This window comes from Actinia tenebrosa, unplaced genomic scaffold (assembly GCF_029948245.1).
Source record: "Actinia tenebrosa isolate PJP-AT-01 unplaced genomic scaffold, QUT_ActTen_1.0 PGA_scaffold2__45_contigs__length_23673736, whole genome shotgun sequence".
NCBI lineage: Eukaryota > Metazoa > Cnidaria > Anthozoa > Actiniaria > Actiniidae > Actinia > Actinia tenebrosa.
In genome coordinates, this window is record NW_028292579.1 from 15,091,583 (window position 1) to 15,151,582 (window position 60,000).

General features: G+C 38.8%; 5 protein-coding genes and 1 pseudogene across 5 annotated transcripts; 3 read left to right on the forward strand and 3 right to left on the reverse strand.

The window, feature by feature from the left end:
• Window positions 1-5,485: 5,485 nt before the first annotated feature.
• On the forward strand, window positions 5,486-6,795 carry LOC116288668 (uncharacterized). Its single transcript, XM_089034666.1, has one exon. It carries the CDS (start codon window positions 5,578-5,580, stop codon window positions 6,793-6,795), a length of 1,218 nt encoding a protein of 405 aa, XP_088890792.1. The 5' UTR covers window positions 5,486-5,577.
• A 701-nt stretch (window positions 6,796-7,496) lies between these two features.
• LOC148909368 (uncharacterized) lies at window positions 7,497-11,474 on the forward strand (annotated as a pseudogene).
• Window positions 11,475-11,998: 524 nt separating this feature from the next.
• LOC148909369 (uncharacterized) lies at window positions 11,999-13,769 on the forward strand. The gene is made up of 2 exons (XM_089034673.1): window positions 11,999-12,543; window positions 13,228-13,769. The coding sequence occupies exons 1-2, from the start codon at window positions 12,180-12,182 to the stop codon at window positions 13,392-13,394; spliced, it is 531 nt and encodes a 176-aa protein (XP_088890799.1). The 5' UTR covers window positions 11,999-12,179; the 3' UTR covers window positions 13,395-13,769.
• Window positions 13,770-31,734: 17,965 nt separating this feature from the next.
• On the reverse strand, window positions 31,735-41,674 carry LOC116289192 (uncharacterized). Its single transcript, XM_089034107.1, has 5 exons — window positions 41,382-41,674; window positions 41,012-41,211; window positions 39,427-40,816; window positions 39,104-39,129; window positions 31,735-32,601 (listed from the first exon to the last, which is right to left on the reverse strand). Exons 2-5 carry the CDS (start codon window positions 41,180-41,182, stop codon window positions 31,789-31,791), a joined length of 2,400 nt encoding a protein of 799 aa, XP_088890233.1. The 5' UTR covers window positions 41,183-41,211; window positions 41,382-41,674; the 3' UTR covers window positions 31,735-31,788.
• On the reverse strand, window positions 33,189-34,198 carry LOC148909370 (uncharacterized). The gene is made up of 3 exons (XM_089034672.1): window positions 34,123-34,198; window positions 33,915-34,024; window positions 33,189-33,605 (listed from the first exon to the last, which is right to left on the reverse strand). The coding sequence occupies exons 1-3, from the start codon at window positions 34,172-34,174 to the stop codon at window positions 33,225-33,227; spliced, it is 543 nt and encodes a 180-aa protein (XP_088890798.1). The 5' UTR covers window positions 34,175-34,198; the 3' UTR covers window positions 33,189-33,224.
• A 7,107-nt stretch (window positions 41,675-48,781) lies between the features above and the next one.
• Window positions 48,782-58,503, reverse strand: LOC116308958 (uncharacterized). Its single transcript, XM_089034108.1, has 6 exons — window positions 58,483-58,503; window positions 57,928-58,049; window positions 56,932-57,407; window positions 56,591-56,761; window positions 55,588-55,644; window positions 48,782-51,382 (listed from the first exon to the last, which is right to left on the reverse strand). Exons 1-6 carry the CDS (start codon window positions 58,501-58,503, stop codon window positions 51,144-51,146), a joined length of 1,086 nt encoding a protein of 361 aa, XP_088890234.1. The 3' UTR covers window positions 48,782-51,143.
• Between the last annotated feature and the right edge of the window lie 1,497 nt (window positions 58,504-60,000).

Here is a 60,000-nt window from a genome sequence, read left to right on the forward strand (position 1 = left end):
TCGGACTGAGTCTTTATATATTGCGACTATTTATTAATAATTATTTCTTGATTTTCAATACTTGGTTAGTATCATTTTTCCTTTTTCTCCTTACTTTTTTCCCTTTTGGTTTTTTTATTTTAAGTAAACTGTTAGTTTTTCATTTATTTATCGTCATATTTTATTTGTAAATCTTCTAATATTTATTTAATGTAATATATCGCCTCCCGCCTAGATTAGCTTTATGCTATTTGCGGGAGGGTGATAAATTGTGTACATATAGTCATTATTTTGTAAAAAATAAACTTGAAACTTGAAACTTAATTACATTCAATCAAAACAACGGTTCTATGATGATCCATCCAATTTCAAGGAGGGACCAGATGAATTCATCACAAACGAAGGAAGAGGGAAGATAAGAGACCTTGGGGGTTGGGTTGTCAGTGAGGAAGCAAAAGCATGTTTGTCGTACATTAATGCAAACAAAGGCTCAAAAAATAAGAATGTTACCAAAAAAGTAATGGAGAAGAGAGAAATGAAAAAGATACTAGATGGAATTAAAAGGAGACAAGAAGAAACAATCAGCAATACTGATTATCCAGAAACGCTAGAACACATTTTGAAGTATAACAGGGGTGCAAAAACTCACATCACTGATGCAGCATTTGAGTTTTTCCTTGCACTTGCATCTACATCTATTTAATGTTGCATACCTGAAGGTAAAAGGAAACACTGAATTGCAAGAAAAGTTCCAGCAACTGTGCAGTGCGGCTCTACGCGCTTTAGCTTTTAGCATGGCGGAACGCGACGAGTTCACGGACGAGCGTGACGATTTGCGTGACGGTTGGGACGCGTTGTCTTCGTTAATCATCGACAACCGGCGTTTCGCTGCCTCTTGTGCTGTTTTAAGTGAAGTTGCGACGTTATCCATGCGTTCCCTAAGTTGTTCTACTTTATGTGTAACATGTGCAGCCTATCTAAAAAGTATTCGAGAGAACGAATCTGAAGTTGTTGAAACTGTGCTGAGTATTGTTGAAGTAAGTAATGTTGTATATGATATACATAATTATAGTTCACCTGAGAGCTATCCAAGGCGCGAAAGCTTATGAGCAGTATTTTATAAGTCAATGTTGATGTTTTTTCATTTAGGGAAGTAAACCTATGCATGACGAAGAAAGCGATATCGACTCATTCGATGAAGTCATTCAAACTTTCAACCAATTAAAGATTCAGGAAGAAAATTCGCCTACTCCGGAGACTACGAGCGACGCATCTAGCGATGAAGCTTCTCCATCCGCTAAAATTTCTGGTGACACATTCATTAGCCCTGACACCGCAAGTACTGGATCTACGACCAGTAGTGAACAAGTGATACGATGTCATCACAATAATCCACTTGAAAAGTTGAACGACTTTTTCGTTGTTTCAAATATTCCACCTATTCAAAGGAGATGGATAGACTGGGATGAAATAAGTGAGAAAACGAGGCAGCGATATACAAAGAGGGGCGCTGAAATCGTAGCCGCTGTTGTCCAAACCATCTCTCCTGAAAATGCTGGACCGATTTGGAAGGCTGTATCGTCATCTTCCATAATCAGTAGACTTCTTGGTGTAAATGAAGTTACAATGGCTGACCAACGTTATTTAGATGCTTTAGCTGAATCGTACAAGGATGAGTCGAGCTGGGATACCCGAAAACAAGTCCTGTCTATATAATGACTGATTTAGCAAGCTATGCTGTGATATCATCCCTTATTCCTGGTCTTACCAAGTACAGGTACACTGCAGCAAATTTACATCGTTTACAGTTTGGTCGTGGTGTGCCAGTTCTTGTTCAAACGTCCGCTCGTATAAGAATAGATTCAAAACAACTCGATCACTTTTTATCATTTATAACTAGCCCACATTTGGTTCAAGATCTTCCTTTTGGCCAAAAGCACCTCACGCTTTCATCTGGCAAAGTCTTGGAAGTACCGAGCGTGATACGTACAATGATACCACGACGGATTGTACAGCAGTATAGTAGATACTGTGAAGAAACAAATTTCCATCCATTGAGCGAGAGTACGATGTTTCGCATACTGTCAGAGTGCAGTGCTTCAGTCAGAAAATCTCTTCAAGGCCTCGATTACTTCGCTGCGGATGGATCGCGAGCGTTTGATGAGCTATTATCGCTAGTTCCCAAGCTTGTTGAATATGGTGCTACTGACAGAGAATGGGAAGTGAAAACAACAGAGAATCTAAAGACATCAAGACTTTACTTGAAAGGAGATTATAAGGTAAACAAACATTATTATTTACAATCTTAACAGGATTCATCATAATTTGTTAATTCATTTTTTTCCACAGGCTCATCTTGACAATGCTGATAAAGTAGCAGATCACTGTTTAGTCTTTTCCCTTAGTGACAGTAGCGATGCTGACTTCAAGAAGGAATGTAATCACAAACATGATGCTGTCTGCGAGCAGTGCTTAGCTCTTGAAGAAACTTTAAAAGACATCGAAGGATGCTTCAAAGATTTTGAGTTTCCCTCTGTTGATGAGCGAGATGAAGTACACTACACTGTACGATCAGCCATACTAGCCATTCAGTCATGGAAATGCCACATTCTCAGGTCTTCAAGGCAGGATCAAGCACGACGCGATATTCTTGAGCTTCTTGATGACAAGACGGTATTAATTGTAAGTGATTGGGCCATGAAGTTTTTGCCCCAGAAGTATAGAGAATCCCAGCAAGACTGGTTTGGCAAACGTGGTATTTCCTGGCACATATCTGTTGTGTACAGACGTCAAAGTGGAAAACTACAGTGGCAGGGTTTCGTGCACATCATTCAATCATGTAGCCAAGACAGCCCAGCAGTGGTGACCATAATGGGGGATGTACTTCGAGCCCTGAAGCGGGAACATCCCGAAATCACAACAGCCCACTTTTGACAAGACAACGCAGGTTGTTATCACTCCGCGACAACAATCCTGTCCTGCCACACTATAGCGAAATCATCTGGAGTAAAAATAGCCCGCCTTGATTTTAGTGATCCCCAAGGTGGCAAGGGAGCGGCAGATCGCCTAGCAGCAACGTGCAAAAGCCACATCCGTGCTTACATAAACGAAGGCAACGATGTACTTACTGCGAAACAACTCGAAAAAGCCCTTCTCTCACATGGAGGTATAAATGGCGTGCGCGTAGTTTCAATGGAATCCATTGGAAACACAGATGAGTGTACCGAGAAAAAACCAGGCATCAGTAAGATGAACAACTTTGAATTCATGCCCGCAGGTAAAAATAAAGTCTGGCGTGCCTATGGAGTGGGCGAAGGGAAAGTTATCAAAACTGTCAAACCATCAGCAGGTATATCATGTAATAAATATATTCCTTCCTTCCTTGATTGATTGATTGATTGATTGATTGATTGATTGATTGATTGATTGATTCATGGATTCATCCATTCTTTCATTAATCCATGTGCACGCCGGGTCATCTGGCTCGGATTTCCGGACATATACTTGAAGCAAAATATGATATCTTGACCGGGATAATTTTTCTAGAGACTGGGTACTACTTATTTTGATATAAAAACGGGTCGCTGAGCTTCTTGGGATAGCTTTGACAAAGCAAAGAGCGGGAAATTTACAAAGAACGCGAACTAAGCTTCATTTTGATACCAAACTTGAGCTGTAAAACTTAAGAATCGACGAATTGCAGATGGCAGACTTCGAGTCAAAATGGCTTCTTAAAGACAAGTTGTGAAATTGGCAGACTTCTCTTCCAAAAAACTTTTTTGCTTCCAATCCAAAAATCTTACAGAGGTAAATAATGGATTCCATGTTTATCAAGTAAGAATCGTATGTTTTTTATTTTTCATACAAACCTAATCAGGGCGAGAAATAATTATATATCTGGACCACCTTTATAGCATAGTCACAACAGTTTGTACTCTTTCACAGCTGACTGTGGCACAATGCCTTACAAGAGAAATAATCGCTTCGATGTGGGCAGCTTTGTAAGGAGAAAGCGCGAAGTTCTTCAGGAATTGACGGAAGAAAAAGTGAATTCCTTGTCTTCTATTAAAACCTTACAGCAGCAGGTCAGGAGATTGAAAAATAAGGTAAGGTTTTTAAACATTTTTGAATTTAAGTTAAGCTTAAATCTGAATTGAAAGTTAAGAACAGCAGTGTCGGACTTGAAAAACATTAACTTAATAAATGTAAGAAATTAAACTTATAAGCTTATTGGCCGATAAGTTTCTGAATTATTAAGAAAGGCTAGGAACAAGACTATCTTGAATAAAATGCTATAAGGAATAGAAAAAATATATTACACGAGTTGTGATCTACATTCAAATTCTCCTTACCTTTTTGATATAATTACTGTTAAAAGTTAATAAGAATTTGTCTTTTGATAAACTATCGAATTTCTGTCTTATTTATATTTTACTTTGCAGTTTTTATTAATCTTATTTTGTTTTTTTGTTGTTTTTTTAAATTTTTCTTACTCTTATTAAAATTTTACATTTTCTTCATCTTGCAAATGCAGGAAAACCAACTAAGAGAATCAACTAAGAAAGCATCTGCATGTACAACACCACCTCCTCTTAAGGTATTTTTTATTCAGATAATTTGCTTTGGTGCATTCTACCTTTATTTAATGAAAATATATATAATACATAGTTTCTGATATTTTAGGTTCCAAAAAGAGTCAGGTCTCCTACATTGCTAAACAGTCCTGCTTGTAACCAGAAAACTCTCCAAAGAAGGAATGAAGAAACATTCAACTTGGCCCAAAAAATATACGGAGCTACAAACAGCAACAAAAGGCCAGCACTAGATGGACTCTTTGACACCTTGCAAAAGAAGTGTAAGATTAATGAGCTAGGGGATTATGTATTGACTAACCAGAAAGTCACAGAATATGTAATAAACAAAGTCCAAAAAAAGGAAATAGATAATTTTACTAAATCACACCAAAATGTATTGAGAAGTATAGCAGCATACTATTCTGCTGGTGTTATGGGTAAAAGAAAGTACCAGGCAGTGCGTCTTGCTACCTCTATGACATCCAGTAAACGCTAAAGGGGTGGTCGAACTGGTCTGAAATTTTTGGGGAATTGTACAATTCCTAAATTACTTACTTATAATCAGTTGATAAAGGAAATCAATGCTATAGATATTGGCAATGTATTTCCAGTTGAAGAGCTGTTATCAGGTGATGATGAAATTAGCATAAATGGTAGTTTTCGTGACCTGAGAGAATTTCTCCCAAGACTTGCTAACTTCTATTTAAGCAACTCAAAGAAAGATAGTCTTAGATGGTTTGGTGAAACTGAAGGTAACTTCAAGGTTGCTTTTGGGGGGGATGGTTGCCCTTTTGGAAAGCATGAAACAGCTTGCTCATTTCTAATTAGTTTCCTCAATACAGGAAAAAAGGTTGCATCTAGTAATGATAATTTTTTAGTCTTTGGTGCAAACTGTGAGGAAACCTCTTTGACAGTTACAAAATATGTTCAAGCTGTTTATAAACGGATTGTGGATATAGAAAGCAAAGTTTTTCAAGTACAGGGTTTACATGTGACATTCAAATTTTCTGAGCTCCCCAATGACATGAAAATGCTAGCCATGCTTGGAGGAGAATTGTCCAATTCTGCTAGATTTTTTTCTTCATTTGGAAATGTTACTTTTTCAGATAGTGGTGACCTACATGGGACTTTTGGCCAGGGTCAAAATCACATGCGGAAGCCATGGAGTTATAAACACAGGGTTGAAGTAGTCAAGCTTGTGGAAAATTTCAAGAAAAAGTTAGAAACTAAACAGGTTACAAAGCAAACTAAAAGAACTAGTATCACAGAATTTATTGCTAACCAGAAGAGCCGCCAGGAACATCTTCCTCTTATAGGGAGACTAATTGATAGAGCTCATGTTGAACCATTGCATCTGAAAAACAATGCATGGCAGTATTTTTTTAGAGCTTTATTTAAGGAAGCATTAGGAAAGTCCAAGCTCAAACCTTCACACAAACTTTTTTCTGATATCCCTCAAGACATCTGTGTAGCTAGAGTTGTAACTGCTTTGCAGTTTGAAGTGAAGGCAACCCGACTGGCAAAGAAAGTTAGGATGTGGTATAATGAAACACAAGGGAAAAAGGGGGACATGCAATACAGGTTTACTGGGAAGGAGTCAAGGATGTTTTGCCATAATTTCATGAGACTTATAAGGCACCTGAGTCATGAGGATGATAGTAAGAAGCAAAGGCAAACAGTCCTGGCTTTAGTTTATATAGGCATCAGGTTGAGAGACTGCTGCTCAATCTTCAACAGATTTGAAGTCAAAGATGCTGATTTATGTAATCTTGAAACTAAAGCCAGAGAGTACTGTCATGCCAACAAGCTGTTTCTTCCTTACCCCATCAATCCAACCATCTGGACTATTGGCCATGTTTTACCCGTGCATGCAAAGCATGTGTATGATATCTACAAGCAAGGGCTCCTTACAGTCACAATGGAGGGTAGAGAAGCTAAACATGTTGCTTTGCACAGGCTGAGCCAAAATTCCACATATCAGACAAGATGGAAAGACATATTTAGACATGAGTTTATCATGGCAATATGGTTGCCCGAGCACAACCATGTACCATGCCTATACTCACAAAGCAAAGAAGTTTACATACCTTCGAGAGTTTTTGAAGATGATAGTTTCTGCTATTGTGGCCTAGAAAAGGCAGATCCTAGTGATAAAGAATGTTCTTTCTGTGGTGACAAGCTCATGGCTCTTATACATGACAGTGTCAAGGCCAAAAGCTATAAACCTGGCCTGGCCCTTTGAGTTGTTTAACCATGTGCATTCCTGAGATTGCTAGATTTGCATACAATGTTATGAAAAATGTGTTTCTTATCTAGTTTATTATTATTAACATTTCATTGGTATGAGATTATAATATATATCTTAGATTGATAGATTTTTATATATAATATTATAAAAATGTGTTTTATTATCTAAGGTTTTGATATCAAAATATTCATATCACGCTGGGAAAAATGAGAGCCAAATCCGGCCATTGTGCGCCCGTTCAATTTTCAGTCAGCGGTATTATCTGTCCTATACAACACAAAACAAAACGGCGGATGGAAAAGACAAGTTTGTTTATACGATTTTTGGCGCTTTAATTGTTGCTAAATCTGAACTTTTATCTGTAAATTCAGATAAAGATAACGTGAGAAAGGCATTGGCAGAGCTCAAACCCCTGATAGAGTCAGTCGCGACGGTCCATTTCGGCGATTCTCGGTCTCGCCACAAGCATAGTATTGGTAATTATTTTCCAATGCTACAACGTATGGCTTATCAATGGTACAAGCAATTCATGCGTCGCATGTCTAAGCGATTAAGTGTAAAAAAATCCATGGAAGGTCTTGCTGGAAGTTAATTTGCCAAGGGAGCTATTTGAAATTGTTAGGGAGATTGTTTCAAGAACAAATTTTGGACTGTTTACCGGAGAGACTAAATCAAAAGAGTCTTTAAAATATGTGATGGCTTTCATATCTCTAGCTCGAGTGAGGTCCTTGTTTTCAAAGTTAATGGACTCTGATATACCCAGTGAAAGTTTTCTTCGAAAGGTAACCCAGGATAAGAAGCGGATCGAGGCAATTATAGATGAAGATAAGCAGTTTGGTATGTTATATGATGATAAAAAAGAAGTGCTGAGCTTTGATTTCTTCTATGGAGTTTGGAATAGTCATGGATTTCCCCTGCACATAACATCAAATAATGTATAGTCTTGTAAAATTTCAAAACGTTTTTTAATTGATTTTAATAGACACTAGCTCTTTTGACTATTTTACACTTGTGGATAACTAAAGTACAACCTTATTATATTCTAGTTCATGACATTTTTATTGCTTGACTGTTGATAATTATGTAGCCCCCCCTCCCCCTAACATTTTTGACATGCATTTGTAGTAGTGGATCACCACCTATGTACTTATTATTATAGTATAAATTGCCAAATAAAATATTTTGTTTTGTTTTGTAGTAATATTGAACCACCTTCTGCACATGTGCGTTGGTCTTAAATGATTAGTGAAAAACTTTCAGTATGCACAAACCTCTTGCGCTGCAAATTCCCTTTGTGCTTTATTTCAAAAAGAAAAAAGAAAGAAATGTACCCTAACCCAGCTAACGTTACAACCCGAAAATTTGTAAATGAGGAAACGCCTCATCAAAACATACTACATTGATGCTAAAAGGTATTTGATAATATCAACTAACATTTATCCTCAGCTATTTGTACGACATGTCGCAAGAAACACAATGAACGAATATCTGCTCATAAAGATTGGCTTCATGCTAGGGAAAAGGGAGGAGCTCAATTTAAGTCAGGTCAAAAACCCTCAAATGAAAGGTTTGTTTTTTATCTACGTAACATATATTCCACGGTTTTGATCTGATCAGCAAACACATTTGAAACACGTGTACTTTTTTGTTTTGTTTTTTGTTTAGTTTTGTTTTGTTTTATTTATTTATTATTATTTTCTTGTTTTTGTTTTGCAGGACTGCCAAACATGAAGCTGTGGCAGCTATTAGCCAAGTATTGTCCTCTACTCCATTCAGAGAGTCACTAACTCCCCAGATCAAATCTCCCGAACCATGCTGGACTCCAGGCTTAGAAGGTGTAACTTCCGACTCTATAAGGTTTAATGCGAGAACTGACGCATTGACCGTTTATAACTCAGCTATGAAAGATATTGCTTTTCAGGTACATGGAGAAACGCGTAAACCACTAGACTCGCAGTTGAATATTCCATGGGAAAAGGCAACAAAAGCTGAACAGATGCAGTTCATAGAGAAAGCTAGGGAAGACTGCTTGTTAGTTTGTAAATCAATTGCTCCTAAGAATGGTGAAGAACTTTTTAGATCACTAGCACTTGAGCGTCAACCCTCCGAAGAACTCAAATTACTCATGACAGCGTACAAAAATGCAAAATCGAAGACCTTAAAGACACAAATCCTTAGCCTTTATGCTTGTAGATACTCAGCAGGTACCCTTAAGGAAATCCATCTTCCCTACGGTAAGTTGTCAGGATGGCAGATAAAACAAGCACGATTGCATGCTCGAATAAATGGTCCTGGTACAGAGCAAGTAAAAGAGAAAAAACACCGCACACGGCTTGATATGACGAAGGTAGATCATTTCATAGAATTTGTTAATCGCCCTTACTTTTACCAAGATGTCGCGTATGGAAGCAAAGTCCTTAAACTTGACAGCGGTGAGAAGATTGAAATGCCAAACGTAGTTCGGACTGTGACACGGTCTACAATGATAACCCAATATTTAGAATTCTATAGAGAAGAGCAGTGTGAACCACTAAGTCGTTCGACACTTTTCAAGATCTTGGAAGTCAGAGAGGCCTCACAGCGAAAGTCACTTCAAGGACTGGACAACACAGCTGCCGATGGTGCTTCAGGCTTCCAGACAATAGAAGGAATTGTCGACGTCCTCGAAAAAGGAGGAAAAGATAAACTCTGGTGTGGTGCTGTTAAAAGAAAGCTAAGAGATGCAAAACGATACTTGAAGACCGATTATCGTGTGAATTGCCAGCCAGATGATTCTATTTGCGCCGACCACTGCAGGAGGTTTGGCCTCGGCGACGAAAAAAACTTGGAATTTCAGAAGAGCTGTTCTCACCAACACACTGAACGTTGCGATGAATGCGAGGCACTGAAGAATGTTTTACAAGAAATTGAAAGAGAACTTCAAGGAAAGTCCTGGACGCCGTACAGCCAAGATCAACGAGATGACCTTCTGTTTGATTTTTACAAAGCCAAATCAGATATTTCTCTATGGAAGGCCCATATTCTGCGTTCCATTCACCAAGATAAAGCTAAACAAGATGTTCTGAAGAACATTAGATCCGACTCGGCAATGATGGTTATGGACTGGGCCATGAAGTTCTTGCCGCTGAAGTACAGAGAAAAGCAGTCGGATTGGTACGGGAAGCGGGGTTTGAGTTGGCACATCTCTACGATTATATCAATAAAAGCCAGTTCTGAAACTCTCGAGCTCAAGTCCTACGCCCATATTTTGGACTCGTGTAAACAAGACTGGTTTGCTGTGTGTTCTATCACTGAAAATATGCTCAAAGTGGTAAAGGCTGAGAACCCACAAATAAAGTCAGTCTTTCTTCGTTCAGATGAGGCAGGATGCTATCAGAACAACTCCCTCATTGCTGCTTTAAGAGATATTGGTCAGAGAGTTGGTGTCAGTGTCTTGCGATTTGACCATTCGGAGCCACAGTACGGTAAGGACATTTGCGACAGAATTCTCTGCCCGATGAAATCCTCTATCAGAAGGTACTGCAATGAAGGGCATGATATAGTCTCGGCAGATGATATGCGAACAGCCCTCTTTGAAAGGCCTGTTAAAGGTACATCTGCATCCGTATGTTCTATTGATGAAGGTAAAGACACACTAGAAGTAATCAAGATAGACGGATTTAGCATGTTCCACAATTTTGAATACGAAGAGAACGGCGTGCGTGTTTGGAAGGCTTATGGAATAGGTCCAGGAAAACTGATTCCCTACAAAAGCCTGTTTGTGAAGCACCAAGGCTCTACCGATATCATGGTATGTAAGGAATTTTTTCCGTTCCGAGACACACGTTTATATAAAGAAGCTACTAAGAAAGACGCAAAAGAAGATGCTAATGGCATCTTTCCCTGCTCCGAGCCCGGTTGCCAAAAGATTTTCAATACATTTTCTGACCTTGAAGCCCACTTGGATGTTGGAAATCACTGCAGCAAGAAACAGGTGACAGTGTATGATAAACTGAGAAGAGACTGGGCTATGAAATTCTCTACTGTTGACAAAGTTGAGGGGCAAAAACTGGCAAGTATCGAAACATCAGTGTCCGCCAAACGCGGTAAGTCGAAACAAGAAGAATGCCTAAATGAAGATGGGATGGGCTCTGCACAATCCCCGAGGTGGAGCAACTAGATTTTCTGACAACGTCAAGAAGTACTTGACAGCAAAATTTGATATTGGAGAGAGAATGAGAAATAAAGCCGATGCAGCACAAGTAGCAACTGATATGCGAAAAGCAAGAGATGAGAATAATGTCCGTTTGTTTGGTAGAGAAGAGTGGTTAACCAAAAGTCAAGTTCGTGGATTTTTTTCACGACTCGCTGCAGCTCGAAGGAAGCTTGGTAATGAGAACATTGACCTCAAGGATGCGTATGCGGAAGATCTGGAAGTGGAGAGACATAATCTGCTTAAGGATGTTGAAAACGAACTAGGCCTACAGCATCCCATCTGCTATGATTCATACAGCGTATGTGACTATGCGAGAGAACGAAAACTAAACAAGTTCAGTGTTGACATGTTGAAAGCAATTTTGAGCAATTTTGAAGTTTCATTTAGTAACAAGGACAGAAAGAAAGATTTGATGCAGAGATTGTCTTCGTTTGTTGAGGAATGCACATGCTTCTCGGGAAGCCAGAACACTGACTGAACGCGTCTCTTCAGTGAGCTATAAAATAACTTGTTTCAAATCAATACCGAAAATGATATAGTTTACTTCTTGAGCACAGAATATATATTATTGTTAAAATTGATAAAAATTGAAAATAGGGATTTTTCAGATTTTCACCGAGAAAAAGATTCGGCGTTTAATATGTGATAGTTGCGTGACACTGGTATCATCGTTCTATTAATACCTTTCACGTAACTCGATGTTACAGGAATGAATTGGCTTTTTTTTCATGGTTTATAATGCCTTAACCTTATTAAGGTTACTATTATCGAAATAGATAGATAAAATATATTTTATAATGTTACCAAAGTATAAATAATAATTAATATAGTTTGCTTCGCCAACTAATTTGCATATTTAAAAAACAACCAGAACGTAGTCTACCATAAAAGTTTTCCCCAAAGAATATCCGCAAATTTAAGATCTTTAAAACAATTAAAGTGTATATCAGGTCTAGAATTTTTTTACGGTTTTGTCATCTCTAGATGATATAGATAAATATTCCAAAAAAAAATTTTCGATTTCGAATTTTTTTCACCTCGAAATCAGCCTTCAAAGTTAGATTTCTGGCGACGCCCAGTCGTGTTGGCCGTGTTTTGGGAGACGCTAATGGACTGGCACTAGTTTTTCTGTGACGTAAATTCGGTGACACAGTTTAGATCGGCCTTTCGAAGTATTGTAAATATGCCTAGTAGGTGCGTGGTTGGAGGGTGTTCAAATATAACGAAGAAAGGCATAAAACTTCATACGATCCCTTATTTTAATGATGACCGACCAATAGCAAAGGCTAGAAGGAAAAGATGGGTCGATTTTGTGTTGAAAAGACGAGCAAAATGGACACCTACGGCGACTTCGGCAATATGCTCGGAGCACTTTTCTCCAGAGGACTACAGTCAGCGTTACTCTTTCGGAGAAGACGACAGAAAGCTGGCACACTTAGTAAGGGATGAGACCAGACCAGATGGATCAGACCAAGTGAGATTTATTTATCCGAAGTTTAAAAATGGGGAGGCTACTGTAAGAGATGTGAGAATAAAACCAGATTATGGTAAGAATTGCTATTTCGGCACATCTGATTTAACAAAAAGTCAAAAAATACTTGTATACATGTTATTGTTTATCTTTTATCAATAGGGTATGTAGAAGAGATATACATCACTTTTCTCGAAGCATTGCAGAAAGAAGACATGTTAAGAGAGGCACAGAAAGAATTAAAAGAAATGACCCCACCATCAATGAACACGATGCTGGTAAAAGAAAGTAAAACTGTGGCTTTGGAAAAAAAGGAAAAAAGAAAGAGTATGGTTGTAGACAATGTACCACCCACAACACCATGTGAGTAGGATGTTATTTCCCATTGATGTTTCTAAGTTTGAAGAGTGCCATCATCATACCTGTGAAATTTGCTTAGCTGAATAGCACTGAATAGTGCTAACCAAACAAAAGAAAACAAATGAATTTGTGCTAATTATTACTACTATTTAGATTTTGTACTATTTCACTGGTTATACTGACTGCACTCTGTTTCAGTGTTCAAATATCACCAAGTCCTTATTCAGTGCTTTCACTATAGATCTTTCTTCATAATTAGACTGTTGTGTCTAAGTCATGAAGGTTTATTTCTAATATGTTGAATAATCTAACAGTCATAACATAATAGAAGTATAATATAAACTAACAATTTTGTCATCAACTATTCACTTCATGCTAATTTGTGCATTACTTTTATCAGTATCACAGGTACTTGAACAAGAAGCCAAAGCTGCCGAAATGAAGAAAACAAAGAAGATTGGAGAAGGCAGGATAGAGAAATCAATCCCTCATTGCACTCATTGCAAGAATCCCATGAAAGGACACAAGAATGTGAAAGACTGCCCTAAAAACCAGAAAAGCAGTTAATACTCTCTTGCTTTTAGAGTGAAGTTACTAAACCCGTGAAATAGAAATTACTTGTTAAGGTGTAATAGTCAAATAGACACAAAAGAAAACAATGGCATTAGAGTCTCAGTGCTAAGGTGTATTAGTCTACTATCCATTTCACTGGTTTAGTGACTTCACTCTTATATTAATATGTAGAAATGTATCATTTTGTAATACTTTTTACAATTAATTATTTTATAATTTTTTATTATAGTTGTAAGTGCAATACAAAGTGACAAATACAAAACAACCCTCATAAAGGCAATTTGAGTCATTTCTATTAGACCCATGATACAAAGTTGTATAATTAGTGAGGAGAGTCGAAGTAAAATAAAAGAAAACAGTGAATATCTACTACTATGTAGTGCAATTTTTTTCATGCTTCAAGTAAAATCACTCTAATGCAATGTTCTGTTTATAATATAATATGTATCACTCGTTATCTTCGTATCCACAAAAATCGGTGCTAGGAAACTGTTTTCTTATTGAGTGGTATGCACAAGCAGGCAGTGGGATTCTCTTGGATCCTCCTCCTTGATAACCATGAACCAATTGGGTGAATTCCCTGTAAGTTGTTGCACGGAGAAGCCTAAAATATGAAATGATAATTTGTTAGTATATAAACTTATCAAACAAACAAGAATATATTCTTGAAATAAACAACTGTCAGTTACAATTGCTATTTACATCATTATCATGGAAATAAGTAATACTTTAAAACGGCATGGTATGACTTGTAAAGCACGTGAACAGTAAAAGATATAAGAAAATAAGGAAGAAAACATTAGTCATAGTTATCTTACTTGTTCTGGGCCCATGTAATTAAAACTAAGCTTAGAAGAAAAAAAAGGATTTACTCACTCTTCTTCACTGCCAGTTTGTCTATACTTATATCCGTCGATAGTGCGGTACTTGGCACATGATGAACGTAGGGACCAGCGATTTAAACAAACAGGCTCAAACCCTGGATGTAAGGTCACACAAATGGGAGGTACTTCCAATTCTTCGAGCACTTCGGAAGACTTCAGTGACTCGAGACAACCCTCTATTTCGTGACAGCAATTACACTCTTGAGGTTTTTGAAGTAAGTCTTTCTTGCAATGACCGCATCTACACCTAAAAGAGGAAACGTTTAGATTTGCGAGTTAGTAAAAAAATCAAAACGAAACTAAATATTTTGCAAAAAGAGTGAGCTTGTAGCTAGATCTTGATAGTTACGTACCAAGCGCTATTCGGCGTGACGCCATCAAATCTTTCTTGAAGCTTTTCATTTCTCTTCTCGATCTTTGAAATTTCTTCGTTATATTCACTGAGCCAGTCCGCATCAGCAAGTGGTTCTGAAGAATATGGTCCTACCAATTCGTGAGATTCAGACCTGGGGTAGCTATCATCTGACTCGTGTGTTTCAGCATGTTGATGGCATTCGTCCTCTATTTCTCCATCCTCTTCCTCTGAATATATACTTGAAATCTCGCTTTCAGAGCTGCAATCACTCCCGTAATAGTTCGTAGCCGTCTTGTGAAATTATATATTGAAATTTATGTTTTTTGAAGGAATGAAAGTCACTAACGGGTCAATGTTTACAATACTTTGTCTACTCGTATCCTTGACAATCGCTTTTCTCGGTTCTCGAATTTACGTCACTAGTTACCAGTCTCCTAAAACACGGCCAACACGACTGGGCGTCGCCAGAAATCTAACTTTGAAGGCTGATTTCGAGGTGAAAAAAATTCGAAATCGAAAATTTTTTTTTGGAATATTTATTTATATCATCTAGAGATGCCAAAACCGTAAAAAAATTCTAGACCTGATATACACTTTAAACTATAAATTGGACTTATTTATGCCTATATTAAGAGGTTTATGTTGTATTTTTGTACAAGAAGCGGCTAAGCAGAAAGACGTTGCGTGACAGTGTCGTAAGCGACACGGCGATTTTTTCTAAACGTTTACCGTGTCACTGAAACTCAAAAACACGAGTGCCCACAAATTTTATTTCTGATTTTAGTAGTCCAGTCCTAGTACTAATAATGTGCATAGGGGTGGACTCCGGGTCAGGCCCCACTTCCGAGAAAATAATTTTTGAATCAAGGTACCATATCCAAATTACTTTGAAAGCTCTATAGTGGGGTTCGAATAAATATTATTATCGTTGCTTACTTTTAATAAAGTCAAACAATTCTCACATGAAACCAAACCACAAACATGTATCTACCTTTAAATGAAGTATGAATTTGCTTGAATGAATGTGCGATTTTTGAGCGACCTTGGCGTAACCCATAAATTTGGGGTTTCCAAAGTCCGATCCGGAAGGATTTCGATGCCAATGAAAATCGTCGCCAAAAAAATCGAAAGAATGGGTTTCTGTTCAAAAGAACATGATTTTAGTTCATCACATATGATCATAGTCTCATGCACAAAAAATCAAGGAAATCCATTTTTTATCGAAATTTCAGTGGTCGGTTCTTACGCGGACAGCCTCTTAAATTTGCTTTGTTGAGCCTAAAGTTTTCCGCGTTTAATTCGTTAGGTTCCTTAGGAAGTTCAGGATAAAGTGGAGGTGCTGATGGTATAACATCCATTATATATACTAATGTACGACGCTTTTGGGAATGATATTGAGGAGCAGCCACATACGACTACCGGGATTACTGGAATTGGAGAGCATTTAGGAAGATGTTTCCGCATGCAGACCCTAGAAAGTTCGAAAGAAGGCCCGACGGTATTTATTACCAAGGCTCCAGAATGTACAGCAATGCGGACTTGGAGCCGCGTGAGAAGAGGAAAGAGGCACAGCATTTGTCAATAACGAAGGAGGCACCCGTGCATAAAGAAAGGCTACCTAATTTCCCGGAGAATTTATTGATAACCAAGGAAGATTACCCATTTTACGACGCCCAAGGTGGTATAAACGACTTCGATAAATTGGTAACGCATTTGAAGATTCCAGTGGGTCAGCAATCATTTGACGTAGTAGTAAGGGATATCTTTAAAGAGACGATGTTGAAGCATACGTCGGGTAAAGAGGCCAGGGAATGGTTAGCAGGACCCAACATGCGGCATTGGCCGCAGCAGTTAAACTTTGCTATTGGGACTGCCACTAAAGGTTGTGGTGTTGCCGCGGACATGTTTCATATTTCATTTATGCGGTTTCACGTCGCCTTTACGGTGAGGAGGTTGTTGAAGGAGCTTAACGTACCCCTACCAGGAGATGAGGTGTTTAATTCGATGAATAACCGCTACGACTCCGCTGCCCTAGAAAGGTTAATTAACGAGTTTAAGCCACAGCAAAGAGACTTTCGTTATAAGGAGGGTAAGACGCATGGGTTGGGCATTGTTTACGTTTGGGGTATTAATGCTGCGCGTCCGGCAGACATGGATCACCAAGAATACCCCGGGAAGGAATTAGAGTTTTGCGATATGGGCGGTCGCAAGGATAATAACACGCTAATTGATAGGATTCAAATGATTTTTCCTAGCACTTGGGATCCGTTTGTGTTAATGAAAGGAAAAGGTTTAAGGAATTTCGCTAGGATTAACCGCAGCATAGAGGCATTCGTGTACTGCATCCTGGGAGCGCAGGTAAATACCCGCAGCCCCATTGTTGGATCCCAAGGCGCTTCACAGGAAACGCAACAGGAATTCCTAACCCTGTTTGAGTCCGCAATAATAGAAAATGATCTAAATCGGTGCAGAGATATCAATTAGCGGTGCAGCAATCCAAAGTGCGGCTGGATTACGCTTTGTCGCCTGGTTGTTGGTTAATGCCAATTAATTTGGTCATCAACACTAATTCCGTTGTGGGTTATAACAACAAACTGCAACGAGCTACTAAGGATATGAAGTTTGGGGTGAATGACGTGAACTCTGACACTACCAAGGGCATTCATCACTTCGTAGAGAAACCAAAAAAGGAACACGCAGAAAAACCCGAACCAAAGAAGAAGCCTCAAAAGAAGGTTGTGCCACCTGAGGAATATGACCATAACCTGCTAAAAGCCGGTCTAGCAGTCGCGGGTGTTGGTCTGAGCTATTATATATGGCGATGAACAACCCCTACGTAGCTGGAGTAGATTGTGTCTATACGACTTACACAGGCGAGAAAAAATACACCCAGAGCTCTTGGGTTGATGTCACGGGCATGTCCGTGGACTTGAATTACTCAGGAAAGAAGTTAATCCTTTGTAGTATTTGCATGGGCGCGAGTAGTCACGCCAACGTGGGCTTTAGGTTTCTAGATGAAAACGGTATACTGCAGCCTATGCGCGCGAAGACGAACAACAGGGAGCCTGTACATTTCTCCGTAGAGCCCAACCCCAACAGCGATGAAAACTTATCGGTTTGGACTTTCCACATGGCTGCTGATTGCCATGGGAAGGTAAAGCTGCAGATAAGAGTAGACGACACCGGGAGCGTTTGCGTAAATAGCATAGAGGACCAAAGGGATACTATCTATAACCACGCAACCATCAGCACTCTTACAGTGATTAGTCTTTAAATATATGAATCCACACTTAAAAGAAACACATCATACTTGCTTTTTAGATGAAAAGGAGTATAAAGAAGGGAACGAGTGGCTCGATATCGGAATGTGGGTTGAAGTTGGGGGCTTAGGATTAATAATATGTACTATTAGCATTAACACGGAATTGGGTGCAAACGTGGCGTTTAGGTTCGTCGACGAGAATAACCATCCATTGCTGCCTTACAGAAAAAAAGATAATAGTAGGGTTCCAGCTCATTTCTCGTCGGAGCCCTCTGCAACGAGTGGAGAAGACTTGACGCCGGTTACTTTTCATATGATAGTCAATTGCCAATATGTCAAGCTGCAAATTCTCCCCCACGATGGTAATGTAAGTATAAATCATGTCGGCGAAGCTAACAAGCCCAACAGTATCTGGAATCATAAGCCCATTAGCACCATGAGTGTGCTGCCGTTGGTTCCAAATTACCAGGGCGGTGCGAATACTATCTTTACTTATCCCCAGTCAAGGACGCCTCGGACACCCGACGACGATAAGCCACCAGTAACATACGAGGATAAGATTAACCCTTCATCTTCTTCAAAAGGACCACGCCGATAGCGACGACCAAGATCCAGACGTTATTCCCCACGAACTTCAACAGTTCTCCGCCGGCCCTAAGTGCCAAGGAAACAACCGAACCCAGCAGCCCAGGCAAGCCGGCTGCCATCTTTTTTCCCAAGTCCGCCAGTCCATTGCCTAATTTCTTTACGCCCGCGCCCGTAGCCTTAAGCGCGGACAAGATTACCCCTACTACGCTTGAAATAGCGATCGCAAATGCCAGTGGAACGCCATACTTCAAAAGGGCTCTTTTTATCTTTTCCTTGGTGGTAAGTCCCAGTTCCTTTTCCTTACCTTCTATTTGCGTTTGTAATTCCGCAACTCTTTCCTCGAGTCTTTCCACCTCCTTTTGGGCTGCCTCCCTTTCTTCTTCAGGGCGAGTTTGATCTTCGATTATTACTCGCTGTCGATCTATTTCGTACTCCAAGTCTTCGACGGCCTGTTGAAGTTGCCGTATTTGTTCCTCCACCACTGCCTTGTCCACCATTAATTGCCTTTCTCTGTCAACAGACTCCATTAATTCTTGTCCTAAGCGCTGTAGTTCCGTGTCTTTTCCCGCCGCTTCATTCAAAGCAGCCCTTAGCTGATTCCTAGCGTCGCTTTTTTCGTCCAACGCCTTAGAAAGTCTATTCCTAAAGTCTACGATTTCGTCGGCATGGCTTTTAGAAGTTAGTTTATTTTGTTTAATGAATTCGTCTTCCAATTCTCCTATGCGCTCCTACAATGCTTGGTTTTCCTCTTGGACGGCTTCGAAGCGACTGACGATACCGCCTTCTTCCTTGGTTACGTCATCAAGTTGTCGCGTAAGGTCATCGATGGTTATGTTATTTTCCTGTATTTCCTTCTTAAGTGCTTCCTTTTCAGCCTCGCTGCCTTTTCCCCCTAATTGGCTAAGTTTTTCCTGACACTCCTCTTGCAGTCTGATTGCGGATCTGAGGGCATCTTCGCTGCCAGGCAGTGAAATGCCTTTAACGAAGGCCTCCTTAGCAACTTTCGTATCCTCTTTAGCTAAAGTGCTTAAAGTTGACAACCTGGGCGTTCCCAGCGCCCTTGTGACTCCTTTTGGAAGCTGGTTGTTAAGCAGCCTGGCATTCCTCCTTTGATACAGGTTGTGCCATTTTCCCCTACCCGATCTCTAACTTGAACCTGCCCTTTGTCTCCTATTTGGAAGTCCAAAGGAGCCAGGTCTAGGCTTTGGTATCGCTCTCTTAGGTCCTTGATGCTGTCCGCTATTAAGTCCGACCGCACGCCAAGGGATTCCATTTGTAAGTATTCTGGAATGGGCGTGTGGGGGTTCTTAGACCTAAATTTATCTCTTAAGGAACGCATAGCATCGCGGGCCCTGCTGCCATATTTGCGTCTTAGCTTATCGAAGAGACCTCGGGAGTCTACGTTGTCATCAGGAAGCAGGGTTTCGTATTCTTCGTCATTAATATCAACTTGGCCTTCTTCGGTAAGGGGATCAAAATCCGTTCCTTCTACTTCCATTATATATGATAAGCTCAAAGTTAAACCCCAACGTATTACCTAAGCAGGTTGGCGGACTGAAAGCAGAACGCACCTTTCACCGGGTTACATTCACACCTTCTAGCGCAAAGCCAGGAGAAACCTTGTACGTAGGCGTGCCCCGCCTAACGGATAACCTAGTATTGGTACCCGGCACCTTGGCGTTAAGGTTTGACCTAGCGGTGCAACCAAGTACCGCAGACACGCGTTATGTCGTTAATAATGCAGGCAGGAACCTTGTTTCCAAAATACGCGTGAAGTTCGCCGGGGAATCCCTTTTAGACTTAAATAGGTACGATCTGTACACCACGTACAAAGACTTATGGTTGACGGCCTTCGACCGCACGCAAAGGATAGAACAAGGAATCGCCAGTGATGCCATACGTAAGGTAAGAAGCGCAACCTCTAGCGCATCAGGAGAAGACGAAATAAAGGCGGCCTACGGTACTAAATATGTTATCCCGTTGGACTTCGAAGTTATCACGAACCATGGCGCGTATTACCCAAGGCAGCTAAGTGAACTGCAGTTCGAAGTAACCCTAGCAGATACTACGAACATCCTGCAGGGAAAGGACGTAAGTTCCTCAGCCATCCACCCATACTCCGTTACTAACTTGGAGCTGCAGTACGAAACGGTATATAGCGAAGAGCTGGCCCGTAGCGCCGGCATGGAATATAGTGCAGGGAAGGCATTCCTTTACGACCACGTGGTGATGTACAAAACGTTCAGCTTCACGAACAACGTCGAAGAGGTTATCAACCAAAGCATTAACCTTCCCAGGCGCAGCCTAACGGGGTTAATGCTGCTGTTCGCGAAGACATACACCGCAGGATTGCGTGACTCTGAGGCATTCTTTAATCCTAACATTACCAACGTAGGTGTTAGCATTAACGGAGTACCTAACAAGGTTTACTCACAAGGGATAAAGCCCGAGGATATGTACCGGGAAGTCGCGCGCAAGTTTGGCGACCAAATTGCCCCAAAGGAGTTCTTTAAGGATAAGTACGCGCTGTGGATTGACATGCGCACCATTAACGACGAAGACCTACATGGGCAGGGCCTACGTTTAGTAAATACGCAGGATGGAATAACCTTGGAAATCAAACGCACCAAAGATGCCAGCGACACTACTAAGATAAACGCGTACATCTTTGTCGTTTCAGACGCGCAGTTAAGCGTGGAAATGAATCAGCTAAAGAGCGTTGCCTATTGATGGCCATAAAAAATATGCTATATATACAATGCTTCGCGTATTTGAAAACAACGAAACCAAACTGCAATGCATAGTGCAAGGCGAAACTTTGTACTTTAAAGCAAAGGAAGTGGCGCTAGCGCTGGGTTACGAGCGTCCAAAGGATGCTATTAAGGCGCATGTTCGCGATAAATACGAGGTAAAGCTTAGCGAACTTAAGGTAGAGGTGAATCGCCTCCCCCTTAATTCACAGCCTAATTCCCTGTACGTAACTGAATCCGGGTTGTATCAATTGATATTCAGCTCTAAGTTACCAGCAGCTGAAGCATTTCAAGATTGGGTGCTTGAAGAGGTTTTACCAGCACTAAGGAAGACAGGTAAGTACGAAATAGAACGGCGGTTTGACGGTCCAAACAAGTTGGTATTTAAAATAGAAAATGAGTTTGACCTGCATAAGAAAGTGGTGGACTACATTCGCAGATTCTACCCCCAAATGCTCGTGGCCCCTGGTCTAGGTGAACTACAGGATTCGGATGGTAAGCGTATAAAATGCTGGCAGAAAGGTTACCAGAGAGGTCAGCCAGATCTGATGATTTTAAACGCGCATACACAGCACCGTGGATTCTGCGTAGAGCTGAAGACCCCTAAAGGCAATGGGGTACTTTCTGAGGATCAACGTCGCCTGTTGCACGAATACGAAAGAAATGGTTATAAAGTAATGATCAGTAACGACTACGACGACATCTGCAGAGCCATCACGGAGTATGCACAAGGAATGCGTTTACCATGTAGGTGGTGCTGTAAGCGCTTTAAGAACGCGCAGACTCTGGGAACGCATTTAAAGATATTCCATAGGATATATGGTGAGGCAAATACATTGGCGAGATCTAATAGAAGGTATTGCGTATGAAATAAAAAATTATGTCGTCTTTGAGGATATCAACCGTTTGCGGCTGGTCCTCAAGCACGACGACGTAGAGTATTCCCTGTGGGCGCCTGATAGGGTCAGGTACGTCATACAGGGCGAGGAATTCACCCATTTGCGCTCGCATGGTAAGCAGAACGGGCGGTGGGAGTTTGACATTGAAAGGAGGGTTGCCCCGTCTCCTCTTTGTGGTTAGACGCGTCTAAAGTAGGTGTAGTCATGCCTTCGCTCTTTGGCGGCGAGGATGGCTCCCTTTTTTTAACGATGCAGTCGGCAGGGGGTTCGCACGTAATACAGTCCAAATATTGAAAGGGCGATTAGAAATCCTCCTAAGAAGGCGGATCATATACTGCAAGGCCCTTTAAAAGGGGTCCTTATTTTTATTGTTGATTTGTTGAGGTATTGTTGATCCCTAACAAACAACAAGAAAAATAAAGTCGTATTTTGAGACTCTTTGCGCAAGTCGTACTTTGCTACGACACAAAAAAGGTAGTGACGATACGCTCTTCTTTTAGAATGGGTTCCTATTCATTATCCTGCAACCTCCTTTAAAAGGGGTCTCTATTATTCTTGTTGATTTGTTGAGGTATTGTTGATCCCTAACAAACAACAAGAAAAATAAGATCAGGATTTGAGACTCTTTGCACAAACCCTACTTTACTATTTAAAGGCTCCCTTACTACTTTCGCCTCTAAAGCGTCGACAACGATACAGTCCATATATTGAAAGGGCGATTAGGAATCCTCCAAGAAATGCGGCTATCATATACTGCAAGACCCTTTAAAAGGGGTCTCTATTATTCTTGTTGATTGTTAACAAACAACATAAAAAATAAGATCAGGATTTGAGACTCTTTGCGCAAACCAAGACCTTCGTTATTTCTTTTTTTATCCCTTACGGGCTTTCTTGGCCGCCTCATTACTGGCATGCCAAGCATCAAATCGATCTAAGTACTCTTTAAAACCGCCTTGACCCTCATACAAACACTGCCAAATATGTTGGTCACTTCTTTGACAGCCGCAGCGATCGCAGTTGGCCTCCCAATATTCCCTGTTCTCCCACCTTACACCTTCGACGCGGTCAAACTCCGCAAAGCGCTCATCAATTTCCTTCTTGCGGCGCGTTAACTCCTTTGTGGTGTCTACCGGACAACATCGGGCGGCAACGTCACCGTGTTTGAGGCATGCTACGCCGATCAAGTCGTAATTGCCGAGGCATCTGTGTCGGTGCCATGCGTCGGTAACGTTCTCGTCGCAGCGCACGCATACATTCTTTAAACAAACCCTTTTATTACGATGGTACCCCAAAGCCTGCGCACTGCTGAACTGCTTATTACAGTCTTCGCAAACAGTGACGTTTACTTCCTTACTGCATACCCGTCTTTCGACGTGATATTGCAATCTTTGCTTGCTGCTAAAACCCCTTTTACATTGCTCGCACTTCATTATATCCATATGTTATCTAAGCCTTATAAGGGATACCGCATGAAGTCCTGCACGCTTTCTTTTGCCCAGCCCGCCATAGTTATCAGCGCACCAAACCTTTCCGCGCGCTTCAAACCACACATTTCATCGTACAATTCCTGCACGCGCTCTTTTAACCGGTCTATCTCCTCCCTTTGCATTTCGACCGTCCTCTCCAGGTCTGACCTCTCTTTGACGACGTTAACCATCGCTTTGACTGCTTCCACGGGCTCCATTATATATAAATGGGGTTCATTAGATATAAATGAACCCAGATCACATGCCTTGTAACGCTCTGATAGTAGGACCCACCGGCTGCGGAAAGACCCAATTCATCGTGGAGCAGCTATTAGGACCCTTTAGATACCGCTTCGACTATATCGTGCTATTATGCCCCACCTACGTGAATAACCGCACCGGGGAAGGCATAGGAGTGAAAGATGACGACTTCTTCGTAGATATCTTAGATCCTAATGAGTTATCCAGCCATCTTAAGTTTCCTCATATTGGATGACATCGCCTGCGGGGACGACGTAAAAAGACGCACTTCCGAATTAGTGAAGCTCGCTTTCAGCGGTAGACATGACAATATTAGCGTTTGGTTGCTTTCCCAGCAGCTTACCAGCGTCTCTAAGCCCTTCAGGGAAAACATAGGTTCACTTGTCGTATTTTATACTCCGAGTCGGAGTGACCTGGAAACCATCTTAAGCGACTACGGCGGTGAGATAAGCAAGGAACAGTTGCATGAATACATGCGGCATCTAAAGACGCACCAACATTCCAAGATGATCTTCTCTTTGAGGTTTCCGTATTCCATAAAGATCTCCGATCTTTAACTCCTAATGTATATGGATATTGAGCAGCTCTTAGATGAAGTCCCCACACAGTTAGATGAAAGTAACCTCAAGGAACAACTTAACATCCTTGTGTCTTCTGGGAAGTGCAAAGAAATGATAGGCAAGGAACTTACCCAGGAGCAGGTTAATAAGTTGTCAGAAGAGGAAGTCAAAAAGTTCCATAAGAGGTACGAGGCCGCCCTTGCAAGACCACGGACGCCGTAGCAGACTCCGCTATCCGACTTGCGACTAAATTGCTTGGACTTGCACTGCCCATAGACGACGTGGAGCAACTGCGGAAGGACATAAGCGAGGACTATGTCATCGCCCAAGAACTTAAGATAACCTGTGGGTGGTTGTCTTTGAAGTGCGGTAAGTTAATGGCAGTCGCCTCTGCGGCACTTCACGTAGCTCAGCACGTCGACTTGAAAGAACTTGCGGGCACCTTTGGTGCCTCTTGGAAGGACTTCAAGAAGGACAGAGAAGTCGAAAAGGTCTTCCAGGCGGCACTTGCTGATGATCAAGTCGCCTCAAGTACTTAATCAAGTCGTCCCTAAGTACTTAGTCAAGTCGTCCTTAAGTACTTAGTCAGGTCGCGCCCAGGTTATTTCCAAGTCGTCCTTAAGTCATTCTCAAGTACTTATCAAGTCCTTCAAGTCCTTAGATATAAATGAGTGAACCAGAGTCGAAGGTAGAGCAACCCGAGCAAAAGATTACCAAGGCTAAATCTCCAGGCAGAGTTGCCGCGGGGAAGAAGCTCGCAGAGATGAACAGGAAGAACAAAGCCAAAAAAGAAGAAAAGGTAGAAGAGAAAGAAGAGGAATCCTTTATTAATCCTGGGTACGTCATCGGCGCGTTGGGAGTTGCTATAGCAGCAGGCAGCCTCTACTTACAATGGCGGGCTACGAAGCCAAAAGTAGAACCCGTGCATGTGCCACCAACATATCACGCACCCGTGCACGCACCTGTGGAACCGGCTGTTAGAAAAAGCAAAATCCCTGAAATGGAGTGATAACCTTCTCGCTTTGTAATATAATGTCAACCGCGTTGTTGAAAACTGTTGAAGAAGCGGCTATTGTTACTTCCATCGTTGCGGGTATTGGTTGGGTAGGTAAGAAAGTGCTCAAAGAAGACTTTACTGAAGACCCAAGCAAGAGCTTCGCTAACTTTGCTAAGATGACCGCTGCCATGGCCGGGGCTATCGCGTTAAAGGATTACCTGAGGAAGGAAAAGTACCTGCCCAATATATAAATGGCTAGCGTGGTCGTAGGTGGAGTTATTGCAGCTTTAGCATTCACTGGAGCTAATTATGGTGGTCAGTATTTGGATAGATTAGTCAGAGGCGACAAAAGCGGAGATTTGGCCGCTGAGAGGAAGAGACACGACTTAGCGCTGGAGAAATATCAGCGAGACGTGGCAGCTTGGAATGAAAAAAGACAAGCTTACAGGGATTGGTTGGACAAGAACTACCAAGACAAAATGCAGGCAGACAAGAACTTCGAAAATACAGACTACGCCTTTAAGCTCTATGCGCAAGCACACCCCGACTTTAGGTTAAGAAAGCCTCAGTTTAAGAATTACTACCAGCCTTCTAAGAAACAAAAAAACAATGAGTTGGTCTTCGTAGGAGTCGCAGGGCTGGCGGGAGGCGTGGCTTTGGCGTATCTAATATAATCGTCTTTTTGGAAAGCGACAAGAATGACTTTACCACTTATCTGAATCCTCCCATCAAAGCCCATAAGGTTCGGTTGGTTAGTTGCTCTTTGTACAATTCTTGGTATAATTTGATTGGCGGCTTTGTCGTCGTGACTTCCACCAAACCAAAAATACCAGATTCCCATTACACCCCCATAACACTGGCTAAGGAGCTAGCAAAGCATGGATATACTCTTACCACAAGATTACCCCATGAAATGAAATTCAAGAAAAATAATGGGAGCGCCAATCTAAAGGACAGTTCATTGGTAGAACTCCTGGGTCTTACTAGTACCACGATAAATAGCGGCAGTACATATGATGTGAAATGGAAAGTCGCATCCTCTTATGAAGTCTATTGCGACTTGGTTCATAGTTACAGCAATGGAGAAAAGTCTTCTCTTATGTCCAAGTTTCTACCCAAAGGTAATCCATTTGACCCAGTAGAATACACCCCCATTTCTTTGAGCTATGATTTGTCTAATTTGGTAGAAAGCATAAACATCACCATTAAGGTGGACGGAAAGACGGTGGATTTCAACGGGCGAAAGATCAATCTCGTCCTGGAATTCATATAATGGGTCGAACAGAGGACAAACTCAAAAGGATTTACTATGGACCTGAAGGCTATTGGAGAGGAGCGTCGGCCATCAAGAAACTCGCGACCGCGGCCAGGGTATCAGAAGAAACGGCTAAGAACTGGCTAAGAAAACAAACCATCTGGCAGGTTTATCTTCCCGTGCCCAAGTACATTCCCAGGCCCAGCTTCACCGTAAATACCCCCAACGAAGTTCATCAGGCGGATTTGCTTTTCTTACCGCACGACAAGGTGAGAAGAAAGACCTATAGGTACGCTTTGACCGTAGTCGATATCGCAAGCAGATACAAGGACGCCGAACCCATAACCAGCAAGGATTCTGGAGAAGTCGCAGAAGCCCTAGGTAGGATTTATAAGCGCGTCTTGAAATGGCCCAAGCTGCTGCAAGTGGATGCGGGGACAGAGTTCATGGGCGTGGTTACTAAGACCCTGAAAGACCACGACACTAAGATTAGGAGAGCCGAAGCTGAGTACCACAGGGGTCAGAGCATTGTCGAAAGATTTAATAAGACCCTGGCCGAGCGTCTCTTTGGGTACCAGTATTGGAAAGAGCAGGAAGATCCCTCCAAACGCAACAGGGAATGGACTCAGAGGCTCCCCCAGGTCGTCGCGGCTTTGAACAACGAGGCGGCCAGGGCTACGGGAGTGAAACCCAGGGATGCCATAAAAAAGAAACACGTGGAACACAAGTCCTACGTCAGAAGTTCGAGGGCGGTCGGACTGAAGGAAAAAAAGCTCCCCCGCAACATAGTGGTCAGATACCTCTATCAGCCGGGGGAACTCGAAGGTGGCAGTAAGAGAGCCACGGATCCTAACTGGTCCCTGGAAACGTATGAGATTTCGAAGTCCGTCACCAAGGAAGGGCAACCTGGATGGCCCAAGTCGCGGATTCGTCAAGGAAGAGTTGCTCATAGTCCCCAAAGACTCAGAGTAGTGCTAGCTGCCCTTCAAAGTAGCACAGCACCGCGCGCCCGATTACACTCTAGGCATGTCAACCTTACGTTGCCTCTGCAATGCCCGCGTTTGTTGTTGATACGATCCACGGAGAACTGCTGATCGTCATTTGGGTCAAACCTCCGTAGTAGAGGTATGTTACATTTGGCACACCTTGCCCCTTTCTCATAGACGTCGTCCACGCATAGGTCGAACGTCATATCTTTTTCTTCGTCGTGCCGCTTGTAGCGAAGGAGTTTCTTGGCAATGTTCTCCTTTGCTACGTCTTCTGGGGTGCGGTCGTAACGCAGTTGCGGCCCCCAGGCTCTTTTTAACTGTTTGGCATACTCCACACGGCTTACGGCGGTGTAGATAAGGTTGCTCCAACACAGCCGCTGGTCTATGATCCACAGCGTTTCTTTTATGGTAAGCCCCTGCGCGCTGTGGACTGTCATGCAATAACCAAGCCTCCAATCCGGGTGGCTGGTTATTTTTTCGACCTTTTCTAAAGACACCCACGCTTTATCGTGGGTTACAGCGTTCTTTATTACCTTCTTTGTGCCTGGTATGGTAACGTCCTTCTTTTGCGCCCGGGTATCTCGCGGCCGGTAACAAACGGGCACTAACTCTTTAGGGAATTTGTGGCGATGTATTTGCAGCAGGTCCTTTTCTATCCTGGCTTGACTGGCGCGGCGGCTGGAAAGAACAACGTCGGTAGGACACCAAGCGGCTAAGAACTCTTCGTAAGAATGCGCTTTGACTCTTTTACGTAGTACTTTGCTTTGCTTCTCGTCGTTAAGGCCGCGAAGTTCTTTCTTAAAGTGACGTATATGATCTTTGCTACGATAGTCTTCGTTGGCTTCGTCTACGTAGTTTACCGTTTCCATGAGCCATTTATGCGGCATTTGGCCGCCTATAGGAGGCGGTTGGCAAGGATCGCCTGCGAATATTACCTGACACTTGCCTTTCAAGAATGCTACGAACTCTTTAAGCAAATGCAGCGGCACCGTACAAACTTCGTCCCAAAGAATTATGGGAGGAACTTCGACCGCCTCAGGAACCCACTTTTGACCGTTCCATCGGAAAAAGCTATGATACGTTTGTGCATTCGGGAGCTCGCGTTCCAGGCGGTGCGTTGGTGTGAGCACCTTGATGCCCGGGAAAAGGCTAAGAACTCTGGTGGTTTTACCACTTCCTCCCGCGCCGTAAATGTAAGACATGGCGTTGTAAGATAATGGATCCTTAACCGTTGGGTAAATCTCTTCAGTTGGTTCTGTCCTTCCATGCGCGTGGTTTTGGTCATAAGTCACTCTTCGCCGCCATGATCTTATCTCTTCATCTTTTATGCGCCACTGCCCACTTTCTGCTATCTCGTCATCGGTGTAATATTCCCTTACCTTTTCCAACACTTCCGGTTTGACGTACAAAGAATCAGTGGCAACACGTGGAATATCTTCTTTGTCGAAGCGGAGAAGCATTGTTAACAAATTAATGTGCGCGTAAGCTAACATGCTAGCACGTAGGTGGTAATATTGCGGCCTGTAATCCTGGTAATAGCATAAAGCATTCCAATCGTAAGTTTTGTCGCCTAAAAGGTACTGCCAGTTCTCCACGCTTACCATAGTTCCTTCTTCATGCGCACGCTTTACCAAGAATTCTAATTCTGCGGCGTCGGTAACCAAACGGCGTTGTAGGTATTTATCCCCTTCTTTTGCGCCCTGTGTGAACTTTCCTATTACTATTCTGGCGGTTGCGTTGTCTTTAGGTAACCATTTCGTGTAGGAGGAATGCGCTAATATTGCTTCATGCGCCGTGTAAATTAAGAGTTCTTTCTCTTCTAAGAACTTTAACAAAGGAACAGGAATCCATTCTTTCTCCTGCAAATGCTTACCATACCAGGCGTAAATTATAGGATGTAATCCTTCTTTTAAGCTCCAGCTGGTCAAACGGACAAATCCTGTCGCAGGCGCATCATAATGCCCGCCTAGGGACACACGGAAGAATTGCGAAGATGGATGCCCATAACGGTCATAATAAGGTTTACAATCTCCTTGGCCTTTGAAACTGGCAGGGTAACAATGTTTCATATCTAAAGAAACGTAATCATCTTGGTCGTATTCCATGTTCCACAATCCTCCGTGACCGTGTTCTACGCATGCTTTGTGTATTTCCATATCTTTAGGCGTTGGACCCCAACCATTTCTCTTTTTAGCGGCCAGGAAGTCTAAAGACCTTGTGGTCATAGCTTCGTTGGAAAGATCTTCTCCTAAATCTTCACAGACGCTTAGTATTTTCTGGTGTTCTAATTCCGGCCTGTATAAAGTTCCATCCTGCGTGATAAACTGCTTACCATCCTCGTCCATTAACCAAACTGAATTCTCTTTCAGCAAATCAGGCAGTGGGTAATTTTTATACACCTTGACTTCTTTCCTGCGGGGGAACTTTACGTCCCTCCACGCGTGCCCATTGTGTTGGTATATCACAATAGGACCTCCACGGCCGCCGTACTTGTGCGTCCCGGGGTAAATGAAGCCGTCGGTGATATCTTTCACCCAAATACGCCTTTCTAAGAGTTTTTCTAACTTCTTTATGTTTTCTATGGTGCCTCCTGCTCTGCGGGTGGCATCTTCCCACTTTCTTATGGCGTCCTTTCTTTGCTGGGTTAACTTACCGCCCCTTGCGGCATCTTTGAAGAATTCGCGGACCAATTTGGCCACACAGTTTCCAGGATGTCGCATTGGTTGTAGCTTCTTTGGATTAGGCTCTCTCAAAAGGTACGCAGCATAAATGACCACGGAGACAGGGTAAGCAACCTCGTAGAAGAGGCTGTCGATTCCTATTAGCGCTCCTGGCGGCGTATCTTCGTTCAAGATGAACAAGGATTTCTTACCGCTGGCCTTTATTGGTCTACGTCCTTTTTCGATGTGCCATTCTCCGTCAGAATACTTTATGAAAGTTAACTCCAAACGATAGTCGCCTTCCGGCATAAGGTTTAGAATATGTTCTGCTCTTTCTTCGTCCATTATGTATTCTAATTCGCCTTCTGCGTAAGTCGTAAAGGCGAAATCACAATCTAGATTGTTCAAAACGCGCGTTCGTAAACGCCTAACAGTCTTATTCTTGATCTTTGGAATGTTGTCCATTATATCTAAGGTGTTATTTAGACACTGTTTGGAACCTTTTTCTCTCCTCAAATCGTTAGTTTTTGGAACCTTTTTCTCTCCTCAAATCGTTAGTTTTTAGCAACCTTTTTCTCTCCTCAAATTGTTAGTTTTCGTTTATATCCTAGTGTATTAAAAGCACTGTTAGAAGTATTTCCTTTTTCTCTCCTCAAATCGTTAGTTTTTAGCAACCTTTTTCTAGTTAGTTTTCGTCTATATCCTAGTGTATCAAAAGCACTGTTAGAAGTATTACTACAGCAGCAGTAAGTGCAAATACGCGCCAAAATCGGGAGCATTTAACAATTATTGAGAAATTGTTAAAATGCGGACGCGTTCGGAATTCCGCGGGTTAAACCCGCAAATATACGACGTCAATCGCGAGTCACACTTACTGCTGCTGAAAATAACACCATTGCGATGGCTATTCAAAAATACACGGAAAGAATTGCCTGAAAAAGCCAAAACATACTTCATTGATTATTATATGATAAACAGAATATTACATGGCCGCTTGGAGATAGGAATTTTATCTTCTCGTGTTGAAAAGATCTGGGCTCACGCTCACTCGTGAGATATCTAAATTGAACACGAGAAGATAAAATTCCTATCTCCAAGCAGCTATGTAATATCCTCTATATGTATGCAAATATATACACAAAGAGTGGTTTTACTTAACCTGTGAAGTAGTTAGTAGACTTATAGAGGTTAAAAGATCTTACTTCCATTGTTTTCTCTAGTGATATTTTGATTATTACATATTTATAAGCATTTTTTGTTTCACGGGTTAAGTAAAACCATTCTATAAAGTATTAGAGTAACATTTTACAGTAAAATAATAATTATTTGATTATTGATAAAACATCTACACTGTAAATATTTAATTATGCAGCTATAAAAGATATATATCTATATTCTAAATCATCAATTCGTGATTTATTCTTATAGAGCATAGTCTAGAAGTAATAAAACTCACTTACCTTTATCTTAAAATATGAGCTAACCTTGAAGTAAGTTTACAGTTTTCCACAGATTTGACAATTTCTATCATTATTTCGTGATCACAGTAAAAGCACTTCTCCCTAGACTCCTGTTTAAGAAATCCACAGTGGCAACTGAGAGAATTTTCCTGACTTACTCTGTCAGGAACCAGACTCTCTTGTCTCTGTTGATAATTTAAGAGTGATGGTTGTAGTAATGGTAACCAAATTTTACTGATAAAATCATGTCTGAATACTAAAACCCATCTGTTTTTAAAGTGACTGTGCTTTGCATAACTTGCAATTTGAACATGTTTTGCTTCCCTTCCCTGCATAGTGTTAATGCCAAGACCAACACCATACCTTTCAAACATCCACTGTGTATGGGTAGCAACTAACTTACCTATACTCCACTCGCTGGGGGAAGGTACATCACCAAAAAGAACAATGGCAATAAAGTAGTCATGTGTACATTTATGTAGTTGCTGAAGCTTCTGGTTTGAAAAATGATACATAGAAAAAAGTGCTGCAGAATCTCTTAAATTAATAGCAATAAATACAATGACAAGAAGCTTTGTTAGTAATACTGGATTTGTGCTGTTACCTCTTAAAGCATTAACTAAATACATGAAGCCATGCAATATTAGTCTTGAATCCTTACCAGTAAACCGGTAAGAAAATTCCTTGTCCTTTGTTCTTTCCTCAATCAGCCACTTAACCAGCTGTTTTTTCAGCCTTGTCGCCTTGACTTCCACCTCCATTGCCTCAATATATCTCCTAATGGGACTCTGGGGTATCTCTGACAGGGAAGAACACTGGGAGAAAAAACAGATTTACGCTTGCAGGAAATTACAAGGAAACGTTCAGTAAAGACCAAATTTATGTTGATTTACATTAGTTTTTTTTTGCATTGTAAATTCAAAGTTTACTTCGAAATTTGCTGTACAGTAAATTTAGTAAACGCGCACTTTACTATGGTATGAAAACGGAATTAAATCATATAGGAAATATGATCTTTACATCGCTATGAAATTTACGTAAATATTACATTAAATTTGAAATTTTCCAGTCTCGTAAAGTGTATTAATTGGTACAGTAAAGTTGGCCTTTTTGGTCCCCTTAAATGCACGTAAATAAAATATCAAATTTGAAATTTTCCATACACTTAAGGTGCATTAATTCCTTATAGTAAAGTTCCCGTTTTTGGCTCATTAAGCTAGCGGAACTATACCAAATTTTGAAATTTGCCATACCAAAATGTTTTTTTTTTCAAATGAATATAACAATACAACGTATTATCTTTATTTTTTTTAAATATTTATTAGGAGAGTAATTTCTGATACAAGTAACATAACAGATTTTTTAACGTTCCCAATAATTAATAAACGATTCAAGTGATCCTGCCTTAACAAAACAGCATGATTTTCTTCAGAAAAAGTCAAGAAACTTGATGTTTTTTGTTTTTCTTGCCGATCTTTAGCAAGTGCTCTTTATTTTCATAAAATTCCTTCTTTACAGCCCAAGAAGGAAATGATTTGGGTACAGGCCTTGAGGAGGGCTCATTGGCTTCAAACCTCTTCAGAGCCATTCGCTTTGACCTTCTAGATAAGCTGTCTAAATGCTTCTTATCTAATGCCCTAAGCATTGAAGTCAGCTCATCTGAGCGCCATTCTAGAGGAACTATCACTAGAGAGTTGTCCTCGTCGTCGGAGTGTTCTGAACTCATAAAGTCCAGATTCATTACTCGCAAATGCTTCTTTCTTTCTTTGTCGTCAATTCTACTTGTTGACATCAAGATTTTCTTGCGTGCGGCCAATTTCTGAAATATTGAATTAAAACGAAAATAAATCATGTGCTCGATTACTTCGTATAAAGAATAGCATACATTGTCGGGTTCCAACATAAAACATAGCAAAGTTGAGACCGAAAGGTATTTTGTAAAATGATATAATTATCCTCTGATAACATTTGCAATGCACAGTCAATATGAAATTAAACGTACGTTAATTTCTGTGCAGATTTTACATTTTCGATGTTTTGAACTCGACAAAGATATTACTGAATTCACGTGCCAATCATGATATCGCCTATTGTTTTGATGATAAAAGGTCAGCAAGTCTGCACTTACCCTTTTTCTACGTTCATATTTCCTTTGGCGTGACACGTGGTTATGAAATTGATTTTTCTTCTTCTTTATGTGCGCTTCATAGAGAGAAGTGTAATACCTTTGCGTAGCCACTGAGAGACAATAAAAATGGTATCTATAAATATAATTTCGCTTCAAACAATTACACTTTTCTTTTACTTTTATTGTACGATATCACTGCAACACCAACCTCTAATGGATCCTCTTGGCGCATTTGGATACCACCCTTTCACTATCTTCATAATCTCTACACTAGTCTTCGCGTTGCTTGCATCTTTACGTCTAAAGAAAAGCAGTCCGAGATTTATTGAATTGCACGATGAACAAACAAACGGACGAATGAATGAATGAATGAATGGATGGATGGATGGATGGATGGATGAATGAATGAATGAATGAATGAATGATGTACTCAATTTTGTTAACACACCCTTTATCAAAATTCCACAGTGCCAAATCGTTTTCTTCTTCTTCCTCCACGTTTTTTACAAGATCTCTGTAGGCAGATCTCACTGCTTCCTGTATAAATAAAAAATTAAACGATGTTAATCCCAATAGCATTGTTTCTAAGATGTGTTCAACAGAACAAAACTTACTCTTATTTCATTTGGAACTTGGATCTTTTTCGCCCTTTCTATTTCCTCTTCTTTATTTTGAAGCTCCAAAATTTCTTTGTTCTGGGCAATTATAGTTTGCTGGTTTTTAAAAATTTGTTGAAGAATATTCATATCTGGCGTCACTGCTGAAAATAAATTCAAAAACACGTAAGAACTTTTTTCGAGACATTCATTAGGGTATTAAAAATCAAGCTACACGATTTAAAGTATTTCAATATGATAAATGCCTACGTAATTGGATATCGTTCATTACGTCATAATTCTGCGGACATAACTTATACATAATTTATGCATGTTGGTTTTTAGGTTGTACAATTAATTCATGAAATTTCGATCACCTTGTGATCACAGAGTCCCAGAAAATTGTGTATATTTTCTATTTCATACAGATTATAGGTTTATGTTTCATAATACATGCATGAGGTTAAGGAATCATTAGTAAACCCTGTAGCATAGTAAATATATTAGTTTTGGCGCGATCGAAAGGTATTTCATTTCTGTAGAAAAATGTAACCTTTCATTAACTAGCAAAAAATTGAAATTAAAGATGAACAAAGCAAAATTGAAAATTGCACATATTCCCTAATTCATACAGATTAAAGGTTTAGTTTTCGTGTTACTTGAGGTTAAGGAAAGATTAGTAAACCCTGTAGCATAATTAAATTTTCTAGTTTTGGCGCGTTCGAACTGTATTTCATTTCTATAGAAAAATGTAGCCTTTCTTCCATAAATAGCGAAAATTTGAAATTAAAGATAAACAAAGGGAAAGAATAATTTATGGTAGTGATTTAAAAAATAGGAAAAGTAAGAAGTAAACATAAAATCATAAATTTTGGCGCCAAAATAATTATGTTGACCTTGAAAAGGTATGAAAACGCAATATTGCGCTACTGGAACATTTATTTAAAACAAAAATATTTCAAGTTCCCGATGATTTACCTTCTTTGCTGACCTCTTCTCTTGAAATTTCATTTTCTTCTTGAACGTTTTTCTTCTGAAAGTTTTTCTTCTGCGGGTTGCCCAAGGTTGTTCTAATTGGCGCCAGTTTTCGATTTGAAGCTTTATCTTCTTTTTCGCTAGAGCTAAAATCGGACGAGCTTTCCATCATAGCAATCCGTTGAGCTTTCGAAAATTTGGTAAGAAAAAGACAAGAAGGGTAGAATTTTCAAGACCTCGGTAAAGCAAAACTTCTGTACTCGACTGATCAAGGTTGTGAACTGACGGAATGTGCCTGTATGAATGACCCAATGTCGTTATCGACTGATTGCTCGAGTGTATTAACCTAATGTCAAGTTTCTTGACAATACCTTATATCAATTTCAAGATAAAACTGCAGCATTGTCTATTTTCTTAGTAACATTTTTGTTGTAATGCTTTCCTGGAACGCTTTATTAAGCAATATTTCAAGTCAAAATTCGTTCATTTTCTGCAACTTGCCATGGAAAGACCTCGTAAAAGAACCAGAACTGTTTGTCCTGGATGTGATCAGTCATATTCCTCACGATATTTTATCGAACATAAAAAAGAAAATTACTTTGGAGGGGACAAATGGCTTTGCTCAACAAAGATAGGTAATGTTGAAAACACCGCTGCATTTGACCATCACTTATATGATTATGACGATGTTGAAACTGACGAAAGCCTGATTTGTACGTCGGATGACCCAATACTGGACGTCGATGGTCACCAAGAGGAGTCGCATAATTCGAAGGGAGAACAAACCAACCAAAATAGCGCGGGAACGAGCTGTCACGTTGCAGAATTGCCCATCGAAGCCGGTCATATGAGCGATGAAGAGTTAGATGACGAAAACGAACAATGGGATGAAGAAATAGAAGAAGTCAGAAATGACACTGATCAGAAAGAAGCAGATCAATATACAAAACAAAAATGCGCTGAACATGGGCTATTGAAATGGATTTGCCTTTTTATAAGTGTATGGCAAGCAACATCTGCCATACCGGATAACACTATCAGATTACTACTAGAATTTTTAAGTGCCCTTTTCAAGATTCTCGGGAAACACTGCGCATTTGTCGCTAATTTGGCTGCCGTATTTCCTTCTTCAATACATACATTGTGGAAAATTCTTAAGATAGATGGAGACGAATTCATAAAGTTTGCTGTATGCCCCAAATGCAATTCACTGTACACGTTAAAGGAAGCTGTAATAACCGATATTGGAGGAAGGAAACGAAGCCTTAAGTGTACTTATGTAAAATTTCCTAGTCATCCTCATGCGGCAAGAAGACGTCCATGTGGAGAAAACATAATGAAAGAAGTTATGCTGAAAGGGGAAAAGAAGTCTTTTTATCCTCGTAAAGTATACTGCTATAAAAGTGTAATCGATTCCCTACGAAAATGCGTGTCATCAAGTGCTTTTCAAATGGACTGTGAAAAATGGAAAAATCGCAAGCTGCCTGAAGACGTTTTTGCTGACGTCACAGATGGTAAAGTCTGGAAGGATTTCAAAAACTTCCTAAATCAATTTGGCAACTATGGGTTGATGCTAAACTTTGATTTTTTCCAGCCTTTCAAACATGGAACGAATTCTGTTGGGGTGATATATTTAACAGTCATGAATCTCCCAAGATCAGAGCGCTTCAAGCTCAAGAACGTAATACTCGTGGGTATTATACCATCTATCAATAGAGGTACATCTATAAATCCTTTTCTTGCCCCATTAGTTAAAGAATTAGAAGAATTATGGGACTTAGGATTTCAGTCAAAGTCTTTCTTAAATGGAGCAATACATACTTTCAAAGCAGCGTTGCTTTGTGTGGCATGTGATCTGCCTGCCGCAAGAAAAGTTTGTGGGTTTTTGTCCCACTCAGCAAAGCGTGGCTGTTCAAAGTGCTTTAAAGTATTTGGTGGGGATTTTGGAAAGAGAAACTATTCCGGTTTCGATAGGGAAAACTGGGGAGAGACAAAATCCATCGGGATGCGTGTGAAAAATTTAAAACCTGCTGTACTCAAGAAAAACTATCAAACCTTGAAAGTGAATTGGGGACGCGATGTTCTGTATTAAATAATTTGTCTTACTTCTCTGCAGTTAGATTTTGCATCATAGATCCCATGCATAATTTGTATCTTGGGACTGCAAAAAAAAAAAGATTGAAATTTGGATTGAAAAAGGAATATTAACGGAAGACAAACTCCGTGAAATCCAGAAGAGGGTAGACAGTGCAGAAGTAGCAAGTGACATTGGTCGCATTCCTTCAAAAATAGCGTCAAGTTTTGGAGGCTTCACAGCAGATCAATGGAGAAGCTGGACAAACCTTTTTAGCATAAGTGCGTTACAAGGAATTTTGCCGAAAAAACACTTGGAGTGCTGGCGAATATTTGTCCAGGCATCACGTCTGCTCTCTTCTCGCGTGATTCGTTTAAATGAAGTATTAGAAGCAGATAGACTTTTATTAAAGTTCTGCAAAACAATTGAAACCTTGTATGGCGTAGACGTTGTTACACCCAATATGCATTTGCATTGCCATCTGAAAGAGTGTATCATTGATTATGGTCCTGTCTTTTCTTTCTGGTGCTTCAGTTTTGAAAGGTACAATGGCATTTTAGGAAAATACTCAACAAATCAAAGATCTATTGAAATTCAGTTGATGCGCAAATTCTTAAGAGATAATCAGGTATTTCACCTACAATCTTGTGAAGATTCCTCTTATAAAGACTTAGAGAAGATTGTTCGAAAAGAAAAAGAAGAAAAAGGATCTCTTTTTGAAACAAGCATCGATCCAGAACGTGTTCTTTTTGTTTTGTGGAATATGCATTGCCGTGCGAGAACATTCCAAAAGATTGGCAGTGCGACACTGACATCTACCTGCTGCGCCCTCCAAGACAAATAAAACTGTTTACTTCTCTGGAGCACGACAACATTAAATCCGCATATAAATTGTTGTATCCGCAAATACAAGACAAAAATGCCCAAGTTGAAATACCAAAAGCATTTTCACGTTACAAGTCATTTTCCTTTGCCGGCGAAAATTTTGGCTCCGAGCTTACTAAGAGTGAAAGATCCTCTCTTATAATGGCATCATGGGTCGGGTATGATGGAAACATTGCTCTTCGATCAAGAACGAGACCAGGAAGAGTACAATATTATTTGCTGCATAACATAACTGATGCCAATGGTGTTTGTAAACCTCATTTATTTGCAAAAGTTAGTTGGTTTCAGGCTCTAGACGACGACGTGAGAAATCTTTGTGGCGATCCTGTAGAGCTGTGGTGCAGAAGCTTATACGAAATCGATGGTCCTGCAAGCTTCATCCCAGTTCAACGCATACGGTGCAAATGTATAGCTTCAATTCATCTGTATAAACATGAACAGCTTCTGGCTATTACGCCAAGGGAACGTTCTTTTAATATTTAGCAAATCATTTGTATATCAGTCCGGTATGAGTTTAGGGTATTGTGTGATGCTTGTGATCGATGTGAGACTTTTTTTTTTTTTTTTTGCAAAAAAAATCAAAACTTCATGGCTTTTGTGATCTGAACGTTTACCACTGGTTTATAGCATAATTAAACTTAAGTAAACATTAAGTTTACTTGCGTTTGGATATCAACATTAAATCCTATTAAATCCGGAAATTACAATAGAAATTAATTTGAATTTACTTGTAATTTACTTCTAAATTTACCATCAAATTTAAGATTAAGAACAATGCAATTAAATCTGAAATTTACTTGAGCTTTAAAACATATTAAACCCCAAATGCGAAATTTACTTAGATTAAATTCCATTAAATTCCAAAACTCGATATTTACATTGCAATTTACCATAAAGTTTAATTATGTAAATTCGATTTCTGATGCAGTGGAAATTGCTGGTGGGAGATTACTGGTACTAAGGGCCAAATCTAACAACTTACCATGAAGCTTTTGAACAACATTGTTCTTCAGGTGCAAAGGTTCTAAAACCTCGTTGTCACACAGATTGCCAATAAGTGGTTTAAATTCTTGCCTAGACCTTTGGTTCGCAATAAACTTTGTGACTCTTGATCTTTTTGTCGAAGAAGCCAATTTATTTGGTAAATTTTCTTTATATTCAGTTACCTTTTGTGCCACTTTCACTCTTTCATTGTATTCCCAGGGCTTCCACTTACAATCTGATGTGGTACCAAATGTTCCCTGTAAACAATCAATATCACTTAAACAGACATTAGCAAAACTTGAAAAATAAGTAGCAGAATTAGATAGTTCTCCATTCAAAAATGCAAGAAATTTCATATCAGAAGGAATCAATTCAAAAGTAAACTTAACTTGTAGATCACATACTGTAAATGTCTTAAGTTCTATTGCAGCACACTGCTGTGTTATCAGCCTTGTAAATTTTGTCACAACAGCATGGGTTTCCTTACAGTTAGCCCCAAATAAAAGAAAATTATCATTAGGACTAGCCATTCTGGGACCAGCATTCAGAAAACTCACAAGCCAAGACATTGACTCATCATATTTCCCAAATGGTGCCCCATCACCACCCAAAGCAACTTTAAATTCACCCTTTTTTCCACCAAACCATCTAAGTCTATCTTCTTCTTTCCTGTAAGGGTCTACCTGTAGATAAAATTCTGCAAGACAAATTAGCATGTTCTCCAAATTCCTGTATACGCCATCTACTCTTTGTTCAGCTGGCAAACCAGAGCACAGTGTTTCTCTTATTGATATGAGCTCCCCAATGTCAATACTGTTTACCTTAGACATTAGATCTTTGTAGGAAAGAATTCTTGGTATATGTATTCCCCCACCATACCCTAACCTTTTCCCACTAAGATATCCCTTAGAGGTTTTACTGCCTATAGATTGAGTGCCTAGAGCAGATCTTGCTTGCTCATATTTCCTCTTACTTACTTGCCCACCAGCATAAAGAAGGGAAAATGAACGAATGATGTTGTCTTGGCTTTTTTCAAAACTTTTTCCTGCATCATTTGCAAGATCAATGCTTGCATTTCTTAATTTCTTTGAACTACCTATATACAGCTTAAAACCTTCAACATTGCAATATTTATCAAGACTGGAGAACATTCCATCCAGTTCAGGATGCCTGTGCTCTTGTGTTCCTCCATGGATCTCAACTGATGCCAATAATGTCTCCAACTGCCTTCTGTTCTTGCTTCTCTGGGGGATATTAAGAATCTTTCCTTCTGGTGACAACTCTGTAGGGTTCTTCTTCCTAGCAAAAGCAGTACTTTCAGATACTGCAAATACTGGCGCTGAGGTCTTCCTTCCTTCTCCTTCGATTTCTGTATTGAGGCCTTTTATCTATTCCAATTACAAAATGTAAACTTTTACGGCCCAATTCCTCAAGATATAAACTTAAAATTAATTTGTTTTAAACACTTGTTTATAAATAATGAACTCTGGACTCCTTAAAAGCTATTTATTTGGCTCTATCTAGGATACAGATTGTTATATTTCAATATCAACATGCTGCTTTGAATTAAACTTAAGCCTTACCTTTTCCTTTATACGATTTAGTTTTTTTCTGAGAGCAGCTAATTCCTTTGATTTTGATAAGTAATTTTCTTTTAGATCCTGTTTCCTTTGGGCAAATTCTCCAATTGGGAACCGAAGTTTCTGAGATGTTTTGCTTTTTCGTCGACTTGCTCTTCGTTTCGCAGAGCCCATATAAGCTTATATAGAAGGAGATACACGATCTGAAATACATGAATTTTGTGACAACTTTTCGTCAATTACATTTAATAATTGTAAAGATTCAACCTGATGGAATCGAACACAAAAGAACGCTCCGTGGTTCTATGGTTTTATTTCTTTGAATAATGCACAAAATAAAGACAAAAAATATACTTAAATGACAGGCACTTACCGTTCAGATTATGCGAAGTTACGTCTGTATTTCAGCAACAAGGTGTATAACAAATTATAATCAAAATAGTACAAAATATATGAAGTTTGGTACCAAAATAAACGTCAAAAACAGTAGAACTCGATTCGCTTGGCGGGAAAACTTTTATTTAGACACCAGTCTTTTAAACGGGCAAAGAAAAAGCAGGTACCCCAGTTAAGGAATAACAAACCTAATGGCCGCGCGTAACACCGCTATACGGGACTGGAAACTAGAGACATTTACGTGGCCTGATTTGACCTTACGATTTCCCAACGTGTATATAGAGGATATAATACATAGAAGATATAATGGACAATTACTAGATGCTACTAAATGGCTAGAGAACTGATTTAACAAAGCAAAAATTGGTATTAATTAGTATTATTTGATTACAATTATTGCTCATGGTTTAGTGCAAGCACTCTAGTGTTTACACATGATCATATACTTACATAGATTGTACTTGGCTGGTCTAAGAAAATCAAATAAACTGATGACAATAATAATGTAATCTATGTTGCATAATGAAGTATTTTGAAGGAAAAAAAACAACAAAACAAATAAAATAAAATGTCTTATTATAGTCTGGTGAATTAATCGTGAAAACCATATCCAAGTTCATTCCAGTATCCATAATGGCAATTGATAACTATTTTCGAGTTTCTTTCATCGTAAGTTAAAATGAAAGGCTTCTCACTGTTCACCAAAAGTTCTGCTTTGCATCCCTCTCGCCTGCCTTTGAATGTCTTTTGCAGCATATCTTTAACTTCAGTAGCGCTGATCCCAGATAACTTCGAAAAATCACGAATTAAGCGCTTCTTGTGATTGAATTTCAATACAGAAGACTCTACTGTTATACCAAAATTCGTAGAAGATTTTGAGCAAGCCTCGATGATGATTGTAAATATTTGTTTTGGCAACCCACGTCTTAGTTCAATTGACCAGGAGTTTTTGGCTTTCGGTGATCCTGTCATTCGTCTCTTGATGGACTTAAGCCACAGACTGATCTCGGAAGCAATTGCAGGTCTTACACTGATAGTTTTATTCAAGAGTTTGTCCTGTTCGTCTAACAGTCCAACCTGATGGCGTCTGTAAACTTCCCTAAGTACTTCGCTAGCTTCGTCTTGGAAAGCGTTGAATGAATCTACCGAAGATCTAAGAGGATAAAAATTCTTCACAGAGCTTCTTAATACCTCCTCGAGACTAGGTGATTCTTCTTCGCTGCCTTCTGAACCAGATTCTGCTAAAACTTCTTCTAAAACTTTTTCCACTGTAAAATTATTATTGCAAGCCGCCATTATACTTTTTAAGAATGCCGCTGACCGTTTGCAGCATGATCGCGGTACCTAAATGTCCGATTTTTCATGCCAGCTGACCCGGCGTGGTGTAAACCTTCGTTTGTTCGTTCGCTCGCTCGCTCTCTCGTTCATTCATTCACTCATTCACTCATTCACTCATTCACTCATTCGCTCATTCGCTCATCCATCCATCCATCCATCCATCCCACCCATCCCATCCCTCCTATCCATCCCTCCATCCATCCCTCTATCCATCGCTCCATCCATCCCTCCATCCATCCCTCCATCCATCCCTCCATCCATCCCTCCATCCATCCCTCCATCCATCCCTCCATCCCTCCGCTAGCTATCATGGCGGAAGGACGCGATTTTAACTCTCTCGTCGAATTTGATTTAAAATCAAATTTACCACTCAAACTAGAAAGCGACCGCGGTAAGCAAAGGATCAAATGGCTTGGTGAGTTCGAAGATTTAAAGGAATTTGCGAATTCAAGCCTTAAACTTAGTGGAAATTGGTCTTTTACGAGCAATAACGGAGGATTCCATGTTATTAAGTCCGACACTTTAACTCTGTGTTTCTACCCAAACACGAAAACCTTGAATGTTCAGGGAGCGAAACAGGAATCAATGAAGGAAAAGATTATATCTTTTATTTCTGAGGACAGCGAGAAACAAAATGGAAACTGTAATGTAGAATCAAGTCCCGAATCAAGCTCTGAATCAGAAGATCAATCTGAAGAAGAAGAAGAAGACAAAGATGGCGTCGAGGAGGGACAAAAGAAGACCGAAGAATATGTTTCAAGTCAACCGAAACACGATGATATTCAAGTTCTTTTCTCAAGTATTAAGCCTCCCACTGGGGATAATCAATGCCCTGACTGCCAGAAAAACGCCAAAGATATCGAGGACTTGAAACGAAGACTACAAACTCTCAAAAGAAGACTTATGGAGTCAAATATTCCTTCCTATGAGGTTCTTCAAGCAAAATTCCAAATGCTTCAAGAAGAAAGAAACAATCTTTTATCATTATTATACTCGTCCAGATATTCAGCTCCAATCCAAAATTGGAATACTCCTCCATGTCCAATGTTTAACAGAACGTCCGTATATCACTCTGACGAAGCTAACTTTAATGGAAGCACTCTTAATTCACAACCCAAGAAGCAGAAAGTTGCACAACAACGCAAAGAACTACAGACAACCAGAGAGATGAACCAAAACTCCGTTCAAAACGAAAATCAAAATAACGAACTCTCTAAAATACCCGAAGTATTCGTTATTGGCGACTCAATGCTAAAATACATCCAAGGAGATAAACTGTCAAGAGATCAAAAATTCAAATGTATGTCGTATGCTGGTGCCACAGTGGAGGACACTGAGGATTTCATCAAACCTTCCATAAGGAAAAAGCCTAAGAAAGTGATAATACACTGCGGAATGAATAATTTGAACAGCGACAAACCTAAGGTGATCAAGAACAAGCTTATTAAATTAATTGAGAACGTTAAGAAGGAAAGTTCAAGTACTGAAATAGCCTTTTCCTCCATTATACGTCGAAAGAACAATCAAGTAATTAATAACAAGTTAAATCAGGTAAACCAGCTATTGAAGAAATATTGCGAAAGCAATAACATAAGTTTTATTTGCAACGACAATATTGACGATAGTTTTCTCAATAGAGGAGGTATCCATCTAAATCGTCAGGGGGTAATTAAGCTAGCTTCGAACTTTAGGAATCATATTAATAATCATTGATTTAATCAAGTTGTCAGTGCATTACCACATTGTTCATTTTCAAAGCTCTTCCAGACTAACGGTTTTAAAATGGGAATCTTAAATATAAATAGTTTAAGAAAACATATCGATGAGCTCAGAATTGTTATGTCCAATGACATCTTAGATATATTAGCCATTAACGAAACTAAATTAGATAGTAATGACTGTGATTCTCAGTTTTCCATCCCTGGATACGCACTGATACGTCGAGATAGGAATAAACATGGAGGTGGAGTTTGTTTTTATATTCGTGACTCAATTAGTTTTCGTAGGAAAAATAACCTAGAGGATGATGAATTGGAAATAATAATTATTGAGATTAGAAAGCCGAATTCTAGTCCCTTTCTCGTAATAACATGGTGTCGACCTCCGAAACTACCTTTGGATTTCTTTGATAAATTCGTAAACGTTCTTCATATTATAGAAGATAAATACAAAGAAATTTACATTTTGGGGGATTTAAATTGTGATCTGCTTTCTAATCCCCCCGAGTTGCATACTTCACGGCTCAATGATATACTTGATGAATTTCAATTGGAGCAACTAATCAACGAGCCAACTAGGGTTACGAAAAAGACAGAGTCCTTAATCGACCATGTAATATCAAATTGTAAGAATAATATTATTCAGTCTGGAGTTTATGCACTATCTATTAGTGACCATTATTTGGCTTTCGCCATCAGGAAAATTGGTATCCCAAGAGGAAGACCTAAAATTATTGAAACGAGAAACTTTAAAAATTTTGACTGTGAAGACTTTGAAAATGACCTTAAAAACACTGTTTGGCCACTCTTCGACCAACTAAAAAACGTGGACGAAGCATGGGCAAGCTGGAAAAAAATCTTCTTAAAAACTATTGATAAGCACGCTCCCACTAGGTTGATAAAAGTGCGCAACAAACCCTCTCCCTGGATAAATGCTAATGTTAAACAGGAAATGCATAAAGACTTCCTAAAGAAAAAGGCCACGAAGTCTAATGACCCAGAAGACTGGTCTAAGTATAGAAAGATGAGGAATTTTGTTAATCAATTAGTTACTAAGACGAAAAGGAAATTTTATCAAGATCAAATTGAAAAACACTCTCGTGACACCAAGAAAACTTGGAAGACAATAAATAATCTCAGGGGCAAGAGATCACAAAATGTTGAAATCAGCGAAATTAGGCAGACTGTGCAAAATACTGTTACTAATCCAAAGGATGTAGCAAATGTCCTTAACACTTATTTCACAGAAATTGCCGGTAAATTAGCTTCAGAAATAAATTCTAAACGTGCCAGTAATGTAAATTTTGCTGATTATGTTAAAAAAGTAGACCATGTGTTTACTTTTCGTTTGATCGATTCTCTAGAGTACTTGAGCTTCTGCAAGGTATTAATACTGCTAAAGCAACTGGTCTTGATAAAATTCCAAATATTATTCTAAAAGCAGCGGCTCCTCATATCTGTAATTCATTAACTACCCTTTTTAACCTTTCGATTAAAACAAATATTTTTCCGTCGAAATGGAAAGTGGCTAAAGTCACCCCCATTTTTAAATCTGGTGAACAAGATGACCCAGGCAACTATAGACCTATTTCAGTTACTTCTGCTATCTCCCGCCTTTTTGAAAAACTAATCTGTGAGCAGCTGATTTCATATCTTGACGAACATAATTTACTAGATACCCATCAGTCGGGCTTTAGACCTTATCACTCAACTTTAACTGCGCTTTGAGATCTAACAAATGAATGGTACTTCAATATAGACAGGAAAATGATCAATGGTGTGATATTTTTAGACCTTAAGAAGGCATTTGACACCGTTGATCATAGTATATTGTTAGCAAAACTGGAATATTATGGGTTTAACGCCACAGTCCGACAGTGGTTTCAGTCATATTTGACTGGCAGATCGCAACAGTGTTCAATCAATGGAGTACTTTCCGAAGCCCCTCCCATCTCTTTTGGTATACCTCAGGGGACAATTTTGGGCCCAGTTCTCTTTTTAATCTACATTAATGATCTACCGCGTTGCCTCGACTATAGTACAACTAGGCTTTATGCTGATGATACGACTTTATCATTTTCTGACTGGAATTAATAACCTGAATAATCAAATGGATATCGACTTAGAACATGTAGCTTCTTGGCTCTGTGCCAACAAACTCACTTTGAATGCTGTAAAGTCAGAATTTATGTTAATTGGTTCCCGTCAAAGAATTTCTACTTTAGATGACACAGACTTATTTCTGACTATAGACGGTACCGCGTTAAAACGATCTAAAGAAACAAAATGTCTCGGCGCCTATATTGATGAAAATCTGACTTGGCGTTCTCATGTTGAGCACATTAAAAAGAAGATTGCATGTAAACTAAGCACGTTAAAGAAAATTAAGCCAATTTTAATTAGGCCCTATCTAATCAAAATCTATAAGAACATAATTGAGCCTTACTTTAATTATTGCTGTTTAGGTCGGGACAGTATCGACAAAACTTTAACTAGCAAGTTACAAAAACTACAAAACCGTGCAGCCCGTACAATTACTGGCGCACCGTATTTAAGCGTACGAACGAGTCAAATTTTTAATGAACTCAAATGGATACCTTTAAATGAACAAAGACTGCAACAAAAGGCCATTATGATGTTCAAAATCGTCAATGATATCGTCCCATCTTACTTAAAAGATATGTTTTCCAGCCAGATTGGTACTCAATCTTACAACTTAAGGCGTTCTTCTAAAAATTTACAAATTCCAAAAGCCAGAACTGACTATTTCAGAAATAGTTTTGCTTTTACTGGAGCCTGGCTTTGGAATTCTCTGCCTCAGTCATTAAAAGAAGAACGATCCTTAAAAGTATTTAAAAAGAAAATAAAAAGCTATAGGTTTTGCACTGATGACAACTAATATTTAATCGTTTTAGTTCTACGAAATATATCTAATTAACCTATTATCTTATTTCAATCATATATTTATTGTATCAGTGTAGCATTTGTATATTTTACATAATTATCATTTGTTAATATAGTTTTTACGGCCTCTAGGTAGAGCAACATTAAGTTTTTTATCTTGATATTGATAGAGTTACCGTGCTTAAATAAAGATTATTATTATTATTATCCATCCATGCATGCATGCATGCATGCATTCATCCATCCATGCATCCATCCCTGCATCCATGCATCCATCCCTGCATCCATGCATCCATGCATGCATCTATGCATCCATGCAGTCATGCATCCATGCATCAATTCATTCCTGCCAAACCCCCAAAGTGGGGACTTTGGTCTTTTCCCACAAAGTGGGGAGTATTGGAATCCATTAATTAAACATAATAATACGGTATGCAGTGGTTTGGAGGAAGTTAAAGGTAAGCAATTTCGGCAAAAAAACGTTTGATTTCCTTTTTTTTAAAAGTTGCACATTTCAAACTTATCAAAGTGGGGACCTAATATTTCTAATTAGGACGAACTGGTACTGTTAGTACTATGTGGGGACCTCAGTCGTGCTTTTTTGCAGTTATCATTGAAAGTGACTTGGTACTTGAGAAACCAACCAGTATTCAGGGAATTTCAGTTATTTCGGCTTGGCGCGTGGTACTGAAACTCAACCAAGGAATCGTTTTCCTCCGCGCTTTCTCTGTCCACTGTGGAACGAACAAGCCCTCTATTTATTTTAAACGTAAGGCGTAAACGTAACAGAGAGTTTTTAAATAATATTGTGGTCGGAGCCCGCAGAATTTGCTGTTGCAGAGACATTATTCAGATTGTTATTCGGTTCTTATGCACTCGAGAATTTGGGTAACCTGATTTTGATGCTTTCAGCAATGCGGGGACCTGGTTTTGTGCACCCGGCAAATTGGGGACCTATTTTTGATGCATTCAGCGATGCGGGGACCTGGTTTTTATTCACTCGTCAATTTGGGAACCTAATTTTGATGCATTACGCAATGTGGGAACCTGGTTTTTATGCACCCGTCAATTTGGGGACCTATTTTTGATGCATTCAGCGATGCGGGGACCTGGTTTTTATTCACTCGTCAATTTGGGAACCTAATTTTGATGCATTACGCAATGTGGGAACCTGGTTTTTATGCACCCGTCAATTTGGGGACCTAATTTTGATGCATTCAGCAATGCGGGGACCTGTTTCTTATGCACTCGTCGAATGGGGGACCTAATTTTGATGCATTCAGCAATGCCGGAATGGTTATTATGCACCAAACTGACCTTTCTTAGAATTTTATAATCTTCTGAATAAGCTTGGATAGGTCAACAATGACAACAGGAATAAACGAACAAATGATATTTTATTTCAAACATACAATAAAGTAGTGACAAATGACATCTTGATAAAGCGCTTTAAATGGTAGCAATGCAATTTTAAAAGAATACGTTACAAATTACTTAAACCTAATGAGATGCAAATCCAAAATTTTTTTAGGAGAGGGGGTGTGCGACCAAAGGACTAGCTATAAAAACATATTTGACTCAAAGGTTAAATGACCACCACTACATAACCGATAAAAAAATATATTACTAAAATCATATATTTACAAGAAAAAATCAGTGACCCCCCATTTCCACTCGTAAATAAATTAATGAGCCCCTCCTTAATTCCTGTGCCCCCTCCTAAAAAAAGATTGCTCGGTCGTTCGTTGTTCTCCAATGCAATGATGGCGAAATATTTTAAATCCTCCTGAACAATCAGGGAATTAATGTACTAACAATTATTCACCAATTAAGTAAAGGTGAGGCGCTTATCGGTAAATATCCACCGAAGATCACTGAGCTTGAGATGAATAATCGTTTTAGTATCATTTCACAGGTGATTATTCGAAAGCATTGATTTATTTTCTAAAATTAATTTTTTCTCCGAAAGAGGAACACGCAAAAAACGAAGCGAGCGCATTCCTATATAATCAACTGTAGGTGACTAGTAGGTGATTATGGAGAAAAAGTCCAAAGTTCTTGACCAATCAGCGCGATTTTCTATAATTACCCGGGTAATGATACCAATGAAGTATACTGTATCAATGAAGTGAAGAATATATATTAGAAAACGAACACCAACTCTTTTTGCTATAACAATAAATGACGACTTTGTAAAGGCCGTTTTTTATGCACTTTGAAAGTTAGCGCAACTCGTAATAACTACTGTCGTGCAAATTCACTTATCGACTATAATAAATGTATAACATTTTCAGTCGTTATCGAATCAGGCGTAAAAATGTAAAGAGAGCGCCTTACCCGAGATTGAGATTAGATTCGCTTTGGGCTCTAGTGACACGCTTAGAAGCCGTTCTAAAAAAAAACTAAAAATCCATTTCGTTGTAAGATGGTACGATAATGCAAGGCCGACAAGATAAGACTTTGACAATACAATTACCGATTTCTTTTCTCTCTTACATCATTAAGACCCAGGCTAATACACTAGCAATTAATGATAAAAAGTTGCGTTTCCAAGGGCCAGACGTCGAGTTTCTATGGCACGCCTAACGAGTTTAGATTTTGTCCCGGCCACATTTTATCGCTGATTGGCTAATTTTCATCTGTTTTGACAGGTTATCATATTTTTTTACGGTGGGAACGTCTCGACATGCAGTTGGAAACGCAAAGTTTTTCGAACTCGAACGGCGAAAAGTGATCGCGGTTCACGCTCAAAGGGAAATGGACGCAACCTTATTGTTATTTTACAAACCGACTTTGCATATGCATATACTCTGAAACATAGCCCATCCTATATATGCGAAATAAATAAAGGATATTACATGGGCGCGAGGAGATATGAAATTTATGTTCGAGTGTCGAAAAGATCACTCACGAGTGAGCGCAAAGAAAACCTCCAGGCGCCCATGTAATATTCTGTTTATTATATAATTATCCATAAAATCAACTTAACAAGCTTTTATTATTATAACTAACTAATAGCTTAAATATACATGGTAACGATGCTTTCACATGTCAAAATAACATTTTGTTTTTACGCCTCGTGGATCCACACTACTTTGACAATGTGATGGCGAAATTTATCGTCAATAAGAGGACAGACACATAAAAATCTGTTGTCAATTTGTTTTTTACAATAACAAAAACTATAAAAACTTCTCCTTTTTTCTGATCAAAACAACTAACGGAAAGAGCGCAGGCTCGTTGACGTCAGCTTTATCTGTCTGTCCTCTTATTGATGATAAAAAATAACCAATCAGCGCGCGAGAAAATTGTTAAGTTATTGTAAAAATCAGTTTTTCGAAAAGGAGTGATATATAAGGTATTTTATGGATAAGTATATGATAATAAATAATATTAATAAATGTCAACTTCTCTACCCTGTTACGGGGATCGGATAGTGGATTATGAAAGTATGATGAAGAACCCTAGAGATGGACCATTAGGAATTAGGGAGGGGCCATAGCCAATTATTCTGGAATATATGAAGCAGTCTAATATAGCTATGACAGAGTGCAAACATTATAACCATGAGATAGAACAAAAGCTAACTACAATGACACTAATTTCTGCAAAATCCTTTGTCTTCCATTGGGTTATTTGGTGCCGAATTAGTTATTAATGTTTCACGCTTTTAGCGTTTGCCTCTACCAGTAATCTCAAACTTGTAATTGTTCACCCTTTTGTTTTCATCAAAAACGAGAGGAAAAAATAACGAGCAACTTGTTCGTTCTTACACTTTCTCATCTCCTTGCTCGTTCTTTTTTTCGTTTGTTGACCAAAAACTTTACTTGGTATTTTATTGCCTTCCAGTCCCGGTTTCTCAATGCATTACCAGCTTGTCTGAGGCAGTTTTCGCATGCTAATTTGTTGGGAGCTTTACCTTCATCCCTGATCAATCGATCGAAGTAGGCTATTAAAGCTTGGGTCTCCTCTTTAGACCACGGATTTCTTCCCTTTTCTTTTCGCTTGCATTTTATTTCTGCAAAACGAAAAAAATATATATGATGTGATTATATTATTAAATGATATTATGGATGTAGCATACACTTAACATATGGACCAAAAATAGTTGTAAATAATATAGGAAAAAATGCCGGATGCCAATGCTCGAAAGTTTCACCCGGTTTTGATATAAAACTGATGTTATGTGAAGGGCCCAAATTCGAAACGTCAGGTTATCAATAAATACATTTTTATTGAGTGTACTGATCATTTTCTTGCTTCCGGGAAGGAAGACCTGGCTATTTTTTTCGGTTTCTAAGAAGTTTTAACTTACAACCAGCGAAAAATTCTTCAAAATTAGTAATAATGAATCACCAAAATCTCAAGACGACATATTACCAAAAAGGTATTTGTCTTTGATGAAAAGGTCTGAAAAAGTTTAAGTGGAATTCAGGAAGTTGATAAAAACCTGCTCATGGTTTTCTTGGTTTATCTTCAGTGTAATAAAATTTATGCAGCACAGCTGACGTCACATTACCAAATTGAAAAAATAATAACCAGCTTTAGGCCCTGGCTAAACAAGGAAACCTGTTTCCCTAAATGTTTCCTAAGGTGGCAAAACTGTCAGGAAACATTGGGAAACAATGTTTCCATGCGTCTTGGAAACATTAAATGTTTCTGCCGCACAGCAAAACATTTTTTGCGTCTTGGAAGCAAAATTTGTTGCACGCAGTAACTTTCGCATGTGGCTAAACTTAGAAACAGCGATGAAACATGCACGCGGTTTCACCCCTTCTCATCTTTTCTTTCCTCTTACTCCGACGAAGGACTAACCGCCGAAACGTCAGTTTCACAAAGCTTAATAATAATAATAATAATAATAATAATAATAATAATAATAATAATAATAATAATATAAAAAAAAAAAAAAAAAAAAAAAAAAATATTATTATAATTATAATAATAATCTCAATGCCATTATAATATATATATATATATTTATTTATTTATTTAATAATAGAATTCAATTAACTATTAATAATAATAATAACAATAATAAAATTTATGATAACGTTAATAAAGAGATTATGAATATAAAATAACAAATATATGTACAAATTACTTATTTATCGATAAAAACATATTTGTAAAATATAATAATAATGATAATAATAATAATAATAATAATAAACTTTATTAATGTGTCAATAATACCTAGTTTACATGTGAGTAAACTAACTGGGGACACCTATCTAGCACTATATCTAAGTATATAAAAATAACTAAATGAATTTACTATATATTACGAAGTAGCAACATACGAATAAATTTCTCTTTAGTTATGATAATTCTAAATATATAAAACATATGAAATATATTTATTTATTTATTTATAAAAGAATAAATGAAATATAATGAAAAAAATATATTCTCGTTTAGCCAGGGCTTTATAGTCTATGAAATAAATAGACTCTTTGCCGGACCTGGTCACGTGCCTGGATTAGCAAAGCATCATCTGGTGAGCAAGCAAACCCCCGTCACGCTTTGACAACAGTAGCTCGAGTGAAACGAAGAGTGACCTCTGTCTTAATTTACTGTTAAATACTAAACAAAAAGTGACCTTTAATAGAGAATTATTGGCTTTGTCTGACAAGAAACAAACCTTTGTTGGATTTCGCTTCAATTCTGGCCGATTTTCTGCCGTATGTGGAGTTCGGAAGGACGACATGGGTGCATCGGGAACGAGCGAAGGTTAGTTTACTTTCCTAGTAGGTACATTTTATTGTATTTTAACTTATTTTAAGTCTAAACCCATGAACGCCCCGAGTAAATTTAAGAATTAACAGCTTGTTTAGCCATCTGTGAGCAGAAAAAAAATCGTTCTAGAACGTTATGAATCTAAATTTCTTAACCTGAAATTTAACAACAAACGGCTTTCTCCACGTCGTCCAAGTGTGTTGGCACGATAAATATGGCATTATGAAGTAAAGTATAGGCTTCAAAATAGACTTCTCTCTAACTTATTTAATAATGAATTAAGCTAAAAGATATTTTTATTGTCTTATCATATACCAGTGGCGTATGATAATGCCACGATGCCATATTTATCTTGCCAACACACGTGGAGAACGCCGATTTAAGGTAGTTCCGGACCCTTGCTATTGCGCATCCATTTCGCGTATCTCGTTTTTTACCCTTTTTTTGCGCTGTTTTAAAATTGATTTAAATAATGTCAGAAGTTGAATCCTTTTCTATAACTTAACTTATTTCGCTAATTCATGAAACTTTTGAGGCAAAAATGAATTGTTTTCAAAACACGCTTAGATTTATCATTGCCTGACTTCATCTTTTGATTCAAAACAACAAATTCATAACTTTATAAAAATGGAGTAACAAAAAATGAATTTGACAGGTTATTCTCAAAATCAATTTGAAATACTTCTTAGATTCTCTGTAGATTACAAAGACGATTTGACATGTTTCAGACGGAGGTTAATGTACTAGAACCCAGTCCCGCGCGGACAGGATTTGTGTTTTTTGATCAAAAACTTAGATTTAGTAGCTCATAGCCCCATTTTTTTTTCTTTTCATTCGGAGCTAGATATTATATTCTTTGGATTTAGTGCGGAAAGAAAAAAAATCATAGTTAAAATTGTCATGAATTTTCAACATTTTTACAACTACACACGCATATAACTGCGCTGAATTACAAGCAATTTTGCTTCTAGAATTAACTTTTCACACTACTTGCAAAAGATTGGATGGATTATTTATCTAGATATGTTTTCTAGACTCAACACCAATAGTTTAAAGCAGTTTTCTGTTTTTCTTTGTTAAATCAATTCAAGTAATTCGAATTTATAAGAGGAGGCAGATTTTCGGCAAAAATGCGCGGAAAACTGAAAAATCCCTCCTTTTTGAAGCCTTATATCTCGATAACCAATACGGCGACCCCCTTCTCTTTTTTCATTATCTGAATACCCTAACAATGAACTTCAAATGACAGAATTTAAAAAAAGATTCATTGAAGAATTTTGAAGATCCGGTACTACCTTAAATGATTCATATTTTTATGGCTTTCTTATAGTGTCTTTGTCTTAGGCCACGATCACGAAATCAAAAATTTATTACACAGTGAAATATCTATATAAATTTGGCATTATGGCATTATGATATCTCTTATAAGGCTCGCGTGTCAAGCAGAGGACGACAAGGTATCCCAAGATGCCTTGCATCTTAAAGTTATTAAATACGCGCATAGATCGAAAAATGTCTTGAAATGTATGAGATTGTTTCATTAGCTATGTAACTATTATTGTTTGAACAAGTATCACTTAAGGTATGTACATTCTGTTTTTATTCTTTCTTGATTTATCAACATCTTAGAGGCAGTCAGTATTATGTATTGAAAGGACCATAGATTGTGTAGAGAAATTGCCATTATCTAGAGAAATTGTCGTGATCATTTCAAGAAATGTCCAAATTTGCATAAAGCAAACTAGTGATTTAGTGAAGTGACTATAATCATGTGAATACTGCGATTCCCATTCACACTCGACCAACAAGACTTGCATCTGAAAATTTAAAATCGAGTTTTGGTGGATATCAATCGATAATATTTCCCTGACAGCTGGTACATGTACATTTCGGTGCCACGAGAGACAGTTCAAATTACAAAGAGCTTCAGTCTGTTACTATTTGATCCTATAGCATGACCCAACTACTGTATTTCCTTTATACCTCTTTATTCTGTATTCAAGCAGCAATTGCTAACACTCTGTCAACTAGCAGAACATTCCTAAAATCTCATAGGGGAAGCTTCCTCATTTTATTTTAAGCAATCGAGAGATTCAATATTGAAGTTAACTAGAGGTTCAGACTGTGAAAAAAGTAAATCTAAACCTTTAACATTTTGAAATTGTTTACAACAGATAAGATGGAATGTAAGTATTAGTTTAGTTCAGCAGATGCAGTTTTTTCTTGAACAATGGATTAATGACCAAGTCAGAGAACAACTGCTTATATGCACTATCATTATTATTTTCTGAATCGAAGGTCCTTACGAAGAAAATCTCGCATGAAAATTAACTAGTTATCAGGAAACGTCCTTAATTGAAACTAAAACAGTAAAACTAAACTTGCTTTTAGTGTTCGCGCTTTGTATTTTCAGGGTGCAAGGTCAAATGTTACGTAACTTTTTTTTATATTTCATAAATAATAAAACGATTTTGCAAAGCTTACCTATTTTTCTTGGTTTCTCCTTTTTTCTTGACTTTGTTGGCTTTTCATAACAGTCATCTGTAACACAGAAAAATGATGAACATTTGTATTTCTGCAAGAAATCTAAGTAAAAGTTCAAAGAAAATGTCTTTTTGTTTGCATTCCTACTTTAATTGCATACATTGATAATGATAAAAAGGTAAATTATAGGCTGTGAAAAGACTTTAACTCCGCCCGAAACGTCAGTTTTTTCATCTATTGACAGTGAATAATTTACCTTTATATCATTACTGCTTGAACATTAGAAACACTGACGCAGCTCACACTAGTTTTTAGCTAGTTATCTCTTCTATATAAGCATTATTAACTTACATAATCTCTTCTTTTCATTTGCATAGGTCATTTACTGAGACAATCAAAATATAAATTTTGTGTTTTTTGCAATGTTTTGAAGTTGAATGAAAATGCACTGCTATTATATGTATGTATATTATTATTTGCAACTTCAAACATTTTTATCTGCAAGCTAATTATGTTGTGGTAATTGCTGTTTTTGGTGACTGCTATTTTTGCTAATGGTTGTGGTGTTATTCCTTAAAATGGCACAAGGATGTGTATTGCAGTGTATTTAGATTGAATATTACTGCAATTTTCATAATTATTGGGAGAACGAAGTTCAAAATATCATTATTTTGATACCTTTTATAATTTTACTGGTGGCAGTGGAAAGCCAAATTCCAAATAGGAACTTGCAAGTTCAGTGTTTGTGTAACTATGTTTTGTTTACAAATATGTGTACACAATTTTCTATCCCTTCAAATCATGTTTTGAAAAATAACTAGTGAATTTTCGAACATTTTTTTAATGTTAAAAAGCAAAGATTATAATATAGAAACTTTTGATTCATTTTATTTTAGATAAATTTTACCAGTGAAGACCTACAGTAACCTTAGTTAAATTGTCACCCATATTGCACATGGAATGATCAGTCAATAATAGATTTTTGATTGCACAATAAATTTACCTTGATTTGTATCAATGTCCTCATCAGTGTTGTCTTCAATGTCACCACTAGAGCTGCTATCCTCATTGTTAACATCATTGACATCAACATTGTCTTCATCATCAATGTCATCATTATCATCATCACTGTCATCATCTTCAAAGCCGGTATTTTTTGGTCTTTCTGAAATGTCTGTGGAAAGGGAGTTTGAGGAGGTTTGAGTTAGGAAGGCAAATATCGTTGAGTTGAAGTATCATTGCATGCGTTGAGCAATCACAGGATAGCAGATGCATTTTGAGAGTGAAGAAGCATCAATAGACCATGCAAAGTTATTCAAGTTTTTCACCTACATGTATACTCACCATCAATATTTATGTCAGAAAGAGATTTTCCAACAAGGTTTTCTATATTTCCTGCATCTACAGCCAGCAACAACTTGCTAACCTTGGCCAGCTCCAGAGTGGACTCATGAAGTCGGTAGTACTGGCGGTGAATTGAAATGTCATGCCCTAAGTGCCTTGCTAGCCAATCCATGTCATTTTCTGTCAGGCTTCCTACCTGAGCCACAGTAGCAATATACTTTCTCAATTTTGTGCTTGTAATTAGCTCTGGCCTTTCTAAGTTTCCAACACAACTGAGAGTTTTTTTCATGCTCTCCCATCCTCTAGCATAGGACTGGGAATCCTGGTTTGCTCTTGCAAAGACATATTTGTTTTTTGTCGACACCCCAACTTGTTCTCTCTTTGAAATCAAGACATCAATTGCATTTTTGACATCACTAGTAAGGATGATAGGCACTTTCCGTCCTCTTTTCCCAATCACTTGCACCAAATCCAGACTGAAGAAATAAAGAAAGTTTTTAAAAATCATTAGAGGAATTTAATACTGTATAAGATACAGTGCAGCCCAGAAGCATGTGTACATTTATCGCGATCTTTGCGCACCGAGTGCTCGCGATCTGCTCGCAATTTGTTCACAAATGTGGTTTAGCATGTAATTTAATTAATGCATTAGCCAAAATAACATGTGACTTTTTGGAGTTTACTGGGGGCAAACAAGAGGTTGACTGAGGGGCAACTATCAGATATTAAGTCAAAACATGTCAAAATAAGTGCTCGAAGTATTGACTATTTCTACCACATAAAAGTGGAAAATGAGATGAAGACAACCTCCAAGATTCTAAAAGCCATACAAAATGCAGCTATTACTGGAAGTGACATCTATTGCATGTGATAGCAACCTATTGACAATGTCAAATTCTACCATACTGTAGCTAGATAAGATTTGTATGCTGTCCCACATGATGCAAGTACTAGTAGCAGGCCAGGTAGTTGTATATATTACAGGATTTACTGTACCTTTCACAGAGATGTCTTTCAATAGGATTTAACGTTTTCTTTATTGCCTCACAACCACTTGCTTTCCATGATGGTCTGTTTTTGTAATCACTGATAAGCAGTCTTGATGCTTCCCTGATCTTCTTTTGTTGAAGATAATGAGCCTAACTTGTGTGTACTGAACAAGCTCTGTCCAGCTTTGTAGCGAGGCTTTTAATGTGTTTACCTAGTAAAAAGTAATAATAATTGCAATTTACAATACTTGAGAATATACTGATAAACAAAGCATGATGAATTGCTTTTTGCCAGAAAAAAGCATGATGTGAATGTAGATCTTGGTTAGAAGCAGGTTTATTGGTAGTACTGTATTAGGATAGCATAGGCAACTTTCAACTTCCTTATTCCAGCAATTGAAAATTGTACCAAGCATTTTCATTTTACTTAAGAAAATAATCACTCTGCAGCAATTTACATAATTTTATAATACGAATAGTATTCCTTGTACTGTATTTGGATTCTGGAATGCTGTCAATGAAACAATTCTAGTTAACAAGCATTTCAATCTTAAATTCTCACCTCTTTAATCAAGTACTTCATTTTTGTTTCTGTCAACTTTCGGACTTTAAGGGAGATCGGAAGTGAGGGGAATTAGTTCTTCACTGGATTTTCTGCTCTCTAAAGTTGCCAGTGAGCATGATGACACCTTATCACTCCATTCACATTTCATAAGTTCGAGGAAGTGTTGAGTACTCTTGATTATCTCTTCATTCTTCTCTCGAAGGCCCACACCTTTGTAGATTTGGGCACATTTGTTGAGGCTGTGCCCAAGTTTAAGGCCAAGTGAGGGGGTTTCAAGCTCGGGTTCATTTTCACTCCTGGGAAACCCCACAATTTTCTACTGACCTTAATGACCAGGTCAAAGTTTGCCGGATCCTAAACAGTCCCTCAACATGCCTTCCTCTTCTTTCATTATGAACCCTCCATCGTCTCTAAACTCTCTCATCTTTGAAGAAATATCCAAGGCTTTTTCTTTCGCCAGCTTTCTGATAAGTTGGGAACTTCCCAAAACATCAAAATTAAATCATCTGTTCTTGCAGATCAAAGGAAGTCATCATCCTTCATTTTGGCAAAGGCCAAGTATTGAGTAGTTTATCTGACTGTGGTGACTTAAAGGGCAAACAAAACAATTGGCGTCCATTATCATGCTTCTGCATTGGGGTGTATCATCTTTGGATGTTTTCATTTGTCTTCGTTATCTTGCAAGGGGCAGGTTTTTCTATGCCGCCAGAGGTCCTGCTTTTCCGTAGAAAAGCAGACAACTATGGGCAGGGGAGAAAATCCTTGGTCCACTGTTGTAGTGTCGTTGGTCTTTTTCGGACAATCATCTCTCCGCACCACAGGGGGCTAGTACCTTGGCATTGGTGGATGATAGTTGCCTTTAAGTTGGATTTTTCGTCTCTCAATGGCCTCCCTCCGTTGTTTTGAATTCTTGTCAAATGCAAAGGCAGCTGCAACTTCACTTTCATTAATGTGCTGATCTTCGAGGTGTCTTGCTATCTTTTCATACAACTTGTTACAATAGTAGCAGCTTTTTTCTTCTTGTCTATATTCTAGTTGAGTTTGCTGACTTGCTTTGCACTTTCACTATCACTTACAAGAAGGATAAACATAGGAAATATAATTTACCATTGATATTTTTGAACGGTAAATCCCTAGCTAGCACCTTTTCATGAGTTTACTATCGAAAATGTATTGTATTCTAATAATGCAACTTTGTATTCCCTTAATTCTTGGCTGCTGTGCTTTTACTACCTTGTATAATTATAAGAAGCTCTGTTATTGTAAATGCTGATCATCCCCCATATTGGTGAGCTCAAAAAAGGTTTTTTTTTTTAAGTATCGGGTATCCGGATAGCTAGTACCACTACTACAAGGAGCAATATTCTGATAAAAATATAAACCTCCCCTAATGGCCACTTGGGAAGCTAATTTTCAATTCCAAGTGAATCAAATATGCCAGAAGAGCCTAATTGTTTTGATTTGCACAAAAATAGTAAAGTGTGACAAGTTGCTTAGTTGAAGGACTATATGGCC

Excerpts from the sequence above, each read along its gene's own strand:
- LOC116289192 (XM_089034107.1), bottom strand. The coding sequence starts at position 41,182 with ATGGGCTCTGCGAAACGAAGAGCAAGTCGACGAAAAAGCAAAACATCT. Across the intron at positions 40,817-41,011 it reads TAAATCGTATAAAGGAAAAG|ATAAAAGGCCTCAATACAGA; the intron begins GTAAGGCTTAAG and ends TAATTGGAATAG. Across the intron at positions 32,602-39,103 it reads ATGTTGATATCCAAACGCAA|TGTTCTTCCCTGTCAGAGAT; the intron begins GTAAACTTAATG and ends TTTTTCTCCCAG.
- LOC116308958 (XM_089034108.1), bottom strand. The coding sequence starts at position 58,503 with ATGAAGTACTTGATTAAAGAG. Across the intron at positions 57,408-57,927 it reads GAAAGACATCTCTGTGAAAG|TCTGGATTTGGTGCAAGTGA; the intron begins GTACAGTAAATC and ends TTATTTCTTCAG. Across the intron at positions 55,645-56,590 it reads GGACATTGATACAAATCAAG|ATGACTGTTATGAAAAGCCA; the intron begins GTAAATTTATTG and ends TCTGTGTTACAG.
- LOC148909369 (XM_089034673.1), top strand. The coding sequence starts at position 12,180 with ATGCCTAGTAGGTGCGTGGTTGGAGGGTGTTCAAATATAACGAAGAAA. Across the intron at positions 12,544-13,227 it reads GAGAATAAAACCAGATTATG|TATCACAGGTACTTGAACAA; the intron begins GTAAGAATTGCT and ends TACTTTTATCAG.
- LOC148909370 (XM_089034672.1), bottom strand. The coding sequence starts at position 34,174 with ATGAAGATAGTGAAAGGGTGGTATCCAAATGCGCCAAGAGGATCCATT. Across the intron at positions 34,025-34,122 it reads GCCAAGAGGATCCATTAGAG|TGGCTACGCAAAGGTATTAC; the intron begins GTTGGTGTTGCA and ends ATTGTCTCTCAG. Across the intron at positions 33,606-33,914 it reads AATATGAACGTAGAAAAAGG|AAATTGGCCGCACGCAAGAA; the intron begins GTAAGTGCAGAC and ends TCAATATTTCAG.
- LOC116288668 (XM_089034666.1), top strand. The coding sequence starts at position 5,578 with ATGAAAATGCTAGCCATGCTTGGAGGAGAATTGTCCAATTCTGCTAGA.